General features: G+C 54.8%; 6 protein-coding genes across 7 annotated transcripts in view; 4 read left to right on the top strand and 2 right to left on the bottom strand.

The window, feature by feature from the left end:
* The window catches only part of GSE1 (Gse1 coiled-coil protein), a 10,896-nt gene extending 5,813 nt beyond the window's left edge, over nucleotides 1-5,083 (top strand). Inside the window, 7 exon segments of the mRNA XM_082005657.1 lie at nucleotides 542-654; nucleotides 924-1,194; nucleotides 1,336-1,443; nucleotides 1,578-1,949; nucleotides 2,372-2,638; nucleotides 3,014-3,117; nucleotides 3,217-5,083. Coding sequence (XP_081861783.1) covers nucleotides 542-654; nucleotides 924-1,194; nucleotides 1,336-1,443; nucleotides 1,578-1,949; nucleotides 2,372-2,638; nucleotides 3,014-3,117; nucleotides 3,217-3,351 — 1,370 coding nt within the window. The 3' untranslated portion in view covers nucleotides 3,352-5,083.
* A 1,783-nt stretch (nucleotides 5,084-6,866) lies between these two features.
* GINS2 (GINS complex subunit 2) lies at nucleotides 6,867-10,712 on the bottom strand (the record flags this gene model as incomplete). The annotated part of the gene is made up of 5 exons (XM_082005773.1): nucleotides 6,867-6,992; nucleotides 7,377-7,503; nucleotides 8,577-8,676; nucleotides 9,543-9,657; nucleotides 10,623-10,712. 5 exons carry the CDS (start codon nucleotides 10,710-10,712, stop codon nucleotides 6,867-6,869), a joined length of 558 nt encoding a protein of 185 aa, XP_081861899.1.
* Nucleotides 10,713-23,725: 13,013 nt separating this feature from the next.
* EMC8 (ER membrane protein complex subunit 8) lies at nucleotides 23,726-31,347 on the bottom strand (the record flags this gene model as incomplete). The annotated part of the gene is given in 6 exon segments (XM_082005586.1): nucleotides 23,726-23,885; nucleotides 24,146-24,177; nucleotides 24,180-24,272; nucleotides 24,800-24,869; nucleotides 26,264-26,340; nucleotides 31,138-31,347. Coding segments are annotated over 6 exon segments (642 nt in total).
* Nucleotides 31,348-32,464: 1,117 nt separating this feature from the next.
* On the top strand, nucleotides 32,465-35,503 carry COX4I1 (cytochrome c oxidase subunit 4I1; the record flags this gene model as incomplete). The annotated part of the gene is made up of 4 exons (XM_082005508.1): nucleotides 32,465-32,543; nucleotides 33,154-33,321; nucleotides 34,363-34,494; nucleotides 35,267-35,503. The coding sequence occupies 4 exons, from the start codon at nucleotides 32,465-32,467 to the stop codon at nucleotides 35,401-35,403; spliced, it is 516 nt and encodes a 171-aa protein (XP_081861634.1). The 3' UTR covers nucleotides 35,404-35,503.
* A 1,329-nt stretch (nucleotides 35,504-36,832) lies between these two features.
* LOC309409727 (dual specificity protein phosphatase 22-A-like) lies at nucleotides 36,833-50,060 on the top strand (the record flags this gene model as incomplete). The annotated part of the gene is made up of 7 exons (XM_082005936.1): nucleotides 36,833-36,853; nucleotides 38,461-38,494; nucleotides 39,142-39,224; nucleotides 41,713-41,762; nucleotides 44,712-44,786; nucleotides 45,250-45,421; nucleotides 49,857-50,060. 7 exons carry the CDS (start codon nucleotides 36,833-36,835, stop codon nucleotides 50,058-50,060), a joined length of 639 nt encoding a protein of 212 aa, XP_081862062.1.
* Nucleotides 50,061-54,642: 4,582 nt separating this feature from the next.
* On the top strand, nucleotides 54,643-62,127 carry IRF8 (interferon regulatory factor 8; the record flags this gene model as incomplete). 2 transcript variants are annotated; one of them, XM_082005584.1, is made up of 8 exons in its annotated part: nucleotides 54,643-56,094; nucleotides 57,275-57,458; nucleotides 58,477-58,565; nucleotides 59,057-59,149; nucleotides 59,489-59,558; nucleotides 60,079-60,465; nucleotides 60,802-60,917; nucleotides 61,951-62,127. In XM_082005584.1, exons 1-8 carry the CDS (start codon nucleotides 55,780-55,782, stop codon nucleotides 62,125-62,127), a joined length of 1,431 nt encoding a protein of 476 aa, XP_081861710.1. In that variant the 5' UTR covers nucleotides 54,643-55,779. The 2 variants fall into 2 exon arrangements, with proteins under 2 accessions (XP_081861710.1, XP_081861711.1); XM_082005585.1 differs by having other exon boundaries at nucleotides 59,057-59,168; nucleotides 59,511-59,558.
* Between the last annotated feature and the right edge of the window lie 6,320 nt (nucleotides 62,128-68,447).

Below are 68,447 nucleotides of genomic sequence, written 5' to 3'. Positions count from 1 at the left end.
GGCGGTGCTGGGGGCAGCCGGTGGGTCTCCGGGGGTGCCGGCAGCCCGCGATGCGAACGCTCCCGCGAGCCGAGCGGCTCGGTAAATCCTGCGCTCTAGACATGCCCAATTAATAAATGATGAACTGAGGCTAATAAGCAGGCTTTAAATATTCATGGGACTGCGCGAGCAGGGTAAGAAGAGTGGTGGGGAGGAGACGGAGCGCTTGGGGCGGGCGGGCGTTGCCGTCCCCCCTCCAGCAGGGATGGGGGCCTCAGCCGCAGCCTCCCCCCCGGCCACGCCGCATTAACCCGCCTGTTGAGCCCCTGACACCCGTCCCAAAGAGATGCTAAGGGGGGACACGGGGGTGGGCGATGCCCCCCCGGGTCCCACAGCTGGTGGAGGGGGGACAGCGCTCCCTTGGGTTACATCCCCGCCCCACTGGGACCCACATCGGGACCCCAGCGCTCCCTCCCCCAGCATCCCACCCACTGCGCCCTGCCGAGCCCCACAAGGTCCCCACAGTCTCCCCAGTCTCACACCAGCCTCTCCCCATCCCCAGGTTACTATTACGACCTGGACGACTCCTGCGACGACAGCGACGAGGAGGAGGTGCGGGCCCATCTCCGCTGCGTGGCCGAGCAGCCCCCGCTGAAGCTGGACACGTCCTCCGAGGTACAGCCGGCGCTGGCCGTCTCGTCCCCCCGTCCCCGGGGGAGCAGCCCCTCCTTGGGGAGCAGCCCCTCCTTGGGCACCCGCTCCCAGTGCCGCAGGGCAGCCGCCGTCCCCAGCCGGCTGCAGAGGCACCAGGGGTCAGGGATGGGGATGAGGATGAGGGTGGAGGTAGGGATGGGGATGAAGATAGAGATAGGGATGGGGATGAGGACAGGGATGGCGACTGGTCTGGGGGTGACCCTGCTCTGCTCTCCCCCTCGACACCCCAGAAGCTGGAGTTCCTGCAGCTCTTCGGCCTCACGACGCAGCAGCAGAAGGAGGAATTGCTGAGCCAGAAGCGGCGCAAACGCCGGCGGATGCTGCGGGAGAGGAGCCCCTCGCCGCCGACGGTGCAGAACAAGCGCCGCACGCCCTCCCCGCGCCTCCCGCTCTCCACCCGCTACAGCCCCGACGAGATGAACAACAGCCCCAACTTCGAGGAGAAGAAGCGCTTCCTCACTATCTTCAACCTCACGCACATCAGCGCCGAGAAGAGGAAAGGTAACAGCCATGCCCCGTGCACCCTCGGGGCCGGCCCCGGCGCGGGGGGTCCCCACTGCCCTGTGGAGGGGTCCCGCCTGGGGCCATGCGCTTGCTCTGCTGAGCAGAGGCTACACTAAACCTCAGCTTCCCATGCCACAGACAAGGAGAAGCTGGTGGAGATGCTCCAGGCCATGAAGCAGAAGACCACGCCGGTGGCCGTGGTGGTGAAGAGCTCCCCACGGGACAGCCCCAGCGGCCCCGCTGCTGGTAAGCGACCCCGGTCCTTCCCTGGCTCTCGGCTGGCCGGGAGCATCCCCTGCCCGGCGGGACGGGGGCACGGCCTTGCTTTGCGGGGCACACGGAGCCCCGACAGCAGCTGACTCTGCTCCTCCCCTGCCCAGAGCCGCCGGTGCCACCGCTCCTGCTGGATCCGGATAAACCCGTGGGCATCGCCATCTCCGTGCCGGAGGCGCAGAAGACGGCAGAGCCCGGCAGGTTAGACCAGCTGCGACCCCAGGAGCTACCCAGGGCTAAGGAGTTGGCCACCGCACCGGCAGAGAAGCCCCGGCTGAGCGACGGGCACCCCGGGAAGAAGGCGCTGAGCATCCTCAGCTACGTCAGGGGTCCCCTCCCCAAGGACATCCCGGTGCCGCTGTCCCACAGCATGAACGGCAAGAGCAAGCCCTGGGAGCCCTTCATCGCCGAGGAGTTCGCCCACCAGTTCCACGAGTCGGTGCTGCAGTCCACCCAGAAGGCGTTGCAGAAGCACAAAGGTAACGGCGGGGATGGGGGGAGCGAGCCGGGAACCCCCGGGATAGCATCCCTGTGGGGTGGGCAGGGGTTACAGGCAGGAGGCATCCCCCTTCCCCACCCCCCCCGCCGGGGATATGAGCAGCCTCATTGCTGGAGCATCCCAGGAGCTCATCGATGAAGCTAAAAAATAAGGCGCTGGGATAATACTCCGTCCCCCCCCCAAAACTCACTCGTTTCAGTGAGGAGGGCAAATAAAGTTACCCCAGCGCACAGGGGGTGATGAAAACCCACAGAAGATGCTGCAGCCCCCCAAAAAGGGCCTGGGGAGGGAGGGGAGCGAATCCCTTGAGGGGAGCGTCTTCCTCGATGCAGCCTCGGGGAGGGCAGCACTGGGGTGGGGGACGCGTGGGGCGGGCAGGGGGCTGACGCTGGGTGCCCGCAGGGGGGACGGCGGAGCAGAACCACAAACTCGACGCCTCCATCCACTACAACATCCCCGAGCTGCAGGCGTCCAGCCGCCTAGCTGCCCCCCCGCACAACGGCACGGCCGAGGGGCCGCTGCCCCACCGGGCGCTGCCCCCGCTGCCCCGCGACTCGGCCTCCGAGGAGGAAGAGGAGGAGGAGGAGGAAGAGGAGGAGGAGGAGTACCCCAGGCCCAAGTGGCAAGGGATCGAGGCAATTTTTGAAGCTTACCAGGAACATATAGAAGGTAGGGGATGGCGGGGGGGGGTAAACCCCCACTTTGTGCCTCAGTTTCCCCTGGGTGAAACCAGCCCGTGCCCTGACCAGGCGGCTGCGGCTCCGGCTGGGACGGGCCGGGGAAGCACCGCTGGCACCCCGGCACTGCAGGAGCAGCGCGAAAGCAACAGGCGCTGGTGAAAATCGATGTATACGTGAAAAATCCACGTATTCGGGGCTGCCCAGCCTCCTCCCAGCGGGACCTGGGGGTTGCCCACAGGCAGCGCCGGGGATACTCTGGGCTGTGGGAGGCACCGGGGGGGGGCCGGCGTCCTGGGGGGGCCGGCATCGGCAGCGGCGGCACCGCGAGCGGGCGCTTACCCCGAGTCTCCTTTGGGCCTCGCAGAACAAAACCTGGAGCGCCAAGTGCTGCAGAGCCAGTGCCGGCGGCTGGAGGCTCAGCACTACAGCCTGAGCCTGACGGCAGAGCAGCTTTCGCACAGCATGGCGGTGAGCGCGGCACCCCCCACCCACACCCCCCCGCCCCCGGGAGGGATCCCGTCCCCGCTGCCTGCCCTGACCGTGCCTTCTCCCCTTGGCCGCCCGCAGGAATTAAGGACCCAGAAGCAGAAGATGGTCTCGGAGCGCGAGCGCCTGCAAGCCGAGCTGGATCACCTGCGGAAGTGCCTTGCCTTGCCCGCGATGCAGTGGTCTAGGGGTTATTTCAAGGGGTATCCCAGGTGACGCTCCTTGGGCTAAGCCGAACATATAGTCTAGAAATAATAATCTATTTTATTACCTTGAATATTTAATATTTTTCACTGGGAGGTTTGAAGCTAAAAAAATAAAATTAAAAAAAATAATAATAAAAAAAAAAAATAAACGGAGAATGTGCCATGCATGAAGCAAAGGAGCACGGGAGTCGGCGGGAGCCCACCCGACGGCGAGCAGACCCCGTCCCGTCCCCTCCCGCGCCGCCGGCCCCCTGCAAGCGACCGCCAGCCCAGCTCGGGCTCTCCTCGCCGGGGGACAGGGTGCTGCGGCCCCCCCTCCACCCACCCACACTTTATAGCGCTCAATTTTTGGGTTTTTGTTGTTTTTTTTTTTTTTTTTTTTTTAAATTACAAATGACTCCACCGACAACACTAAGGCCGGAGGAGCCCCGTGGGGCCGGGTGCGGGACGGCCGGCCAGCAGCCACCGAGCCCCCGCTTCCCCGGCACGGCACCGGGAGCCTCCCCTTCACCCTGGGGCTTTCCACTGGAAATGCACTTCGCTATAAAACAATAAAGTCAATAAACTGGTTGAAGGTACCTTTTTGTTCCTGTTTGGCGGGGAAGGGGCACAGACACGCGCCGGCGGTGGGCCCCGGCGGGGTTACCTTGTCAGAGCCAGTCACCCTGGTTTCACGATTTCAGAGTCAAAAAAAGGTGCTTCAGCCTTGTACTGTGTATATATATTAAAAAAAAAAAAGTTTTGTATGTTTTTATTACTTTAATTATTGTTATAAAAAGCTTGCCTTTTTTTTAATATGTTTCTGCTTTTTTTTTTTGCTTTTTTTTTTTTTTCCTTCCCCCCGCCCTTCTCCCTCCCCCCTTTTATTTTCTTTCTTTTTTGGCAAAAGGATTAACTTGCTTTTAGTGTTTGTACTGCTGCTGGTCAGGACAGAAAAGATATTGAAGTGTTTTAAAAGAATTTAAAAACAGGAAAAATAAACCCCCTTTTCCAGCAGGGCAGGTGCTGTCCCACCACCAGTCCCTCGGGAACCCAGAGCTGAGCACTTCTACCACCCTATCCCTCCTGGTTTTGGGGGGGGTTTTACCCTTTTTCTTTGGTTTCTGGGTCTTTTTCTGGTCCAGCTGGGCAGTTGCGGGTATCACGGCGCCGGGTGGTCTCTCAGCCTCGCGCGGGCTCCGTCTGCCGAATTAAAAATACAAAGTGATTTGCGCCGAGAGGGCTGGAGGGTTTGAGGGTGGGTGGCACCGGGGTGTCCTCGTCCCCCCCCAAAACGCCGAGACAATCAGCGGGGAGGCAGTTTGGGCAAGGGGAGACAGGGTTCGCCCACGGGGTCCGCGGCTTGGTGGCACCAACGGGGACAAGCCGGGCCGAGCTCTTCCTGCCCGTACCTCGTGCCCGCTGCCGGCAGCGCCGCGGCGAAGCACGACAGCAGCGCCGGGCCGGGGCGGCAGGTTCAGGCTTGGCACCGCGCGGTGCCCTTTTTAGCCGCTTTCTCATCATCGCACGCCTCAACTCCCCGGGGAGGCTTTTATTTTATTTTATTTTATTTTTTAATTATTTTTTTCTTAATTCGTCACGAGACAAGCTCACGTCTACGGGAAAAGGTGACCTCTGCTTTCTGCTTTAAATCCCCTTGTTGCACTCGCAAAGAAAGCATTAACCCCCCCCCACCCCGCCGCTCCCTGGGCTCCCATTGGCTTCACCAAAAAAAAAAAAAAAAGAAAAAAAAAAAAGCAAAATGCCCTTGTGACAGAAATTAGTTTAATCTTTTTTAAATCCCCAGTTGCATCGCCAGCCTCTGGCCTAACTGCTGCCAACTCCGGGCTTCACAATGAATTTTAACACGGCAAAATACACTCGCTGCTCGACTTGCTTTTTTTTTTTTTTCCCCCCTTCCCCTGTGCTGGGGGTGGGGGGAAGAAGCCGGAGATGGAAAATCATCAGCAATTTATCCCTTGCTGTCGCCGTGCTGCGACAAGGCCGCGGGCAGGAGCCTGGCTGGGGTGTAGCCTCGCTTCGTAGCGGCTCCTGTGCCAAGGTTTTTCCCCTCACCAGCCCGTAATCGCGTTATTTTGGACCGATTGCTCAGAATTGTTCCCCCCGGGGCCACGGGGAGCGGTCGTGGCTGTACGTACCCCATGCAGAATCGCTCCAGCAGCTGCGCCAGAGCCTCGGGAGGGCTGCGAGGAGGGAAGGGCAAGGCAGAGCCCACCGAGGGCCGTTCAGATCCTGTGAAAGAAAACAAACAAAAACATCCCCAAAAAGGAGAAAAAAAACCCCTAAACATGTTCAAAGTGTACTTGTTTGAATTAATTGTAATGTAATATATTATTTGTTGAATGTAGTCATTAGGTATTTATGAATATATTGCTGTAATTTCTGAAAACATAAAAATAATAATAATAAACTCTTCCACAATGATGGCAAAGGATTCTTTCTCCCCCACTGGCGATGGGGAAGCGGCCCTGCTGCGAGCAGCCCCCAGCCTCGCCGGCGGCTGCTCCTGCCACCCTCACCCTGCCGGAGCCCTTTGCCGGAGCCGAGGCCGGGCAGGGTCTGGCCCAGAAGCTCGGGGAAGGGCAGCGCTTGCTGTCGTTGGGTTCGAGCCCGCATTTCCCCCTCGCCCGTAATAATTACATCTGCCATCGCCGCAGCCTGACGCCGGCGAGGATCCTGCCCTTGCCTGTCGGTCTGCCGCAGGGGAACGGGGACGGAGCCAAAGGAGGAGAGCTGTGGGTTTTTCCAAGCATTGTTTAACCCATGTACGCTTGATGCACAGCATGCGACAAGACACAGGGACTAATTTGACGCTGTTTCACTCAGCTGCAATTTTATTTTTTTTTAATTTTTTTTTTTTTATACACAGAGTTTCAGATAAAATAGGAAGTCAGACGTATGATATTACAAGACAGCCTGGCTTTGGAGAGGGAAAGCCATTTTCTTTTGTCCTTCTCCAAAGAGCAGATGGATCTGCTTCCCAGCTGATCTCCCCAGCAGAGTAGCAGACACCTCTCATTGCCGGCACATCTTCCCTCTTTCCAAGGCTCTGAGAAAATTCATGGCGAAGCACCGCCTAGAAATTTATTGCTTTCAAGCCAGTGTGTGGCCTGTGCTGCCCTCAGAAGTTCCCTCTATGAAGTACACCCACTCTCTCCAGGCCTGACATCATTAGACAGCAGCCTAGCGCTGGCAAGCTTCCGCCTGCACCACGCAGATCTCCGAACCCACGAGAGGCTCACCTCTGCGAAGAGGGAGCGCATAGGAGCTACCGTACAGGGATGCTCCTGTGCCATCGGCAGCTCTGGAGCGAATCCCATCCGGCTGCCAGGCTGCCTGCTCTCTCCCCCGAGAAGAAGGGGAACCCCTGCCTGCCCGCAGCATGCGGCCGAGGGGAAGACGAGGCTCGGGTGGCTTCGGGAGATCTCTGCAGGGAGGTGGAAGCTGGCCGGATGAAGGTCCAGGGGCGAGAAGCGGAGCCTGCTCCCGCTCCTGGGAGGTTTGAGGGCTGGCCTGGCTAGTACCTCAGAAATCCTGGGAGTGGGCACTCTCGCCAGGCTGAAGGTTAGTCCGGAGCTTGTACATGTGATCTAAGGCTTGAGTAAGGAATGTCCCGGTCGTGTTGATCTCCATCAAGGTTAAGTTATCCAGCTAAAAGAGAAAATAGCAGAATCTGGGCAAACAGCCCCGCCACAGCAGAGGACAAGGAACTCAGAAAGCAGCTCTGCAGCCCACGCTTTGCCTTTGGTGACACCCCAAGGGACCAGCCCAGCTGCCACCCCCAGTCAGGAGAAGCACACGAGCCACAAGAGCACTATTTCCATAACGCATGGGGAGCTGCAACCAGCCCATAAAGCGAGGTTTCAGCATATGGCTTTAGTTCCCAACTGACGTGCCCACAGCCTAGGAAAAACATGCCCCAACCAGCATTTTCAGGAGCAGCTCTCATCAGTCACAAGCCCACACAATCGCACGGCATCTGGAATCCTCCCAGCACAGAGCTGGCAAACCTCTCCCCGCGCATCCCCGCCGCACCTTGGCGTGAGCCTCCTGCTGCCTGACGAAGCTGTCCGCAGACAGCCGCAGCTTGGCTATCCGGGTGTCCCAGGTATCCTTCACCAGCGTTCGAATCTCGTCGGCTTTGGGGATGTTGTCTGAGGCGCTGGAGGAGGAGAGAGAGGATCAGTACAGGCTGCAAGGGACTCGTACGTTATGTCACCGGTGTAAGTAATGTTGGCAGTTCTTCAGCCCTCTGAGGCATAAGCAGAGCAGTTTGCTACAGAGAAAAAAAACCTGCAACTCAACATTAAAATCCAGCCTGGTACTTCTGCTCCTGGGATTTTTGGGATAGTTTATTTACCCAGGAATGCTCAGCTCTGATGCAGCATCTGGTTCTCACTAGAATCCTTCTGCTCTTTAATTGCCCAGCTGGTACGAGGTACACGGAGGGCCAATAACCTGGCCAAAGTCACAGGCAGCCTGGGAATTGAAAGGACTCAGCAGTGATTAGAGCCCTGGCTCTCTGCTCTCGTGGCTCTATCAGAGAGTATTAAGTTGAAAGGACTGTACGAGTTGTGCCACATCCTCCCATTAAGGCAATTCAGCGCTGCCGTAAGGACCTCGAGAGATCAGATCAATTCACACGGACAGAGCTTCAGGGTTATTCTAGCATGAGGGAAGGAGCCGCATGCCAAGAGCATCATCTCCAGAGGAAAAGCCAGTGCTTAAATGACCACCCTGCCATAATCGAGGGCTTAAAGTCAGAAGAGTCCGCGCAGAGCAAAATACCAGCCAGCACATTTTACAAGTGAAATGCCTCAGCAGGCAGGAGTTCAGACTCAGAATATCCCTGGTCTCCTGCTTCTCAGGCCGAGGAAAGAGGAGCTTTCCTCCTGAAGGAGAGCCAAGCAAGAAGCCTGGGGGGTTTAGGCTGCTGAACAGATTGCAGCCATGGAATATGTCACTGATCCTCAAGGCCTCTACACTTAGTTGCCGCTCAATAAAGCGGCACAGCCCCAATTACCAGGCCGCAGAACAAGCATATCCCCAAGTTACTGAAATGCAAAGTGACCATGAGAAAACTGCTGCAACGAGATCTTGGCACACTGTGAAATAAAACTCCATTAACTCTCACTTTCCCACCGCCCTCTGGGGTTGCTGCCAACGACAGCTTGAAAAATTGTCTATGCAAGCATGTACTCGAGCGGAAACTGTTACAATACATTTCCTACTTACTAGTTTAACAGCAGCTTTGTGAGTTCCATATAATAGGGACTGGGCATCGGAGTAAAGGTGTCCTCTTTACGTTCCTGGTCCCGGATTTCCTCCAGTTTTTCTAAAATACAACCACAAACGGTCAGGCATTGCCAGACCTTCAATGCTCCAAGGCACATTTTTACCCCCCAGGAAAACCCACACGCTATTTCTGTAGGACCAACTCTATATTTTAGCTTGAATCAATGTGCAGACAGAAAAAGGTTTCTGCAACGAAGCGCACAAGGATGCTGAGAGGGACATCAAAGCCACACTTAGCACACCGTGCCGGGAGGCTGGATCTACACCAGCTTGATTCCCAAACTGATCGCCTGTCAGGAGACAGTCCCTTCACCCATGAAGCACTTGCGCTAGTTGGTGTTTGTGCCCTTGAGTGAATAAGTTGGCGCAGGTCTTCCTCTTACCGCAGCTCCACTAGCTTCTTCTCTTTCCCAGTTTCCCTTGAGACGACAAAAGGGAGGATGCCAAAATTCTCACTTTTTAGAGAGTGAGACAACCTCCCATTTCCAATGCCCGCAAGGAAAATGATTTCCTGGAGTGAATGAACTGGTGATTAACACACATGTATGCTCTCCAAGGTCTCCCTCCTCACAGAGCATCACCCGAGGTCCCCAAAGCTCTTTCTGAACAAGCCTTGCGAGAGATGTAAGCGCTGCTCAGAAGGACCAGTGACCACTGCTGAAGATGAGTGTCAGGGCTGGGGATTCAACCTAACCCTTACCAGAGGAAGAGATGTTAAATACCCAATTTAACTGGGAAGATTACATCCTCTGTAAATACAAAGAATACCAGTGGTGGAACATCAGAGTTAGTTTGTGTTTGTTGAATTAAGTTTCCCACTGCTAGTGAAAACGAGAGATTTTTTTTTTTTTATTTTGGGTTACCGCTGCGCTCACTGAAGCCCCGGGCTGAAGACACCGTCCTTACCAACATCCATCCATTCTGGAGGAATCAGCCGACACTTCTGCCTCTGCTTCAGATTAATGGCTAACCAGACAGGCACTTCCACTGGCAAGCCGGGATTGAAGGGACCCAGATCTCCCTGGAAGACAAATTGAAGATGAGAGTAAGGCAGAAGTGAGGGCTAGGACATCGCAATACTCCTCTGCTAATTTGGCCTCAGCCGTCTCGAGAGAGCACGAGTTTCCAGAGGATTTTGAAAAGCATGAGTCAAATAGCCTCTGGATTTGCTTCTGTAATTCTTGCTCTCAGACTTTTAACTAACGTTTCCAGTGCATTTTCTATTTCCAAGCATTTCACAGATGTTATAGCCAGACATTACATTTCTCCTGGAAACTTAGCCCCCGGCCTCAGGCCGAGCCGCTTTCAGAGGCGTGTGGCAGCAGAGCACGGCTCGCACCAGCAGCACGGCAGATCCTGGCACCCGCGGCCAGAGCTGGGGGCTCAGCACCCGGGGCAGCCGGTCACCCCACACCCCAGCCCTCGGGTGCAAGGGGTGAAGGCACTAGAGAGGTGGGAGACAGCACTGCCCCCTCCCAAACCTCCCGGGGTGCTGCCCTGTCCCCTCCAATCCCTTCACTCCCCTATCACACCAGGGCCCCAATCCCTCCAGCTCCTTCCCCATGCTCCCCAGCCCATCCCCAAACTCCCCAGCTCCCACCCCTCAACCCCAATCCCCCAGACCCAATGCCCCCTACTCCTGCCCATAAGCCCCCCAGACCCTGTCCTCGATCTCCCTAGGCCCTGTCCCCCGAGCCCCCCAGCTCCTGACTCCCAACCCCTGCCCCACAAGCCCCCTAGGCCCTGCCCTTAATGCCCTGCCCTAGACCCCCGGACCCCCAGCCGCTGTCCCCAAGCCCCCTAGGCTCTTCCCTTTATCTCCTAGAGCCCCTGACCTCCAGGCCAAGTCCCCAAGGTCCCAGCCCACAAGGCCCCCCAGCCCTTTCCCCCCCCAAGCCCCCGGGGCCTGTCCCCAAGCCGCCAAGCCCCCCAGCCCTTGGCCCCCAAGCCCCCGGGACCTGTCCTCCCACCCCCGGCCCCGCCGACCCCGATGAGGTGGATCCGGTCGAGGCTGAAGTTGGGCACGATCGTCACCAGCTCCTTCTCGGCCAGGAACTCCGCCTCGGCCGGCTCCATGACGGCGACGACGGGGGGACCCGGGCCGGCACCAAACCCGCACCTAGACCGAACCGGAATCACAAGCGGAACCGGAATCAGGATCGGGCCCGTCGGGTATCCGCCCTCCCCATTGGCTGCGCAGCGGCGAGGCCCCGCCCACAGAGCCCCGCTTCCCGCCGCCGGGCGCGTTTTCGCGGTCTCCGCGTGGGGGCGGGGCCTGGAGAAGCTGAAAGCACGCTGATTGGTTTTCCGTGGGCGGTGCTGGTCGGCCATTGGTTACCATAGCGCACCCATTTATGATTGGCTGTCTTACACGCGCCGCGCTCCGGCTCTGACCCCTCAGCCGGGCCCGGCAGGGGGGAGGTCTGGGTCGGTCGCAGAGGGACCAATCCCGGTGCCCCCCAGGGGGCACGCGGCCAATCAGCGCTCAGCACTTGTTGCCGAGGCCCCGCGGGTGCCGCAGCGCCCCCGCCATCTGCGCATGTGCGCGGCGCCTGCCGCTGCCGCCTCCTGGCGGCCGGGAGGGGCAGCGCCCCACGGGGCGCGAGTGGGGACCCCGCGGGCCTGGCGCGGTCTGGCGTGCAGGGGGACGGGTGAGCTCCCCCCCCCAGCCCCGGCACTCCCCCTCCTGCGCACGGACCAGCGGCAGCCATCCGTCCCTCAGTGCGGTTGTCCTTGTGCAGCCACCCGTGCTCTGGCACCCGCCATCGCCCATCCGTGCCCTCCCTCCGTTCACCAGCCCGTCCGTCCGTCCGTCCGTCCGTCCATCCACCCATCCACTCCTCCAGCCCTGCCTTCATCCACCCACCCACGCACCTCCCGTGGGGTGCGGGTTGCCCCAGGGGCACCCCTGGGCTGGGTTGGGGGGCCAACCCCTGGGAACCCCCGTGCCCACCCCACACCGGGGGCTCCAAGAGGCGGGTCCCACCACCCCCCTCCTTCCGTTAACCGAGCAGCCCCCGCGGTGCCGCCGGCACGCGCCGTGGCTGCGCCGGTCGCTCTATAAAACGGTTCCGCCATGCTGCGACTCCACTTGCGTGTCTTTTGCCATCTGCTGCTGTCATTAAAAAATTAAACTTCCATCTGTTTTCACACTCCCGCCTCTCCCACCGGCTCCTGGTGCCGCCGCTCCCCGGGAAGCATCGCCCCCGGCTCCCTCCCCGGGATGCGACCGATCCAGCGGGGCCGCGAGGACGGGTTGCAGGCGACGCCGAGTTCATTTCTCCAGGGCCGTTCGCAACCGGCTTCTTCGATCCGGGCAGAGAGGCGGGAGCCGGCGGGATGTACCCCGCTTTCGGCCCCCCATCCGGCACAGGGTCAGCTTCGGGGTGTTTTGGGGGAGGACAGCCCACCCACCGCTCCGCCGACGCAGCCCGAGGGAGGCGGCGGGTGCCAAACCGGGGGGTCGCGGAGCCCCGGGGGCTTTATTCACCGGGGAGGAGCCGCGTGGTGCCACCCTGTCCCTGGCGTTTTTAGGAAAAGAGAGAAAAAACAGTCACCGGTGTCCAAACCCACTCGTGTGGCGGGTGCCCTGCGTGTTCCTGGGGAGCTCCCGGGGTGCTGGATCCGGCCAATTCGCATCCCGGTGGCTGCGGCTCCATCCTAGCGGAGCGGGGACAGATCCTGGCAGGCCGGCGTCCCCCCCGTCCCCACGCTCAGCACTGGCTGCATGGCGGTGCCCCCCCCACCCGCCGGGCCTCGCGGGACAGCGTGGTCCCCGTGGGCGTGGGCGGCGTGACGATGATGGAGGGCACGTGCAGGTGCTTCTCGCCTGGCGATGCCGCTGGGGTCCTGTTGCTGCCGGTCTCGCTGCTCACGCACGTCTTCAAGCCTGCAGAAATGGGGGGGACCAAGGTGGGGAGAGAAGAGCAGGCACGGGGCTGCAGCATCCCCCCCCCCAGCCCTCCATGGCTGGCTCAACCCCTTATGAGCCGCTAGAGAGTCCACAGCTGCCCCAGCTGCCAGGTGCAGTCTCACAACTCCTCCTCACCCTGGATTTTGGGGTGTCCAATAGAGGTGGAGAGTGCACACACACACACCCCCCCGGCATCGCTTTAATCTGCTTTTTTAATCAGGAGACAAGCCCTGTGCGGCGCAGGCAGCAGCCAGGGAGGTTTCAGCTCTTCCCAAGCAGGAAAATGCCCGGAGGGGACAGTCACTGATATTTTTAATCTCTTTTTAATTAAGGATAAAGCCCTGCCTTACGTAAGGGAGCTAGAAAAGGGGAGGGGGGATTGTCTTTTATTTTATTGCAGACTCCAAGCTTGTCAGAGGCGGCTGGAGGCACGTGGGACTATTTTGAGGCTCTGCCCTGGATTTGGGGCAGGATGGAGACTCCCTGGCTGCCTCAGTTTCCCCTCTCTAGTCACCTCGTATTGGGTTGTAGGGGGGGTTGTGAGACCCCCAAATCCCCCAGACCCCACACTACCAGCCCCACCCGCAGCATCCCTGACACAGGGAGAGGGCAGAAGGGCACAGAGCTCATTTTTGGGTGATGCATCCAAAGCCCTCCCCATCACAGCCAGCATCTCACGTAGGGTTTGGGCTTGGGAAAAAACAGAGCTCCGTATCTTAGAGAGGGATGCTCGTTAACTCCCATCCCTAACGACCCAAAGGATGATTAATATGAGCTGCTCAGGGGTCAGCACTGGGATGCGGAGCTAATGGGCGATGCAATATCCAGCTTTCGCCCTGCTCACCCAAGGTGGCGAGGCCAGGAGGATTAAAAGCTCCTGCTTTCCTCTCTCTGCAGACATCACTGCTGCCATCCCCAGCCTAACTCCATTAAGAAAATTAAAGCTGCGGGGGAAGCAACAGGATAGAAAGCTCCTGGATTGGAATATCCCCGGGGAGAGTGGAGCAATGAAGAACGAAGGCTCCGGGCTGACCCCGAACATCCCATCCGTGCATCCCCAAGTATCCCATCCATGCGAGCTCTTTCCCATTTCTAAGGAAATCCCACCTGATTTCTTGAGGGATGCCATCAGCCTAAAGGATGCTCCAGAGCAAAGGATGCAGGAGCAAGCCCCTTCATGCTTGACGCAAGAGCAAGATGCCTTCATGGAGCAGGAGAAATCCCACCACCCACCCAAACCTACCTTTCAGGCAGGATAACTTGAGCCCCATATTTTCATCTTCTTAGCGGGACACAGCTCTCCAGCCTCGCCGCCGGTCCTCGCCGCTGGCACTGAAAAAGAGGGGCGAGGGTTGCGGGAAGCGATGCTGGGAGGAAGGAGAGCAAACTCGATTGCTCGCTAAAAGCGCGCACCTATGTATATATCTATAGGCGCCTCGGCATAACAGGAAGCACGGCTGCTCGGTAGCAAAAACCGCTAGTGATGTCACAGTGTTTTAGTGACTCAATCTCAGCCCTCAAGTTTCAAGAGGAACTTTTTGAGGAACTCTTTTTGGCAGAGGAGCCTGTTGCTGGGTAGGGAGTCCCATCCCGGCTTCTCCGCTGCCAGGTTCAGCGCTGCAAACCTTTGCAGGTGAGAAGGTCCCGAGCAGGAGGAATCGGGTTGTTATTTACGAAGGCAACCGGTGCTTTCAGGGAAAACCCCGAGCCCACGCGGGGAAATAGAGGGATGCTCGGCTGCAGTGTGGCACCCAGGGCTGCCTCCCTCAGGGCTGAGCCGGAGCAGCCGGCGGCAGTTGGGGATACGCTGCTGAGGAGCGCACGGTCCTGCTCCATTTAGGCATCCCTTATGCCCCAAGAGCTTTCGCGTAGATGATTCCCATTGCAGAACATCACTTTTTTTAAGATATTGAAAACTTTTCAGGACAAAAATCCCTTTGCTGGGAAATCTGCATCCCTCCTGCCCACAGCTGCTGGGAAAAGCTTCTCAGGATGAGGGTCAGTGACTCATTTCAGCTCTTCCAAGCTCCAGGGTCTGCAGAGAGCCAAGGAAACCCCCTGCCCGGGGTTTTACTTCGCCTTTCCAAGCAGCCCTGAGGTGAGCCGGCAGCAGCTGGCAAGGGAAGCAGGAACTTGCCATCGCCGGTTTTAATTCTGCATTTTTGATCAGCTCCACACAAGCACCCTGAGCCACGACCCCCCTTCCCCTCCAGGGACCTGTGCTGAGGCTGGGAGAGGAGCCCCTGGGGACCCCAACCTCGCAGCTATCACAGCAGCCTGCCAAATATCAAGAAACTCATTCTGAGGCGAGTTCTGTGTTTTTTGGCACCTGCTGGTGGCTCACACCACCAGCCACCCCAGCCGCCCGGGACTGAAGGAGAGTTGTGCCGGGGAGACCCAGCCCTACAGTGCAGGGTGTGTGTGGGGGGTCTCCTCGGGGACCGGACCCCCACGGCCAAGCCCTTGCAGGATGGAGCAGCCCCCTCCCCACAGCCGCTGGCTCTTAGCCCTGCATCCCGGCCACAGCCGAACGCCAGCACCCCTTGCTCGCAGCGCCAGGAGAGATGCTGGGGCAGAGAAATACCACCACCACCAGCGTTTCGGCACATGCCACCCGGGGGGATTTCTGGTGATTGATGCTGGGGCTTCAACTTTGCTCCCGTGCCAGCACCAGGCCAAGAAGTATTTGCATTCCTGATGAGTTCACGCTCCAAAAACCCCCAGACGCTCATCGCAAACGTCACTGGAGTGGCGCCCGAGCTGCGGCAGAGAGGGGATGCTCAGCCGGCGTGTGGGGCTGGGGGTGCACCGGGGAGGGGGAGTGGGGCCGCTGCCGGCCACGGTGCTACGAGGGGGTGACACTTACCCGGTCCCAGGAGCCGGATGCACGATGCCCGCCGTTGCATCCCACCTCCCCACCACGCCTGGCTGCTCTCAGATGCAGGAGGGGAGTGGGGACGTGAGGCTGGGCGGGGGGTTCCCACTCAGGATGAGCTGTGCCCTGGGAGGGCAGGAGGAGGTTGCAGCGAGACGGATTGGATTTTTGCAAGGTTGGTTTCTAACCTGGTTAATCAGGTTAGCGGAGTCCCGGCTCCTCCCATCCGACCCCCCCTCCAGCCCCATCCAAGCCCAGCAAAGCCCTTGGGTGATGAGGAAATGCTGCTTTACTCTCACCCCACTGCACAATCCAGGCTGGTTCTTGACAGAGAGAGGAGCAAAGTGCCCCTCACCCGCAGCCAAAGCCCCTGGACCACCGAGCATCCCTACGAGCAGTCAGAGGGGCTACCAAGTGCCTAGAAAGGCAAGCACCAGTTTGGTATGACAGTCCCACACCCAGCTCTGGCAGGACCCATCGGCATCCCTGAGGTCCTAATGTCCAGAGAGCAGCGATGCTCCCAGCCTCTGGGAGCATCTTCACTTTCTCCAGCTTCCAGAAAGGGTCTTTTCCCCCTCCTGTCTGACCTGCCAGCCCGAAAACCAGCCCGGCAGTGGGAACAGCACCAGGCAGAGGGTTTCTCACCACCCCCAGGGATGAGAGCTCCGGGTTGGGTACCACCCCGCTGCAAGGATGCCCGGGCGAAGGCTCTGCCTCCGGAGCAGCCGCCTTTGCCTGCATTAAAAGCAGCCAGAGGCTTTTTCATGTTCACCTCCTCCGTGATTAAGAGGCGAGGCCCCGAGACGGCTCCTTTCAGACAGAGCTGAAAAGCAGCGGCTGACATCCAGGGCGCTGGTGTGCGGGGAATGCCGGCTGCACATGAAACACCCCGCGGCTGCAGGCAGGAACGAAGGGAAAGCTTTGAACTTGGCCCGGAGTTGGGAGCTTGGGAGGTCTCCGGTGAGATCAGAGCCCCACGCATGAGACCAAGCCCTGCTGGGATGGGCATGAAGAGTTGCTGGGAGGGGAAATGGGTGGATTTCCTCCAGTTTCTGCTGGCCAGGTCCTGCCAAGTTTGGTGAAAATCACAACTATGGAAAGGGCTGATTTCCTCCCCGATCTGGCTCCTCTGATTTATCACATAGTTGCAAAGCTTCAAGCTCAAGAGCTGGGCAGACAGCACAGGGGAAAGGCTGCAGCCCCAGCTGCAGGCACCAGACCTGGACACAGAGGCCAGGGCAGGGACGTTTGCAACCCGTGGATCCAGTTTTGCCCCAGAAAAACAGACAAATTAACTGGTTCATGTGGGTTTTTTTGCCTGTTCAGCTGCAAAGTCAAAGAGCTAGAGGACAAGGTCTGAGCCAGAGCCTGGCAAGCCCGGTCTTTCCGGATCCCATCCCAACCTCAGCGCACGCCAACGTCCTGTGGGGCCAGGGACCCCTCACCGGCAGCCCTGCCACTGCAGCACAAATCCAGTCTTAGCAGCAGGAATCCCCCTTCCACATCAGCTATTTTGACGCTTCTCTCCAGAACTACCCCTTCGCTGCTGTTGGGTGAGAACAAAGCCCCAGAGGGCTGGAATTAGCCCAGCCTGGAGCAGCAGTTGTTGCCAAAACCGTGAGCGACCGAGAGCGATGGCTTGCTGCGGCAGGGAGGTAAACATAAACATCAGCCTGCTAAAATAACGCTGGTTAGTGCTGCGGGCTGCAGCGTGGCTCCAGCTGGTGTGATGACACCCGACAGGCGCAAAGACGGCATCGCACACCCCTGCCTCTCCTCCCCACGGGCTGGGAAGCAAAGACACCCTTGGGCAAGTTCACGGGGTGGGAGGTGGCCACCTCGAAGTGGTGAGGTGTGGCCCAGAGGTCCTCCGGCACGGAGCCCTGTTCACTACCGAAGAAAGGCCCCGGATGACCAGCGTTAGGCAGATTTGAGTCCTGAGCACGGGAGCAGCCCCACGGGCAGACATCCCCTCTCCACAGATACCATGAGCTCCCAGGAGCTCCCGATGCCCGTGGCAGGGCCGGGGCTGTGACCTGCTGAGCATCACATCAGGGCAACTGGGCAAACCCCACCAAAAGCCAGCAGACCAGGGGGAAGGAGAGGGGGAGCTCATAAAGCTTCCTTGGTGGGTCGGTACGGAGCTGGCTGACCTCTCTGGGTGAAGATGTGTCTCTCCAGCCCAGGCAACCACCCCGGGCGGTCCTCTGATGCGGCTGGTGACTGGTTTCCAGTTCTGACCGTGGCCCTTTGGCAGCTGGGCTGCTCCTCTCCCTGAGCTCAGCGCTCCCCAACCTGCCGGCCCCATCCTGCCCTGGTGCAGAGGAGGGTGGAGGGGGCTGAAGCACCGACGAAGCGGGGAGGACGGAGGGCAGCCTTGTAATTTTGCTGGAAGGGGAAGGGCCAGGTGAGCTCACGGCTTCCCGGATGCCAGAGGAACCGCAGGGAGAGGGATGTGTTTTGCAAACACCAGCCACAAGAAAAAGCTTCAGCTGGAGAGCCCGGTGGAGCAGAGCCCGCAGAACCGGCCGCAGAGCTGCTCTGCTGGCTCCCTTCGAAGGAGCTGCTCCTGCAAACACCAGCTGGGCTTGTTTTGGAAAGGAGGGAGGGGAAGCAGCTTTCTGGGTCACAGAGTCCCAGGGTCTTGCTGCTAATGCAGGCAACGCGTCACCCTGGCTCCGTGCTCACGCAGCAACGAGGCCGCCTGCTCCCCACTTCTGTCCCGGGCCTCTTCTGGCCCCTGCAGGGGAAAGGGCTGGTCCCCGCCTGGCTCCGAAATCGCCCTAGAAGAGAGCCGCAGGGCCACTGCATGGGACGTGCTGAAGCCAGCGATGGCAACACGGCAGCGGGTGCCGGGAGGGGAAAAGAAACGCCCTCCCCGAGCCCCACGCTGCGGGAAGCTCGCAGCCATCCAGGGCAGGCGAGCGGTACCCGGAGGGGATGCCAGGCGTGGGAAGAGAGGAGGATGTCATGAGGAAGCAGCTGAAGATGCAGGCTCTGGGGAAACTGGAGCAGCTCCAGCATTCCCCAAGCACAGGCTCTTGGCAGGACCAGCAGATGGAACAACCGGCAGGAACCGTGCAGGCAGAAAACACCCCCGAAGAAAATCCACCGGGCCATGGCAGCAGCCCTCACAAGCAAGCCAGGAGCTGCTGTGGCTGGGGGGAGGAAGCAAAGCGGAAAGCGAGCACGTACCTGAAGCACAAAACCAGAGCGTGCCGAGCTCTCCTGCCAGACCTGCATCCAAAGCGAACCGCCTCCCTGCCGGGCATGGATTCAGCGGGCGGCTGGGAGGCCGCGGCTGGGAATTGGCTTAGGGACCTGGCCACGGCTGCCGCGCTTCTCAGCTCACTGAGCTCCACGTTAATCTCGACCCAGCTTTCCCTTTTATCCCCTGGTACAACCTCCATATATATTTTCAATTAGGTCCATCTTTTAAGCTCCGGAGCACATTTCTAGGAAGGGCTGCGTTGTTTCTCTTGGCCCTCGTGGGCTGATGCTGCGCAGACCGGGACATCCCTGGCACCGGTCCTGCCCGCATCCAGCTAAAGTGCTGCCACGCTGCAGCCGGTGCGGCGCTGCCTGGAAGCACTCAAGGAGTTACCCGTTACCCCCGGCCCACCTACCGGGTATTTTTAAGAGCAGCATTCCCCGACTCCCTCATTACAGCTCTGGCAGGTTGCAAAATGCCAAGCTCACCGCACAGCCACGCAGGAGCACGGACCGCTTTCACCTTTCGCGCGGTCCCGTTACTGGAAACCCCCGCCAGCAACCTGCCTCCGTCCTCTTCGAATCCGCGTCTGCCGCCTTTCACAGGGCGATGGCTGAAAACCAAAGGAAAATATGCAGCTAGGGCATACTTTTGGATGAGAAGGCTGGGTGAAAATGTGGTCTAAAAGCGACAGTTAAAAAAAAAAAAAAAAAAAAAATCGATAAAGTCCTCAGCGGATACTTCGGCACAGTGAGATCGCTGCCTGCTGCAGGAGGGCTGGTTGCAGGGCGATGGGTGAAGCAAAAGAGAAGTTTGTAGTGCAGAAGTATGATGCATTGAGATGTTTAACTCGAGCCGGGAGTAACGGAACCAGGGCAGGATGGCAAGGAAGCAGCTTGCCCAGCCCGGGCTGCCCGATCTGGACCAGCTCACTACAGCTCCTACCAGCAAGGGTGGGCAACCCAGCTCCGCTCCAGGAGCTGAATTAAAACACAAACGAGAAGCACGGCTCACAAATGCACGCTGAGCACATTTCCCCTCGAGGCCATTTTCCAAGCTGCAGTCAACCGCAAGTCCACCCCACTAACAGCCTCCTCCATTAGCATCCGCATGCTCTTTCCGTATCGGTAATGCCCTCCACCCGAGCATCTCCAGACGTTTTTACAAATAGCAGCAGCAGCAGAGTGCAGCGATTAGGCCTCCAGCCAGGGAACAGAGCGCCCTGCGTTTGCTTCCTGCATCCGTCACTGTCACCTCTCCTCGGTGCGTACCTGCCACTTAGGTAAGAAATTCTTGGGGGCAGGCGGCCATCTCCCACCGTGCGTGTCCGCAGCGCCACGCAGAGCGGGGCCGGGCTCTGCACATCTGTCTGTCCCCAGCTCCAGCTGTGCCAGGCGAGGAGGTTGCGGCTCCCCCGTCCTGCCGGCTGAGCTGCTCGTCTGCTTCCCGCACCCACGCGGGTTCTAATGAGCTGAACCAGGTTCCGCGGTAGGTCTTTGCTTGTTTTCACGCTGACACAGGCTAGGGAACACCCCATGAGCCGCTCAGCCGGCAGATGGGAGAGAGGAAGGGGGAAAAACTCCAGCAGCAGACCGCTTCACTTGCTGAATGAAGGAAAAAACCCCAAATCCCTCATAAGCACACAGAGCAACGAACTCAGGGAGAATATGGCACCAGTACATTCCCCGGGAACGGGTATCTCGCTTGTGTGTGTGAGCAGCTGACCGAAGACACCCCTTGGCTCTTGCCACCCATCTGCTCTCCCCACTCGTGACGCTGCACAAGCCAGGAGGAGCAGAGACCACTTCCACCGCACATCTAGCCCCAACCAGCTGCCGGTTCTCCGAGCAATTTTAGGGTGGTCTCAATTCTCGGTGAGAACAATGCCTACAGCCCCCCCTAAACTCTCTGCTGCCTGCTGGCTTCTCAAGATGGATCTCTACGTGGTTTCTGACCACAGCTGGAAGCATGCTTGTAGCACACCTGGGGACACACCTCATGGTTCTCTGGGTGTCAGGCCACTCCAATCCTTAATTTCAAACCAAATGGGTGCTTGAAGCAACGCATGCTCAAGGCTCTTCGTTCCCCCCCTTGTGACTAAAGGATTCAAGGTGAGCACTCACATGGATCAGGCGAGAGTAGCGTGCGTCACAGAATCATAGAATCATTTAGGTTGGAAAAGACCTTTAGGATCATCAAGTCCAACCGTAAACCTAGCACTGCCGAGTCCACCACTAAACCATGTCCCTAAGCCCACATCTACACATCCTCCCACTCAGAACGCCGAGCAGTTTGTATTGGTATTTTCAGATAGTTGCTGGGTCTGTTTGTTACTGTTTTGAAATACTAGGGTTGAGAGTAGAAAAAAGAATCCCACATGGGAATAATTTTGCATTTTAAAGTGCTTGAGGTCCAACGGAGGAGCTAAAGAGCTGGGACTTAAATGTCTGGGCAGGCAAATGCCAAATCTCCACATCTTGGTGAACAGGGGTGTGGGGGGGGAAATTAATCGATTCTGCGTGTCATTAACTGCTAACAAAAGAAAAAAGAGTAAGACACCCATTCCCAGTGCTGTCTTCCCAGCTACCACGAGGGCTCCAGCGATGGAGACACAGATGCCTTCCTCAAGAAGTTTTAAAAGGAGTTACCTTGAATTCCTCCAATGAATCAGCCGGCCAGGAAACCAGCATTTGCTCCTGCAGGTAGGTTTGGTATATCAGCAGGAAAGGGGAACACGGCCTTCGCTGAGCCTGGCAGCTTCCTCATTCTTTCACAAGAGCCACCGTGGCTGTGGGCTGCCTTGCTTTAAGAAACTGCTGCCTTTTGTCCTGCCTTCAATGCAAATAGGACAGGTGAGATAAGATCTGAGCAGCACAGTGCTTGTCCTTTTTGCTTAAAGCCAGCCTGGGCTTCTACTGGCGGCAAAACACTCAAAGAATCTCATTTAAAAGCAAACAGAAGATAAAAAGAGGGAAAGACAAAACATTAAAAGCTGCTCTCCTTCCAGCAACGTGTCTCAAAGGGAGCATTTCCATCAGGGTACAGACCGATGATATACATTTTGCTTTGTCTTGCGAGGGTGGGAGGGGGGAGTACTGCAAGATTAGGCTGAATTAGCATATATAAGATCAAAGCTTGATTAGGACATCTAGTTACAAATATAACAGACATTTCCTGTGGCTCAGGAGACATACCAGCTTATATGGCAGCGTTGGCTGACAACCTCACATAACTAATGTAACATGTCTTGCTAAGATAACATCTGCCTCTGGAACAATAGGTTAGATCTCACGAGGTGTTTGTACAAAGTAAGACAACAGTCCTCCTCCTGCAGCGTGTGCCGTTTGCAGTCTACTCCGAACATACGTTGCCAGAGCACCGCTGTTTCCAGGATATCTTTTCATACAGCCGTGGATGTAAAACAGCCACTGGAACGTGTTTATCTCGCTGCTTGTGAGCTAGATAGATGTTTTCGTTCAACAAGTGAAAACGCTTTCCTTTCCTGCAAGCCTAACCTGACTCAAGCTTAGGAAAGGCTGTCGACTAAGTGCCAATCCCTTTTGTAAAGCCCATCACACCTTACCACTGCACAGCAGGGAGACAAACTGAACCGATGTGTTCAAACCTTCATCTCCTCCTCAGGGAGCCGAACCTCAGACTAGCCTCATGGCTTTGTGGAATCTGAACTGCAGGGAACTCCACAGCATGACCCGACTGGAGGCATCCTGGTTCTAGTCACTGCTTCTGAACAGGATTTTAGCCTTACCCCATCCCTGGCTAAGACCAGAGCAAAACTTGTGCTTACTTAAATAGAAGCAGAGGTAGATCAAGAGGTTTTGACAATCCCATCCCCCATGTTTTAAAATAAGAACACTAAGGAAAAAGCAGGAACTTGGAGAGAGGCAGATAATTTGGTGGACGTTTGGCTCTTCCTTGTAAATACGTTTTTGGGTAGGAAAAGGAAATCTAGAGAAGCTATCGCAGGTTGAGGCTACGTTTAGTTTGACAAACAACCATGAGGAGTAAGGCAACAAGACTTAGGAAGAACTGTACTAGGCTAATACAAAGCTTCATCGTCCAGTGAGCTTATTCTTAGAAACAACCATTAATTAGAAAGACAGACAGAAGCTGAACTAGACTATATCCAGGCTCCTTGATCTGTACTCAGATAACTTGCTTTCAACTTGGAGGGATACATTTTAGACCTACTTAAACAGACACCGTATGAACCAGTTAAACGTGGCATCTTATAAAACCCCAAAGGACTGCATAAAATTAATAAGGTATTTCACTCTCCTCTTCTTTTGTAGACTCAAACAGTTTTAGAACTTTCATTCAAACTCATTAGTGCACTTACAGTCCTTTTTACACATGATTATACGAGTACCTGTTTTTACCCTGGGTTTAATAGAATATATTAAATAATATATTAAATATATTAAAGAATATATTAAGCAATAACTGTGGTTGTACGCCCACAAAGAGCAGGAATCACCGTAGCATTTGGGAATACTGCTTCAACATGTTATCAGTATCTGTGTCATGCTAAACAACTGCAAAACAGGTGACACATGAGCATGGTACATCGTCCTCAGCAGTCTGCATTGTACTGCGCCACCAGAATATTTCCCAACCAGGCCAAACGAAACTGTTAGCCTTACATTTTATGTCTTTGACCTTAAAATTTCTCATCTGAGGACAAGATTCATTTTTTTGAAAGGTATTTCCATAAAGCGTTAAAACGTAATCTCTCTAAAGATTAGAAAAGCTTAGTCAAAACTTTGTAATGTGAACAGGAGGGACACGCAGAAGTAGTTCTGGTTTCGAAGGAATAACAACATTCACTTCAACTGGGATGGCATCCGCGAGGACAGCTGTAACCGACAGTTTGCAGTTCTTCCAAGGAATCTCACAAAAAAGATTCAATGGCTTATGGACACATCACTTAGCAATGTGACATGCCACTCCTTTTTAATCAGTCGGGTTTCCACACAAGGTACTGAATATTATTCTATTTACATTCAAAAATAGCATTTTTCTCTCTTCAGTACACAGTGGGAATGCCCGTGAATTAGTCAGTAGAAACCCCTCTAACACAGGTGGAGGACAGCTTTGTTGATCTCTGGGTTTGTCCAGTCGTTCCGGATGTCATCCAGGTGATTATCAAAATCTACAAGCGTCTCGTAGGACTTGCTATCCAAGAGAGATGCAGCAATTCTCTGGGCTTCGTTCCAATCTTCACAAAAATCACTAGGACATAAAATAACCAGGAATAAATAATAATCACAAAGGAAATCTCTACCACCTCCTCCACTCTGGAAATTAAGCCACACTCTGCAACGTGGTCATGGTGGTTGCACCACCGCCGAGCCCCACAAGCCTTCTGCTTTCTCTCACTACAGCAACAAACAGCTTTAAAAGCACTGTCAGCTACACCCACCGCCCTTACAGTATCACTCATCACAATCAAAGTTTTGCCCCTAGCCAGGCAACCTGTTTTTCCTTCCTACCCGAACACAAATAAACTCTGAAGTTTACTCACACGTGTGGGTCCTTGCACCTCCACTTGTTCTCATGCAGCTCATACACGTGAATGGCAGGCTCTACGCACTCCATCGTAAACTTGGTGTTATCAACCTGGTGTGCAACAGAAAAACACCACCTTAGTCCCCTCCTCAAGATCCCAAGTAAAGAGATGAAATAAAAAACAAAGTCAGTTTTTACAAACAGGACACCTTACACTAACTCATCTACTGTTCTACCTTCAAACGAGCCAAATTTTACATGTTTAAACTGCCAACATCCTTTGTCACTGTGGCAAGGAGGCAAAGCATTGTTTGCTTCATCTGAGACAAGAGTTTAGGTCACAGAGGGGGTCTAAAGGCATGAATACGCTGCCCTCACTCAAGCCTTGCAAGCAGAGGCGGCCTCCACTTCCTTTGAGATAGCAGAGAGCTAACCACAGTCTTTCTGCAGACTTACGAAGAACTTCACTGGCTACAGGTCATTGCATCTCTTTCCCAGAGCATTTGGAGGGAAAGAGAAAATTAGTTACTTCACTGTTAAAGGATCAAGAGAATGGCATTTAAATGGCTAGTCCAATGTCATGGTCGTAACATTAACAATACAGAAAGAAAGGGGGGGGAAAAAGTGAAGTAATTTACCATTATGAGAGCTGTATCGTTAAAGCCCTCTGCAATTCTGGAAGCCACCTTTTCCGCAACCTGGTTTGGACTGCAGCAGAAGGTAAAAGTAACTGTTATTTCAACCATGACATTTCAGCTGAAATGCTTAAAGAGATGTGAAAATTACACTGCGTGCTTACAAACAGGAACAAGATATCAAGGTGATGCTACACTTGATTGAAATCAGAAGGCCAAGAAAACCCCAGGTCCTCTCTTCAGCACATGATCTGGATCTCAGCTATGCTTAGGCAATGGGTTTTTGAAGTCTGCAATGAGCATTTTGCCGTTCATGTGCAACCAATGTTTTGCGGCCTCTTACCTTCTTCCACCAGACCAAAGACTGCAGCCATCTTTGCCCTGGCAGGTGTTTAAAAAAGAAACCAAGTTTGGTCCCCAGTCTGCTTTTGAACCCACTCACTGCCCAACTTCTCTACCAAAATCAGACTTTCAAAGGAAAACCTTTACCATGTTTCAAAGATGACAATCTCTACATGGTGCCAGTTATCTTCAGAAATTAAACTGGAGTTTAAAAAAAAAAAAAAAAGCCCATGATATTCTTTCAACCCTCAAGTAGAACAGACAAACTGTATCTTCTCCTTCAAAATATCTCCAGCAGATTTATTACCCTTGTAAGGAAAGGGCAAATAATGCCCTTATTTCTGTTAGATACCTTAGCGGTCACAAGCATTACTTAAAAAACATACTTGAGACTGAAGCATATACATTAACAAAATAACTGGGACAGAGCATAATACTTTAAACAAGTTGTTTACATTTATTTTAAATGCAAGTATGATGTACTCTCATTAGTCCTGATACTGGACTTGTCTAATAGATAAGGGGAAAATATTTGATACATGTATCTAAAACTACATTGTGGCTCCACAGGAAGGCCCTCTTACTGCTTACTGAGTAATTTGAGTTACCTATCAGGGAAATAAAATGACTAATCCTGGGGAAACTAAGTGAAAAAAGATATCTCTGCCTGCCTGACATCATCTTCCATTTCAAGAGTGTCCCTTTACCATGTAAGAAAACGCTTCAATAAAACTCAGAGACAATTAAGAAGTTTAGTAAGAATTAGGTCACGTCCAAAAGACTTTCCAAAAGATACTCGAAGTCATTTGAGTTTACAAGATATGCACTGCACAAGCAAACGCGCCTGCAAATTTTGGCTATTTCTCTGACAACTGTAATTAAACTGGTTGGCAGTCGTTCAAATACTGGCCTTTTATAGTATCCACTAAAGAGGAGGGATTCTGGAAAGACTGGGGTTTCTGCACCTGAGCAAAGGCCATCCACCAGCACCATGAAGACAATGTGAAACCAGATGACAGTTGTCAAAGTTAATCAACACGCACGATTTATGTCGACGATTTTTGTTGGCAGAGTACAAAGTACAACATAAAAGAGCAAACAGAAGGAAATATTGCACCAACACACCTGGCATCTTTCACGCGTTCATTTGCCTGGTAATATCCAGCTATCACGTAGTTATTCTCTTTGCACCAAGAGTCAATCTGAAAAAGTAATTGGAACAATCAAGCCCAGGAAAAAAAAGAAAAAAAACCCCACAGAACTAAGGAAATCTCATGTCCGTCCTCAAATAAAATGGCAACTGAAGCACTACAATAACTTTGCCAATTGATTCTTTAAATATATACATATTTATATATATTTATGTGCGCACTCACACACAGAGTTTGGCTAATTTAACTAGAACAGAGAAACCAAACTGAACATTTGGAGAATCATGGAAACATTAACGAAATGGAGCAAAAGAGCAAGAAGTTATCTCAGTCAAAGCCTGTCCTAAATTCAAATGACAGGACTAGTAAAGAGTTTCAGCAACGCTGCCTGGGAGAGGAGTCTAGGTCTTACATAGTGCCATTAGTGCCTATTTTCTGTTGGCATTCATTTGAGAGACATTAGAAAATGTTTGCCCTGTGGATGTGTGACTGTACCGTCATTTCAAAAAGAGCTTGTTGATTTTCTAATGTAACATTTCTAGGCTAAAGTGGAAGCATTTTTTACCTTAATTAGCAAATAAAGCTTGATGTGAAAGATGAATGAGAGGCAGAAGTTTGTCCCATTTACCATTTTTTCAACCCACTCCACTACAAAAAGGCTTTTGTGATAAAATTGGTCTTTAATTTGAGAGTTCACCTGCAAAGCTAACTAACCACTGGAGCAACCTATCAAACAACGTGGGTGGTTTCTCCACTCTTTTAAAAATCTTTCAATCAAAACTGAACACACTTCTAAAAATACTCTCCAGCTCAGCCACAAGATAAGGGCTTGATGAAAGAACTATTGGCATAAATTCTCTCATCTCTGTTATAGACATGGTCAGACCAGGCAGCACCTCCTTATTTAACACCTGTATGTAAATAATTAAACATACACGTTTATTTGCATACAATTTACACAACTTTTGAATTACAGAAGTACAAAGTTTATATAATTTTGCGTTTTTTTTACAAGTGCAGTTTCAGCATGCACACACAGCTGTTCTTTCTGCTTTACGCTGGATCTGAATTCTTCCTGCTGAGTCTGTCTTGCTTTGAAAATACATCTCTCTCTCTCTCTCTCTCTCTCTCTCTCTCTCTGATGTTTCTCCTTATAATTGAGGATATCAAGTCAGCATAATACAGAGCCCTGAAAGACAGAAGTGGAGAAAGGAGCTAGAATTTTCCTTTGCAGTCCCTAGAGAGCATGCATCAAAAAACCTCAACAGCTATATTAAAATGGAGTCCAAAAATATACCTGATGCTGACCTGTCGCATCCTGTAAGTCAAATCAATCTCATTTTTAGGAATAATTATAGTATTAGACTGCATAAACAAAAGCTATGTGAATAATCCTTCCTCTACAAGGAATGACATGGAATTATGTGATTTTAAAGAAAAAAAAAAACAACTGTGTAGCCCTGCTATAGCTGGGGGCCAACTGCTGTTCCAATTAAAACCCCAGTTTGAGGGCTTAGGACTAGGGTTTTAATTGTTAGTGGCTTGAAAGCTTGGCATTAAAGCCAGAAGCCCAGACACTAAAATTAACAAAAAACCAGTCCCTTTATCTAAAAATTAAAAACCTTAGTTCCAAATCAATTTTTGTTGCATACTGAAAATGGTCTTTAAAAAAAAGTGTTTTAAGTTCTCAGTTCCCCAAGTAATAATTTTTTAAAACTGCTTCTGTAAAAAAAAAAACCAAAAAACAACAAACAAAAAAACCCCAAAAAACCTTTTTGGAATGAACACTGTTTCCACCTGCAATTTCCAAACACTCTCTAACCGCAGCACTGTCACCACAAGTAGCCTTAGCATCAATTAGCCCCTGATATTTTTAGTCATGTTCAGCCCCGACGAGAGCAAGCCAACGGGGGGACAAATTGTGTCTTGCTTCCACATGACGTGTGTCACCCCTGAAAAATCACCCTCCGATCTGCTGTGGCCACCGAAGGCAGGCAGGGTGGCAGGGGGGGTTTAGAAGACCCTCCAAGAAGGTTACTTTAGAAGTAACCTCCTCAGCTGACCACTGTTCCAGGCGGTGGGGCGCCAGCCATGCGAACGGAGGGCGAAGTGCTGCTTGTTTTTTGCGGTTGCAAAACCACATCAATTAGCTGAGAAATTCAAAGACACACAAAAAAAAACCCCATGTGAAACTTAATTCACTTTTTCTTTAATGACTCCATTTTGGAAAGAGATTTCAAACTGGCGAACCAAAGTGCAAATTAAATGCACGCGCTTCTGCTCTCTCCTCCCAAGCTACAAACCTTCAAGCACTGCTGCGTGTTTAATAAAATCTAATTTTATTGACTCCTTGTACCGAGGCTGCTGCTAAAGCACTGCTTGCAATTTTTAGAAGTTACCACACGGACAAGACCGTTTGAAAGTGTAGCCTCTATTTTGAGATTAAATCTGGAGACTATTGCTCCCATTTGATGTTCTGGGATAACTCAGGTCAGAGACGAGGAGGTGAAACTTGTGGGGCTGGTTCTAGAAAACCCTCACACGTATGACCAAGCCATAGGCTTGACCAAGAATCAGCAGTAATTGAACTGGAAGAGAAACAGATCCCATAAAACCTGCCAAAGCTTCAAAATCCTTTAGAAACAGAGGTGCTTCACTACAAACATTGAGTTTCAACCATGCTCATCTCACTGACTAATTCAGTAACCATGCGTTATGTTGTACGGAACAGGCGAGAGCGCCCTCCTCTTAAACCTTACAACAATAAAATCCAATTTTCATAGCTGCCGTGCCAGTATTTATTGACACCTTTGCCTTTGTTTAAACAAAGAACAGGAGCAAAAGACCTTGAGCTTTTGTCAAACTCTGTGTTTTAAAGCTGCCAAGTATCATAGGAGTCATCAAATGTGACTGCAAACCACAGTATGTCTTAGCAAGTCCTAATTAATGTGGGAAATGCCAGGGGCTCACGATCTTTAACTTTTTATATCAAAATCCAAGTGCAAAGACCTAAGACTATGCCATTTCATTGGTTCCATAACGATTTGCTTACTGTAAATGTGGTAAGATATTTCAGATGTTGCAAGAAACAGGATTTATTTCCTAATAATCTGATCCTGTACCACAATCTACACCAGAAAAACATACTGAAGGCCTAAAGTTCACAAAAATTAATTGCCACCAACCCTGTAGAAAGACATCTAATCCTGATTTAAAAACAAACCCTACACATACTTTAAATATATTCTACATGTTATTCTATATTTTACTAGCAACTTCCACTTACTCATTCCTAGAGGAAGAATGAATTACTGTGGTTCAAAAAGATAAAGTCAAAGTCCTGCCTACTTTTAAGCAATTATAAACAGTATTATTACATTTTCCCATGCAGTAACGTGAGGAAAACCGTAAGTGGGGACCACAGAAAATTGTTAACACCAGCAGCATACATACCTGTGTTACACTGTTATACTGGTGTAAAAATATCTAAGACCGACAAATTTTGCATGCCCCATAGCAACGTGGCAAACCTAAATGGCCACGGCTTGGGCTCAGCCCCCATTCCTATGCCTCTGGCTGCATTTAACTATAGCCAGGCTTCAGAAAGATCTCAACATTCCCATGGCATCATCTCAACTGGAAAAAAAAAAGGAATTTATTTACAAATAAATACTTTCTGATAAAGCAATCTATTAAACTGAGGGAAACATTGAGGCCAAGAAGTCTAGAAGAATCAGAAATTAGTTATCTTTACAGATACCAAAAAGGGATGGATTTTCTCCTGTTAATAATGACAAATCTTTAAATGGATAGAAAAGTCCAGAGTTCAAATCACACCCAGATCTCACTTTAGTGGCAGCTGTGTCTACCGTGAAGGTGCCAAAGCCCTTCTTTGCCTCCAGATTTGCACCAGCCCACCCCGACTCCCTATTAAAATAAAATCCAAGCACGTTTCATTCTCTCTCTCTCCTGCTTTTGCCAAAGGGAGTCTTCCCAAATGCCAGGCAGAAGGGAGCCATGGCCCAAGGCAGGATGGCTCCTGGTTTTCATGACTAGGAGGCTGAGACTGGAAAGCGCTGGCCCTACTGTCCTGACACCATTCTCATCCTGCCTATGTGATGACGGCGGGGGGAAACAAATTATCCCACAATGACTTACAGCTCTTCCTCGGCGGTGGGTGAGGTACGGGATATTGTAACGGGGAGTGCTTGGCTGCCCCTGGCTATCCCATGGTTAATGAACCAACAGTGAGCTTGCAAGATACCAAGCGAGATTTTAAACCCAAGCCAGACCTGCAGCTTGAAGAGACTTCTTTTTTTTTTTCCTGTTTAGGCTAATAGCTTCCATAAAAGAAGAAAGTACACCAAAATTAAGAAATACATACTTACATGCATCTATACACTCTTACTTGGAAACAAGCATGACCTTTACCAATTAGCTGATATTGCTCTTAAGTGCCCTAAAGGTAAGCTAGGAAAAGCGCTTTCTGTTGTAGAATAACGACATTCCCTCTGGGAGTGATTCAGGGATAATGACACCAATATAAACAGCAGTTTCACTGCACTGAAAAAGAAATTACATAAACCTACGAGGCTCTGTAGTTTTCTGCTGCTTCACCAGTGGAAAAACATACGCTGGATGGGCCCCAGGGATTTCCCACTCTAGAAAGAACCCACTCACCCTACAGACTTGGCTGCCGCTAGCGCCGGGCTGGCAGAGCTACCCCAGCACCCCACGACCCCTCAGCACCAGCCCTTCTCCGCCCCGGCCGCGCCTCCCGAGCTCTGCCAGGACCTGGAGACGACCCCCCCACACGCCAGCCCCTTGCTCCCAGGCCCAGGGCCTTACCAGAGTGAGGGCCACTTCCAGCATGGGCGCCAGGGCTAGGGTGCCGTGGAAGAGGGGGATGCAGTCAACGAAGAGCGAGGGAGGCCCGGCCTGGTCACGACGCGGGGCGCCCGACGGCCGCTCGGCCACCAGCAGCCCGTTCACGGCGCAGTGCGGGTACTTGGCGCCATGCAGCACCATCTTGCAGTAGGCCTGCGTGGTCAGTTTCATCCTGCTACGGCAGACAGCCCCGCGGCCGCCTCCGCCGCTGCACGCCGGCCCCGGTCCTGCCGCCCGCCGCCAAGTGTCGCCAAACGTCGCCAAGCACCGCCAGCGCTGTCGTAAAAAGCGAGTAACGGTCCGCCTGCATCCCGTCAGCCCCTCGGGCGGGGGCGTCGCTCCTTTGCGGCTTCTCGCTCGCCCGCGTCTTCCAGCGTGCACCGCGCTTCCGCTCGGCAGCTCCTTCCGGTCGCAGCCCGGCGTAGAGGACGGTCGCCAGGTCGTCGGGCCGCGGCGGGTGGTGGGGTCGGGAGGGGGGTACAGGGGCCACCTGCTCCCCACTGCTGGCAGTGCGGGCTCTCCCTGCCAACCTCCACTCCCCCCGGGGGGTGGTGTGCGGCCGGGACAGCCCGGGGCGGGGGGGAGGGGGTGGAAATGAAGGGGGAGCGCTGCGGCTTTCTCCCCTTGAAGGGGCCGCCGTGCTGCCCCGTGTCTGTGCGGCGTCATGTCGCTGGTGTTACGTCATGTCGGGCGGGCGTAAAGCGTCACCGGCGTGAGTGACACCATGGAGGGGGCCCTGCGCCGTGAGCCCCACGCCAAGGTCAGGTGTGGGCCGCGGGCTCCGTGCTCACCTGGCGGGGGAATTCGTGGGGTTTTTAGCTGGGAACGGCGAGCCCGTGCATGGGCATGTGTGTCTCTGAGAGAAACCGTTAGCTGGGTGTCTGCCCTTACCTCGGACGTGTCAGCATTGTTTATTCAGTGGATGCGAGGTGTGTTTAGACTCGGCTTGCTTGGGGCTCCTGGCTTGTGTCCAGTAACGATTTGTTACCAGGTGAAAGCATCCTGTAAAGCTGACTTGAACAAGGGAAAGCCTTTGAGTTCAAATACGGGAGGCTGTGGGGAAAAAAAGGGAGGAGAAGACAGCTCACCCAAGTAGCTCTAGTGGGGGAATGTCCCTGAAAAGCCCAGAGTGGTTCAGTGTGATGCCTGCCCTTCAGATAAGGGACAGGAAACCTCCAAGCTGGCTTTTTTTTTTTATAGACAAATAGAAAATGGTGTTATTTCAGCTTTGTACATTTGATATCTTTACCTGACACTGACTTACCTGCTGTTGTTTTGTCCCGACAGGATGTTGGCTTCGAGGGCATTCAGCCTCATTGGGAAGAGAGCCATTTCCACCTCCATCTGCGTGAGAGCGCATGGACATGGTAGGTGGCAACTGCTTCGTTTTTTTTACTTTAGTAAGGACGGTGAAACAAGCACTTCAGAGGAGGAACACAAAAAGCTGCTGCTGGGGTTTGGGTAAGGAAAGAATTGGGATAGAGGGGGTTTGGTGCGGCTGGTGCCTTGCCTGGTGGCTGGAGATCTGAGCAGGCTGTGCCAGCAGATGGCATTGTGGAGGTGCAGGCAGGGCTGGCTGCTGCTGGGGAGGTGGCAGGAGCCGAGGGCCAGGCAGAAACTAGGATGAAAAAAGTGTAGAGGGCTTCTGGGTACCTGGAAGGGGAGGTGAGCAGTGTGACAGCTGGCAACAGAGACGGCTGAGACATTCATAAAGTAATTTTGGATATTACCTGTTATTTAGATCCCCCTTCTGCTTTATTCTTACGCTCTTAAAATAGCACTTTAAGTACTCTCTTCAGAAGAGTTTTCCCTCTTCCTCCCTGATGAACGCTTCATCTGGAATTCTTTTCCCTCCTGGATTCCTTAACTGTTGTTAACTTTTTACTGAGCTGTTGGTTTTTTGTATTGTAACCAGTAAGAGATGTTTGCGCAGGAGTTGAAAGCTTGAATGGGTGTCTCTTCTGTTCCCATGTGCAGCTGGTGTTGTCAAAGCAGAGGATTTCAGCCTCCCAGGCTATGTTGACCGTCGTGACGTTCCCCTGCCTGAAGTGGCCTTTGTAAGGGATCTCTCTGCTCAGCAGAAGGCGCTGAAAGAGAAGGAAAAGGCGTCTTGGACTGCTCTGTCTGTTGATGAGAAGGTTGAATGTAAGTAGTGGGGGCTTTAAGTAACCTTACAGCTAGCAACAACGCGCTCTAATCTGTTGCACGTTCGTTATCGACAACTTTTACTAGAAAGACCACCACAGACAGTGCCTGTGAGGGCAGCTGTTAAACCCGGCTCTTGCCAGCGGCTCTGCGAGCAGAGCCGTGAGCCATGAAGGAGCTTTGTTAATTATTATGGAGCTCCTCGTGTGTACGCAAGTGGAGATCTGTGGTTTGTGTTCCTGGGATCCTTGGTGCTGTTACAGTGTCTGTTATGTACCTGAAGTCAAGTTTAGCGATTTCTTCCTTTTCCAGAAAAGAAATATTTGTTTCTTGATTCCCATCTTCTTTCAACAAGCCAGAATAAAACCTCTTCGTTACAACAATATGCAATTGTTAGTCCATCTGAGTAAAATGAACACTGTATATGTGAGTGCTAATGACCACTGACCTTAGCATTACCAAATTTCAGCAAATTAAAGCTGCAGAGCAGGTGTTTTGACTTGCAAATAAAACTGCACTATCTAACTAACTGCTGTCACGGTATGCAAGCGAGAGCCTGATCTCTGAATGGTGCTGTGTCTGCCCATGTCACAGTTAGGAGCTGTAAAACTCTTTTGGGAACTGCTCAAATATTCCAAAGCAGTCTCCAAATCTAATGTTTTGAACTTCAAAATTTTGTGGGCCTTAGTGGCTTAGTGAGAGAAGCCTTTTGAGATACAAGTGTTCCCATTGGAATTATTTGTGCTAGGAAGCTGTGTTGTCAATAACTGTACTGGGAATTGGAGGGAAGGAAGGAAGGAGGGCTCCGTTTCTCCTTCTGTCAGGCATATGATATGACTTTTGCACAACTTTACAATAATCTCTAAAATGGGTGGTGAAACACAACTCTTTTACTCAGTCTTGGCTTGAAGCTCTTTTCACCTCCTTTCCCCTTCAGTCAGCTTTAGGCTTTGGTCACCTCCCTCTGGAGAGCGGCGTGTTGCCTGCAAGTCGCAGGAGAAGTAAAAGAAATGATTCAGTGCTTTAACTTTTTTTTTGCAGTGTATCGTATCAAATTTAACGAGAGCTACGCAGAAATGAACAGAGGATCAAACGAATGGAAGACCGTCCTTGGTGGAGTACTGTTCTTTCTTGGCGTAACTGGTCTCATCCTCATTTGGCAGAAACATTATAGTAAGTAAATGCCATACGGTGTTAAGTCTTAATGAAGAGCAAGATCAATTGATACCTGATGGGAAATGGGGGAATTCTCTCTGAACTGCTTGGAGGGTTTGGAACGGTGTATTGAACAGCTGTGCCAGTGACCTCCTGGCACTTGCTGTTTGTTAGTCTCTGAAAAGTCAATTTTGGAGTCGTATCTTCCCCGAGATCAGCGGGTATGTAGCATAAATAGTCAGAAAGCTGACTTGTAGAAAGGTGAAGGTGGTGGAGAGAGCTTTGGTGGGAGGAGAGGAAAGGGAGGGGAAAGAGTGTTGATGCACTAATGATCCCAGAGCTTCCCCTCTCTGAAACCTTCTGTCGCAAAAGCTTATTGCCGCCTTGGTAGTGAACATTTGGCTTTCTGCCATGTTTGGCTTCCTTCCCAGCTAACGATCCCACCTCGAGGGAGCCCTCCAGCTGCCGTGAGGCAGAGCACGCGGTTAAATGAGCTGCTCTCCGTCTTGAGACTTCATCTTACTCGCGGTGAAGGTCTAGGAGGAGGCTGTTGTCTTGGTACAAGTCTTTACTGATGAATGAAATGGCTGGAGAATCAACGTGGGAATCTGGTCTGAGCTGAATGCTTCAGAAATTGGATGTAGGGAACAGGTTTGAATGGATGACAGCGTGCATGGATCTGCACCGATGTCTTCGGGGGAAAGAGCTTTTCGTTAGTGAAACTTGTGCCTTGGTTCCCCGCTTGCTCATTTTGTATCATGATGTAATTCTGCCTGCTTTTGAATTGCAGTGTATGGCCCTATTCCGCACACCTTCTCTGATGAGTGGCTGTCGATGCAGACAAAGAGAATGTTGGACATGCGGATTAATCCTGTGGAGGGCATCTCTTCCCAGTGGGATTTTGAGAAGAACGAATGGAAGAAATGAAGCAACTCAGTGGAACCTGCTCTGCTTGAATATGAAATGATTCCATCACCTGTGTGTGACCTCGTTGCTTATGTACTGGAACAACCTCTCCACCTTACATAGATGCTAATAAATGTCTGGTTAACTTGAAAGTTTCCTTTTATTGGTCTTCAAACGTGTTTGTTGTGATAGTGATCTGTAGCAAAACTTTTGAGCTTTGCTACAGGTTGAGGGGCGAAGCTTTCCCAGATAATCTTGTCATGGTTGGTATGTATTCAATTAACGAGAATGTTTCTGGGTCTGAGCTACATGTAAGGCGAGCAGATCCCAACTCCAAAAAGCAGCGGCGCGAGTCAAACGGAGCAGGTTGTGTGGCGGAGTTTCAACTTTGGTTTGCTCTTTTCCTGATTAGAGAACTGTCATGGTTTTGTATCCACATGTGTTTTTATCAGCCGTGGTGCAAAGCCCGGGGAGTTTCAGCCGCTGGTGATGGCCCACTGTCCCTTCCAGTCAGAAATTGGGGGAAGGATGTTGAAGGCGAGATGATTTGGTGGGAGTTAAGCAATGAGCTCCCCTTTCTGCATCTGAAAAATCCCTCAGGTGAAATGTTTGTCTCTGGGCTGCTGAGAAGGGTGTTACAAGGATGACGGAATCACAGACCGGCGATGGCTGTGGGTTTGGTGGTTTTTTTTTTTTTTTGCTTTTCTCTGCTTTTCATACAGCTCGTGGCTCTGGCACACTGATAGCGCTGCTCTGGGAGGGGGGTGGCGAGCTGCTAGGTGGGTCTGCTTTGAAAATTGATGCTTTGAAGCATGTGCTGGAACTGCAGCTCTGCTTTACAGCTCCTCTTACTTCCCTTCCTGGAGGGAGGGGGAAGATGGGCTTATCCTCAAGGCTTTCGTAGCTGCACATCACTCCTGCCATGCTCTGGTTTTTGAGGTAAGTGCCTTATCCGGAATTCTACTCTTGTTTCTGTGACTGGGAGGAATTAATGTGACTGAGAGAAATCCTGCAGAGTGCAGGGCTTGTACCAGCCCATAGCGTCCCAGAACGAAGCCCAGTGAGCATCGCTGGGACGAGGGACTCCTTCCTCCCAGACGTCCTCTTCACCTTCCCCAAAAGGCTGCAAAGGCCTCAAGGAGCCTGGGAGAGAAACCTGAGCCTCGCCACGGCCATGGATCCTTATTTCATCCTCCCCTGCCCAGCACCAGCGACTCTGCTCAGTCGCCTTCACCTGCTGGAGCAGCCTGCCACGGGGAAGTGAGCTGAATTTGCTGGGGCTCTGCACGCTCCCCTCCCAACGCGTGTTCCCCTTCCTGCTGCTCGCAGCAGCGGGCTGCACTGTTGAAAGGGGGCAGGTCTCTCCATCTGGGATTTTTGGGTGCTTATTTGCAGATAGCCTTGGAGAAAAAGAAGCCACCTGAATCCTGAGCCTGGGGAAAGAAAAACCATGGGGAGCGGAATGAGCAAGGTACTGGGGGGCCAGTGGGATGGTGGCCAGCACATCCACCTTGGGCAGGACCTTTCCCCTGCAGCCCAGGGGGGGTGCTTGTCCCCACACCACCATGATGCCCTAAATACAACCGGCTGCACCTTCCCTTTCTCATTCCCCTTCGAAACTTCAAGCACTTAAGAAGGGGAATTAAGAAAGCAAACAGCCATCCCCGGGTTTATATCCGAGTGGGTGAGCAAGTGTGGCAGCTGGCTTTAGGTGCTCGTCCTGTGGGTGGTAAGGCTGTGGCATGAAAATCTCAGAGCTGATGGAGGTCTCTGCAGGGAAATTTCCTCTCCTTGTCACCCCCGGGACGTGTCTGTGCCCGGCAGCCGTGCGCCGCGAAGGGGGAAGTGGGGTTTTACTGCTGCGTGTTGCTCAGCTGAACTCCAGGGCTGGCAGAGGAGATGGATTTCTGTTTGTACCCTCAAATAACCGCTTGGTATGTGCGTTATCCAGCTTAAAATTAGACTCTGGGACAACAACAGAGAGACCAGATCAGGGCAAACTCTCTGCATGGCTCCGGTGATTTAACACCAGGGTTTTACCCGCTGCGGACACAGCTTGACCTTGCAAAATGGCTTTTACAGCCTCCCTGGTGCCACCAAACCCTCCCCGGGGAGCCCAGGCTGCCTTTGCCAGGGGCTGGGCGGGTGCAGACACATTTGAGATGCAGGATCTGTCTTTGACTCGACAAGACGCAGGATTTGGCTTCCCCCTTCTAGTGGTAACAGCTTTGCTGTGCTGGGCACAGACGTTTGCTGAATCCCAGGTGTTTGCAGCCCAGGAGCGGGCTGGGCTGCGGTAGAGGTGGGCTGGATGTGACCCAGTGCTGTTGAAAACCTTCCCTACGTTCTCGCAAACCAGGTGTCTTCTGCCAGATGTGTGCAAATGACTCCAACTGGTAATCTGCCCTTCCTTTCTGTGCCCCTGGAAAAGGCTCTGGTGGACTATCACACCCCGTAAATACACTGAGCTGCCCCTTTTTCTCCTCCATAACCCTGCAGCAGCGAGTTGGAGAGCAAATTTGCGTACTTGACGGCACTTACTGCAACATCCTGGCCAGAAAAGTGTTATAAATAGCCTGTGCTTTGCCCATCTATCCCCAGCTGGCAGAGGCAACCTTTGAAAATATTTGCAAGAGGTGGTTGCTATAGAATAGCAAAACAAAACTGAGCGGCAGCGTGCTGGCCTGCCTCGGGAGCCGGGGAGATGGGGGGTCCCCGTGGAGCCCCACCTTGAAGGAGGAGGCTAGGGTGGGCCGAGCTGTTTCGGGAATCCAGCCCCCAGCAGTGCCTTTCCAACAGCAACAGGACCACGTGCAAGTCCCTTCCATTTATGTGCTGAGTTTTCCTGAGCTCTGTGCTCCTGGAGGGCTTTGGGCTGGTGGTTTGAGCGGGCTTAGCCTTTGCTGTTTGTTCATGAAGATGATTCATTAGTTAGGTGCCTGGTTTGTCATTGGGGAGTTTGCTGCCAGATGCCCTGGTCCTGCTGCTACCACGCCTGCAGCTTGATGCTCCCGCCATGTCGGATGCACGTCGTGCCCGACGCCGTCTGAAATCTTTCTCCTTTTTGTCACCTCCCAGGTTGTCCGAGGCCTCTGCCTCGGGAACACCCGTGGTGAGTGCCTTTCCCCGCTCCGCCTCCATGTCGCTGTGGGACCCCTGGGCATCTGGTGGGGCTGAAGGAGCTCCTCTCCCCGGCGGCTCCCTCTGCCTGCTCCCAGCTGGGGGCCTCAGCATCTTCCAGAGATCCAATGCCCCCAAATTGCAAGTGTCCCTGTGCAGCTCTAGACCACAGCTCCCCATGGACATCCCTTTCCTGGGCACCAGCTGTGCCGGGGCACCAGGGAACGCCGGCATGGCTGGAAACCTTCCCTGTGTTTGCTGAGACAATATTTACAGCGGGCCATCGCCTGGATTTCTCGCTGGGACCTCTGGCCCGTGGGGAGCACGGTGTGATGCTTGGGTTTCCCCCATCAGCAAGAACACAACAGCCTTTTCCAATTTCGCAGTATAATTTCTGATTTTGGGGGTGGCTTTAGGAGCCTACTGAATACCCAGCGCATCCGAGCGGGATTTTGCTTTGAAGAAGGTGCATCGTGATGCCCCATCTCCTTTCCTGCATTGTGTGGGGTGGGAGGCAGCGGGATGGGGCTGGTGTGGGCATCGCGGGGCTGGGGATGAGGGATACGGATTGCTGGCGGGTGCTTGGTCCAGCAGGTCTCCCAGGAGGGCAGACTCCTCAAGTGCTGCTCCCGCTTCCAGACTCTGAGGACTGGGAAAACCTGCTGCGGAACAGGGTGACGCGCATCCTCTCCGTCCACAGCAACGCCGAGCCGGTGCTGGAGGTGAGCGCCGGGGTGGGGGGCCTGGGGCAGCCCCCCGGGGGGCGGGGGCTGCAGGTGGGACACAGGCTCTTCTGCTGTGGGGCAGAGAGGGGAGAAGCAACGCTGGATTTGCACCGCTTTGCACAACGCAGTGCTGAATTGCACCCAAAAGAGGCTTAGCGCTGGCTTTCGGAGGGGGTGGGGAGGAGCGGGGTGTTTTGGGGGGCACGGCCACCCCCTGGGTGGTTTGTTTTAGGGTGAAAGGGTGCAGGCGCAGCGCTGGCGGGGCCGGGGTGGCCGGTGCTGCCGCGGGGAGAACCGCGAGAGGGCGGCGGCGCCCCACGGATGGCAGCGCCGGGGCCGCGTCCAGCCCCGACCGGGGCGGGGGGCACAGCGGGACCCGGAGCACCCCCCTGCCCTCCAGGACAGGGGTCCCGGGCCGTCCTGCTTTACCTGCCCTGTCGTCTCTGTTTTGTGTGTGTGTGTTTGTCCCTGCCCAGGCTACGGACCCTTCGGGCTGTGGGTGGGGGAAACTGAGGCAGGAGGGAGCTGCCCCGTGGGTTGATGCCAGAGATGCTGCCCAGGCCTTTCATGCACAAATCCTGCCTGCACGGAGCCCGGGGCCGGGTGGAGCCTTCCGCAGCAGGAACAGCCCCATGCGGGGTCCGTGTGCGAGGATGCTTGGGCCATCTCGCAGTGGACGGCCACGTGTGACTTGAACTTCATCCCTGTGTCGGACCCGCTGCCAGCTCCCAAATCCTGGGATGCTGCAGAAGGCGAAAGTGACTGCTTGGACCCCTCGTCTTTTGGGGCCACCGTGGGCAGGGAACCCCAGCAAAACACCCGCTCGAGCCTCTTCCCCACTGAGGCATTGAGTAACGTGGAGGGGGGAGAGAGAGAAGGAGGAAGGCTGCATAAAATCGGTGCAGAGAAACGGCTGGTGGCTGGGGAAGGGGCAGCAGCTGGGGCTGGTGGGGCTCGGGGCACGGCCAGACGGGTAGCAAACCGCACGGCGAGCTTACAACACGGAGCAAGCCGCCGGCCTGGAGGAAAGGGGAACCGGAAAGGCATGGTGGGTTGAGCAATGTGTCAATCACAGCCCCCGCTCAGGAACCGCAAACCCCAGCACCGTTCCCATGCGTGGCCCGGCTCCTCGAGGCGGGATGGGGGCACCCGGCCCCACGGGGAAGGGGAAGCCGCTGGGAGCCAGGCAGTTAATTCAGGATTGGGGTGCGGGTCAGGGTTTGGGGAGGGGAGGGGTGGCTTCAGCCCCTCCGCTGGTTGGCACGCTGGCTTTGCCGGCACGGTGCTGGGAGGTGGGGGCTGCTGCCAGGCATGGAGGGGCACAGCTGGGTTTTGGGAAGGCACAGCCCATCACGGCTTATCCCGCAAAACCTGCCAGCTTTTGCTTGCTGGTCCCCGTGCCCCTGACTGGTGCATGGTCCCCTTCCACCCGCCGAGCTCCTGCGTGCCAGGGAGCCGCGGTTTGGCCGGGGGTGCCGATGAGGAACCCGCCGGCTCTGTTTCCCCCACACACACCCCAGCCTCTCTGGCAGTTTCTGCGGGTGGGGAGCAGCCGCTGGCACGCCACGAGGAGCTGGCGAGTGGCACATCGCTGCGTCACCCCGTCCCCGTGCCGCGAGAGGTTGCAGGATGGCGGGGGCGGGCGCGGGACGGGGCTGGGGTGGGTGGATGGGATGGAGAGGAGATACACGGGAAAGCCCACCCGCACTCATCCTCGCAACATGGGTCTTTCCAGCACAGAAATATCCCCATGCCCGTCCCTCCATGCCCCTTCCCTCCTTAAATAATTGGCTTTTTCTTTGCCCTGGGCCGGAGGGACGCGAGGGTGGCCCCATGGGCTTGGGCTGCATCAGCCCGGGGGGACCTTTCGGCAGCGATGCCACAGGGAGCTGATGGAGATGGGGCAATCCCAGGTGCTTGGCTGTTTCAGCTCTGGCTGGCAGGATTTCCACCCATTTCACTAAGAAAGTTAAAAAAAAAACCCAAAACTCAGATGAAAGGGATCTAATTTTAGCTCAGAACAGGGAGGATCGAGGAAGCGATGTTTTAAAGAAAGGAAAGTAATCTGACCTACGCCAACATGCGGCAGGATGATTTATTGTTTATTAAAAGTACCAAGAGGAAATAACTCATTGATCGGAGTGACTTCATCAGTGCGTGTTCGCACACGTCTTCCTGACAGGGCTCACCAGTCAGGGCCCTGGGAAAGGGGTGGCTCAGTTTTGGGGGGGGTCCTGAGCATCATAGTGTGTCCTCACAGCCTGGCCTCTCCTCTGGGCTGAAATGAGGGGGAAACAGCCCGGGGCGGGATGGATGTGACCCATCGTGGTTCTCCCCACCCCCGGGGAGCAAGGAGATGGCACCCGAAAACAGAGTCCGGCTTTCCCCTCACCTAAGGGTCAGCTGGGGAGAGGGAAAAGAGAAATGGGGGATTTTGTGTTTCTCGGAGGTATATCTTATTACTGCAACCACTTTTGCGTTACAGGACATGTCCTATCTCTGTGTATCGGCCTCGGATTCATCCAGTCAAAACCTGTAAGTCGTTTGCCATCCTTTTGCCTCCCGGCATTGCGTGCTGGTAGTTGTTGGTCAATAAAAGTTCAGATTCTGCAGGATGAAGGCTCAGTCCATTCGTGCTGCAAAAATCTGGTATCATTGCTGAGCTTGAGAAAAGCAGCAGTTCATTCTCAGGTGCTAAACAGGATTTGTAGGGCTTAAAAGCTGTTTCTGTGTACGTTTGCACTCAGTAAATTTCATCTTCCATCACATTTCAGAATTATTCTACTGGACGGGGTTGAAAATTGGAGCCTTTTTTATTGGTTTAGAAAGACTATGACTTGTGTCGGTCTTCTAGACATTCTCCTTGGAAAGAAGAATAAAATATTTATTAAAAGGGATTTTTTTTTCCCTCACACAAAACATAGCTACTCATGAGCACTCGCTGCTGTTTGGGCGACAGGCATCCATAAACCATCCGTTGCAAACAGAAAATGGGAGACTCCAAGAGATTTTTCTTGCCAATCATACCCTAAAATGGATCGGAACTTTGTGCACAGTGGCCGGAGCGAAGCCGGTTTGTGGAGGTGCTGGTTTTCCAGCATCCTTGGGAGCAGCCGTGCCCGGGGGTGTGATTCTGCTTGCTCATGCTCCCGCTGAGCGGAAAGAGAAGCTTTACAAGAAAACCCTGTTTCAGCAAGAACAGGGTTTTTTGGTTGTTGTTTTTTCTCTTCTCTCGTTTCTTTGCGTTTGTGACATGTCTAAGGAAAGGGGGGAAAACAAAAAGAAAAAGGGGGGGAAAAAAAAAAAAAGACTGGCTGCCGGAAGGAAGACTTATTCAAGGAACTATTTTCTGCTTGTCAGTTTATGCTTTGGGTTTCACAATCCTGGTGAACTTTGCGTCCTGCAGAGGAGATGCTTGTGACTCGGGACCTCAGCGGCTCGCCGCATTGCCAGGCTCCTTGCCCTGATCCCATGCTTTGAGGCTGGAAAAGCACGGGGAGAGCTTTCCTCTCCCTGGCCGTGTAGAGGGAAACCCCCCCCCCATGGAGTGGGTGAGGAGGGATGGGGTGGCTGAAGCACTCACCTGCCTCCCTCCGAGATGGGTTGGGAGAGCGATGCTGTGTGCACGGAGCGGGCTGGAGCCGGGGGCTAGCGTGCCGGCGGAACTGGAGGCAAAGGCATCGTGTCCTTGCAAGCAAGGTGCATCCCTGCTGCTCCCAGCCAAGGCGCTGAAGTGGAGAACTGGGATCTGCAGAGCTTGGACCTGTGTTGGCAGCGCGTGCAGGCCCTCAAGGATGCTGTCTGCTCTGAGAAGATAAGCAGGACGAGGAGAAATCTCCCGGGAGAAGGTTTAGGCAGGGAAAGGTCACCCAAGGGGTGATGCTCTGCTTGTTCTGGTGCTCAAGGAGGAGCCACATTTGTAGCCCCTGAAGAGCGATAGACTGAGCTCTCCTGCCGGGGCCGAGAGGCTCCGTATTTTTAGTATGACCACAGCTGCAGAGACTCCCCCGTCTCTCCTCCTCTTCTTGGGCAGCAGACCCCCCTGCTATTCCTGAATATGTCCTTGGCTGGTTTCTTAGCAGGCGCCTGAGCCCTGCCCTTCCTGGGAAGGGTGAAGAGCATCCCCTTCGATGGGCTAGCAGGGATGGGGGAGGTTTTGGAGGGTTCTGCCTTGCCCCCGGAGGGAAGCCGGCTCCGAGCCCTGGAGGGCTCTCGGAGGAGGATGCGCTGGGAGCGAGCCCTCGGCGAGGGGCACCGGGGCCATAACTCTGCGGTAGCCCATGCCTTGGCTTCTGAGAAATCAGGAAGGCTGTGCCGGCGCACGCCCACCCCATCACGCGGCGGCAGAGGATGTCCGGCGCTGCGGCAGAGGTGCTGCCGGCTCCTGCACTCGCTGTCGGGCGGCTCTGGCTCGGCTGTGCCGAAGGGACCCTCTTCTCCTCCTCCCAAAAAAACCGGTGCTCCGTGCCAGCCGGTCAGGTCAGGGAGTCCACCAGCAGCCCAAGTGACCCAGAACCAGGTTTTCTGCCTCAAAACTGCCCGCGGGCTTGGTGGGACCGTGAGGGCGAGCAGGGATGGGCAGAGTTGATTGCAAACACGTGCCGAGGAGCAGTGTCTTCCAGGACCCCGTGCAGCGATGGGCGGGAGAGACGCGTCTCCCACCAACACCCGCCTCGAGCTCATGGGCACGTATGGAGTTATTTATCCTGTTTTCTGGGTCTCCACACCTTCAAAAAAGACGGGTGCTGCTCCTGTTGCTGAGCATCCAGGTCAGAAGGAGCGAAGCGCCCGTAGCGCGTTGCAGCCGAGTTGCCAGAAAGCCCTGGCTCCCTGCCCTGCCCCGTTTTGCGGCGAAACCGGCCGGTTAGGGTTAAGGTGTTCCCTCTGCCTTGCTGGCGGTTACTGGTTATGCCTTCAGGCACGCAGGCAGCTATCTGGGGACAAAACTGTGGTGTTGCTGGCAGCCCTGCTTCCCTGGCACGGACACCTCTCCATGCCCTCCCTTGGGTGGGAAGGGGCTGGAGGGGCTGCTTGGGCTGAGGAGGGGAAGGGAGTTGCACCATTTTGGGACCTGCAGGTAAAACATCTCAGGAGCCACCTTCTCCCTGCCTTCTTCCCCGCCGGCATCTTTCCCTTGGAGGGAACTAGGTGTTTTTGGCATCATCTGGGCTGATGGCTCAGGACAAGCTGTGACACGGGGATGTGCACGTCCCTTGGGCAGAAGATGACACCTTGCTCTGGAGGCTGTCTCCCTGGGGTCCTCCCTGGGCTGGTTTGGCTGATGGCATCGCCCTGCTCCCGTCCTGATGCCTTGGGAAGCAGGGAATCCCCTGGAAAGTCTCCTAGGTCATTTCCTTCCTGGCAGATGGGAAAGGACCTGGGCTCCCACCCCACGCTGGTGGCCCCCCCCGGGGGGGGACACAACTGTGCCTTGCAGGGGTGGGCTGCCCTCCCACCTTCACCTCCCTGCCGCTCTCCTTGCAGGCTGCAGCATTTTAAGGAGTGCATCAAGCTCATCCACAAATGCCGGCTCGGCGGGGGAGGCTGCCTCGTCTACTGATGAGAGCTGCTGTCACCGCCTCGCGTCCCCGCTTCGCATCCGTCCTCTGGGAGGTGGGGATGGGCTCCCAAAAAACGTCCTTGACATCGAATGTTGCTTGTGGTGGGGAGGAGGAAGAGGAGAAGAGAAGGAAGAGCGGGAGGGCGACAGGGGAAGGTCCCCGCAGCCGAGACCCATGGGGATGGGTGGTCCGTGCACTGAAGACCTGAGCGTCCAAAGAGGTGGGACAGGCTAGAGGAGGGGACAGGGGGAAGCCACCTGCCCGGGGCCACCAGCAGTGGCTCCCTGTCCACGTGACTCCTTACCCCCACCCAACCCATGGCTGGGGACCCCTGCTAGCACCCCAGCGAGAGGGGGTTCCCATCGGAACGTGCATCCCTTGGGTTTCCCTTGCTGGAGAGCCGTACCAGCCTCCGTGGTGGGCGTACCTCTCCCTGACGCTGTTCCCTCGCGCCGTGCCAGCCTGGCCGGGGTCTCCCGCAGCACCACCATCCTGGCGGCTTACCTCCTGACGGTGACCGAGCTGGGCTGGGAGAGCTGCCTGGCCGCCACCAAGGCCGTCCGATGCTACGTCAGCTCCAACTTTGGCTTCCAGCAGCAGTTGCAGGAGTACGAGGTGACCTTGCTGCAGGAGGTACGTCCCGCGCCGACGGCCCCTTATATATGTGTCTGCAGAGTCTGCGAGCAGGCACGACTCTTTTGCATGCAGCTCACGGCAGAGGCCAGCTGCTTGCCCGAGCTGGCCTTTGTGCATGCTATTTATTTCCTGGGGGTTTGGGGTTTTGCATGTAATTAAAACAAACAAACAAACAAAAAAGTGCCTAGACATTATGCCAGTGCACTTAAAAAAGCTCTTTAAGACCCCACTGCTTTTCTCGAGAGTTCGGTTAGGACACATCGGGAGGGATGGGCGAGCCTTGAGTCCCCCGGGAGCCCCGGGAAGGGCTCTGGGACGGTTCCTGGGAAGGCAGCACGGCGGGAGCCGGAGGCGGAAAGGGGGAGAGGAGAGGGAGGAAGGCTCTTCTGAGTGGCTTCGGGGTGTGTGGGCATGCTTGGATCTGGCGGGGCTCCCTCTGACAGCAAATCCTCTGCTTTAAGAGGCAGGCGACAGAGAGAAGAAAATCTTGATGGAGAAAGTCTCCTCTCCTCTTCCCAAAACGATGCGGAGCAGCAGTATTTAGGAGAGCAGAAAGCCCTGCCCGGGTGGGTTCCCACCCCATGCAAGGGAAGGATGTTGCTGGAGCTGAGCCGAGCTGGATGCCGGCAGCTGGGAGCAACAGCGGCGTGTTTACTCGGGAGAGCACTAGTTGCAGAGATCAGAACTGTACTTTTGACCCGGAAAGCCTTCAAAAGCGAAGGGAAAGGCCTTTAAAAGCACAGCTCCCGCCTGGCTCCCTGGCTGCCCTCCAGCCTCCCACGCCGGACCCTGCTCCTCCGCTCAGCCCCGGGCTCCGCAGCGAAGGACCGGGATCCAAAACTGCCCCGGGAGGGCACACGGGCCACAGCTGGACCTCCGCAAGGAAAGAGCAGCCCACGACTCGCTGTGTACAAGGCGTCTCACAGCCCACGTCACCCCTTAAGCTTGGTGCCGTCCCTGGAGGCGAAGCTCTCCCGGCCGCTGCAGCCACGTGCAACGGCTCCGCAGCAAAAGACGGCAGAGACCCGGCAGTCGCGCCGGGCGCTTCGAGGGGATTTCTCTCCTCCCAGGAGAAAGGCAGGGACGGCATGTGACACTGGCCCAAATGTCAGCCCCTTCCCCGCCGCCGAGTTCCCTTCCCCGAGTGCCGGAGGGAGAGGGCAGGCACTGTCACATGAGGGACGCAGCCCTGCCCCGTTATCACCGGCTTGCAAAAACACCCGCGGGGGGGAGGACGGAAAATGGTCCAAGGGATTACAAAACACCCGTGGTGCTGGAGATTCCCTGCGGGGCTTTCCCTGGCCAGGCCAGCTCTCCGCAACCCTTCCCACGCTCCGGCCGTGCCCTAGCACAGACCACGCTGTGGGGTTTGCCCCCCTTCCACCTGAGCTAATTCCTCCTGCTCCCCAAAATCCAGGCTGGGCTCAGCAGGCACCAAACTTCCCTCTCTTTCCCTTAGATGTTGTTTTTGCATCACCTCAAAGTTTTGCCAGGGGCTTTGCAAGCATTTCTCTGCAAATACCGAAGGCAGAACCGCGGGTGGAGGCGCTTGGATGTGCTTTTCTGAGCCGCGGGGTTTAACGAGAGCCGCCTTTTACTTGAAACACCCCTTTTTCCCCACGATCGCGGCGTCGGGGAGGGAAACTGCGGCCCCGGGGGTGACGGCTGGGTGCTGGAGGGGGAGAGCTCTGGCGTTACTCACACCCCAGCTGCATTTGAAGAAGAGGAAGAGCCGGGATGGATGCTCTGACCCGACGGGTGATGCCCTGCTCCCAGCTCACTCCTGTCCTCTCCACCTTTGTGAGAGGAAGGGACTTGTGGGCAGGTCAGGCGAGGTGGACGGCTGGGTGTCTCGTGGGGTGGTGGGCGCTGTAGGCATTCGCTGGCGTGGCCAGGAGCCCGTGGGACCTGATGCCGCGTGGGTCCCGCGCCTCGCTTCATGCCAAGCAGCAGTTGGCTTGCTTACCTTGGCCGTGGGAGGTCACACCTTGCTCCCGTTTGTGGCTTTGGGGTGGTTTTCCGTGTGTGTAGGCAGGATGCAGGAGCAAAGGTATCGTGACCCAAACTTCAACTCTTGCTGAGAGTAGAAAAAGAGGTTAAATTTCTGTATTCAGCCCAGCTGTCATCCCAGCAGGCAGCAATTTGGAAACACAGTGCTTGGGAGCAGACGTGGATAGGGGCTGGGCAGGCTGCTTGGGAGGAAAACCTTCATTTTTTGTTGGTTGAAACCTGCAAGGAACAGGTTGGACCTCCTGAGGACCTCCTCCCCAGGGCTGCGGGCGAGCGTCCCTCGGTGCCTTAGTTTTGGAGCGGGGAGCTCAGACGGGACCCCGGGAGGTAGAAATGGGGAAGATGCTCTCTGGGACTGGCCAGCCGGCCCCTCGCTGCAGGAAGCACGCCTCGAGCGTGCAGCTGTGGTTTTGAGCTGGCAAATGGTGCTTATCGGGGCTGGATGGATAAAGAAGGAAGGAAGGGACCAAGAGCAGCAGCAGGGTGATGGGCTTAGAAAAGGAAGTAAGTGAGCGCAGAGAAGATAGTGTGGATGTGAGCGAGGGCACAGATGGGCATTCAGGTGAGGAACCTGCCCTCCCTGCCCCACGGTCCCCGCCGTGGTGCTGGTACACCATGGCCGGGCTGCCTTTCCCCCCACCCCAGCACTGTCCCAGATGGGACGGGTGCTCCTGGCCCCAGGAGAGAGGAGGAGGGCAGCGGGTTAGTGGTCAGCGCTGGAGGAAATGGGCTGTAACCACTTCTTGCTCTGGCTTTAAAGGGAAATGCCTGGCAGCAGCAGCAGGGTGCTTCCCCCGGCCTCCCGCCGGCTCCTTCCCTCCTTCGCTGGACGGTGGGAGCCGGCTCCAAGGTTGGGATGAGCCTCGGTGGGTGCCGAGTCTGGGTGTCCTGGCTGGTCTCCCCATGGACCTCCATCCCGCTGGGCTGTTCGCACGGGTGGGATGCTGCCCCCATCAGTAGCTGGTGTGGACGCTTGCTCCAAATCGTGTCCCCCAAATCCTTTGGGATTACTTGCCAGGGATTATTTTCTAACAAGGAAGGTGGGCTTGGCTCCTGGGGTCCACCCCGAACAAGGGGTCTTTGTGCTTGCAGGCAGCGAGCCCCGCTGTCTGGGGGAGTGGATTTGGGAAATCCAGACATTCCCGGTGGAAATCCCCTCCGTCCGAGCTGACTTTCCCTGGCTGCAGGAGCCGGGGATGCTGCCAGGGTCAGTCTCGGACTTTATGCTCTTGCGGCTCGTGGTCCCGGTGCCTGTGGCCGCGCTGGCAGGACAGGGCTGAGCTGCCCGTCCCGCTGTCCTGCGCCCCACACCTTTGCCATGAACCCGGTGGCTCCTGGCCGTGGGGTGCTGCCGCAGCACCCCGGGAAGCTGGAGCCGTTGCGGGGGCATCTCGCCCGGGGGGGGCCTGCCCTCTCCCCCCGGCTGCACCCCACGCCTGTCCCAGTGCTACCCCGTGCCGGGGCTCCGGCGCTCGGTCCCTGTCTGGATCCTTTGCACCCGCAGGTTCCGCATTCCCCACTCTGCGCCCTCCATCCTTTTTGTAAGGTGTTCGGTATTGCTGGGTGTGCTCCTACCACTCATCCCAGTATGTCCTGCTTGCTGGAGCAGCTGGTTCCCAGCAACTTTGGAAGGCAGCAAAGCCCTGCCCGCTCCCCACAAGCGCCGGGCGGCTGGCACGGCTGGTCCCGGCAGAGGGTCCAATCCTGCCCGCGCTCTCGGGCGCTGCCGTCTGGGCCTGTCTGGCCGTTTCTCATCCCAGCAGATGAGCAGCATTTCCATGGACCGTCTCCCGCTTTCCCAGCCATCCCTGGACCTCTGGCCCCCGGCACGCTCCTGCCGCCGGAGCAGCCTTTGCAGCTGGCTGCAGCGATGCGGGGGGGACGAGGGGCGAGCAAGGCGCTCTGCCCCAGCAGGCAAGAGCCAACTTGGCCACACGGCTCACGGCAGCGAGCCCAGCCTGTCCCCGCGCTGCCACGGCGGGGAGAACGCGTGGGGAAGCGTTTTTTTTTTTGGGCACACAAGGAACAGCAGCAGCTTCTCGGCAATGAACAGTAAATAAAGCTGCTGTCCCGGCTGCAGCCTGCCTGAGAAGCTGAGGATGCTGCCGGCTCTGCGGGTCCGTCTGTGCCGGGCTGGGGATGGCGGGGAGCGCTCCGGGGGGGGGGGGGCCCATCATACGTCTCGTACGACGCGGTCGTGTGGCGTGGTGTGCAAGCTCCCGCGGAACCGGGACATTTCTGCTTGCCGGCTGTGGCTGGGCATCCCCCGGCCCCGTCTGAGGCTGCGGCTGGGATGCGGCAGGCATCGCGCCCGCTCGGCTCGCTGCTTTCCACCGGGGCTGTTGCGAGCCCCGCTTCTCAAGCTGGGGGTGTCTCAGCTCCCAGTGACCCTGACAACCTCTTTTTGGCTTTGTCCCGGCAGTATCGCACCTGGATACACCACGACTACGGCAGGAACCCGTTCAAGGACCAGGAGGAGCTGCAGCGTTCGCTGGCCCGAAAGGAGCGGAGGCAGAAGGAGCCACAGCTGGGGAGCAGGGATTGCTCCTGGCTCCGCTCTCCGGCTCCCACCTGCCCTCTCCCCTCCCGCACAGGTGGCCCCGGCGGAAGCAGATGGATGAACTGATAAGCAGCCGGCTGCTCGACGGCAGACGTTGGCCCTGGAGTTTGGAAAACTCTCTATTCCCTTTGCCAACGCCCTGCGGGGGGTTCACGTCTAGGGCGGCAAGCAACGAGCACCAGCCTTGGCCATGGGCTCGAGGGTCGGAGCGGGGGGCGGTCAGGACCCCCCCGTTGGTGGCCCGCTCTGTGTATACCTCTGGGCAGGTCGGTTAAATGATGACGTTGTCTTGTTCTGTCCCGGTCCCCAGTGGATCGCAGCCACTTGTCCATCACCCAGAGCCGCAGCAAGCCCCGACCCTCTCTCCGGCAGCGCGGTACCCGGGCGCTCCTCCGGCAGGGCATGGGGATGCCAGTGCAGCTTTGCACAGCCGCGGTGGGACGAGCTGGGAAAGGCCACCCTGTCTTCTGTTTTGCAGTGAAGCTGGGGGACGATGCAGGGGCTGCCCCGAGGAGGGAGGGGTGGGTGCCGGGGTGTGGGTGCCAGGCTGTCACCTCGTGGGATGGGGAGAGGGGCTGGAGACCCAGCTGCTCCTGGGGCTACAGACGCCCCTCACCGTGTTCGGACTTTCCTGGTCCAGCCTGTCCTTGGCAGATGTCTGTCCGGCATTTTTCTTAACCCACACCCCCCCAGAGAGGGGGGAAATCCAGCGGTGCCGGAGGCTGCCCAGCCCCACCGCCTCCATTCCCAGAGCCGGAGTGGTTTTGGGTTTCCCCTGCTGCCTGATCCGAATGTCCCCGGTTGCAAAAGAAGCTAATTGCTCGACTGGACTCAGTCGACTCGCAGACCAATTTAACGCTGTCCCTCTCCGACAGCCTTTTTAATATCGAAAGACCGCGACCGTGTCCCTTTTCTCATCCCAAACTCCTACGGTGCGTTTCCAAAGCGTGGGCTTCCTTTGCCAGGACTCCCCACATCCATCCTACAAGGGGGATCCCAACTCATTGACACAGCCCTGCTACATTTCAACCTTCAACTCTTCCAGGCCAGCTTGGCTTTTACTATAAATGCCTTGCCTGGCTTCTCAAAAATATCTGTTCTGCAATCCAGTCTGAGGGGGAGAAAAAAAAAAAGGCGCTTAAGCTATTTCTAGGAATTCCCTTAATGAAAATTTCTGGGTACTCTGAGTGTGACGGCGCTGGGGCTGACTCACCCGCTAATAAAGAGGAGAGTAATTAAAACCATGAGGATAGCTGGCCTGGATTTGCGGTGTTCCTGGTGGGAATGAAGGGATGGGCTGACATGACCGCTCCGCCACTGTGTCCTCTGTCCTATTTTCTTCATGAGAACCACCAGCAAAATTAAAAGTTTTAAAGACTCAGTGTTTAGCCATAATAGATAGGATTCTGGGAAAAAAATATGGGAGCTTTTCCCTGTCTTTTTAGGTTGAGAAAAGCGTCCCTTTGGCTGTTGTTCTACATGGAGGTACGCCGCGGTTCGTGCCTGCAGCACACTCTGAGCGGGAAAGCACCCTGAGCAATTAATGAGATCAAGGAGCATAAATGCTGTTGATGGAGCGGACTGAAGAGAAGTTGAGCAAACAGGGTCAATATTGGATTTAATGCCTCTGTTATCATTTTAGGAAGCAGAAAAATGGAGCTTGCGCACAGGAAAAAAAGAGAAGAAAGTTGGTTTCTGGTGTTAATAGGAAGTCGTGGGAGATATGTGATAAGCAGAGATTAGATTTCCAGTAGGTGTGATAACGTCCGCGGAGCGCTGCCGTCTCGTCATCTGCGCCAGCCTGGGTGGCCATGCCCCTTCCCGTCCCACGACCGGCCATCCCGGGACTCAAACGTTCCCCAAGGAACTGTGGCACCAGAGCAGCTGTTACCCCTGGAAAAATCCCTCTGCTTTTGGGAATCATGAGGGATGCTCCCCGTCAGCTGCAGCATCACTCACGCCTGGGACTGCTGCCCAAACAGCATCTCCTAAGCCTAATTCCCCGTGAATTTGAAGAGTGTCCCAAGGAAATATAGACCTTTTTCCACTCTGGCCTACGTTAGTGGGACCTGGGGTGACTTTAGGACTTCTGGGCACTGGAGGGCAAGCCCTGAAGCAGGTAAAACCGGGCTGATCTCCCCTTCTTTCCACACTGCAAAGAGCATGACACGCTCCGCTGCTCAGCTCTCCCGTGCCGCACCAGCCCTCCCGAAAGGCCGCTGCCTCCGGCATGGGGAAAATTGTTCTGCTGAAGTGTGAAGGAACTTCCCAGGGTGCTGCTCGCACACGGGGAAATAATTTGCAAGAAATTCCCGGCCCCACTGCCTGCACCAGGGTGTGTTTTGCATTTTCCCTTGCCAGTCGCTGGCAGGGCTGCGGGGCATCTCACTCCCTTTGCTGCCAGCACCATCAGAGCTGAAAAACCCATTTTAAGGGGGTTATTATTTTATCCTCCTCCTGCTGGGATCCCCCTTGCCCCAGGGGATTGAGATTTTTGCCTTTCAAAGCTGCCCATGAAGTCGTGGAGCCAAAAACAAAGCCAGAGGTGATAGAATCACCCTGCTGACAGCAGGATCGCAATTAGTCTCCAGCTCGTTGGGCTCCAGAGGGGACGAGGGGATGGAGAGGCTTGATTATATAAAGCCCCTTTAAAATATCCCAAATTTGCCAGAACATTTACAAAAGTAATAATTTTTTACTGGAGGGGTCCGGCTGGTGCAGGGAGGCAGGATCAGTGTCGTGGGGGATGGCGATGCAACCCCCCCACCCTGCAACGCTTAACTTGTTTCTCAGTAAAAAAAAAAAGAAATAATCCTCCTACCCATATCTGATTGCAAAAGATGGTTTTGGCTTTCCCCAAATCACACCTGGGGGATCTGATTAGGATCAGTCGGGTGTTTAAAAACAAGGGCTATTACAGCTATTATTTATTACAAATGACAGTAAAGGTTGTGTACCTTAGATCATTATTTTTGTTGTACCATCTGTGCAGCTCCATACATTTCCCATTTCTCTGTATTACCCACATGGGAGTAATTATGGGTTTCTTCCAAGAAATGTGTGTGTAATCTGGTAATCCCAAAAAAACCCCTCTGAAATCAGGCTGCAGATGATCCTTTATGCTCTGCTATGGCCAGCGGCCCCGGCTGGGAACATCCGAGCTGGGCTGGGGCTGCTGGGCAGTGCTGGGGCACCGAGCCCGGCGGAGGGACAGCGGGCACTGCCGGGGACAGTGAGAGGGGGACTGATCTGGGACATGGGGTTGATTTGGGAGGGAACTGGGAATGCCTGGGGGTGGACTGATCTGGGACTGGATCGAGCTGGGACTGGGGAGACTGGTTGGTAACTAGGGATGGACTGGACTGAGACTGGGGACACTGGTCTGGGACTGGGGATGGACTGGCCTGGGACTGGGGAGAGACTGGTCTGGGGAGACACTGGTCTGGTTCTGGAGATAGACTGGTTTGGGACTGGGGAGACTGGTTGGTAACTGGGGATGGACTGGTCTGGGACTGGGGACACTGGTCATCTGGGACTGGGGAGACTGGTCTGGCACTGGGGATGGGCTGGTCTGGGCCTGGGGAGAGACTGATTTGGGACTGGGGAGACTAGTTGGTAACTGGGGATGGGCTGATCTGTGACTGGGGACATTCGCCTGGGACTGGGGATGGATTGATCTGTGACCGGGGGCACTGTTCTGTGACTGGGGATGGGCTGGTCTGTGACTAGGGACACCAGTCTGGGACTGGGGATGGATTGGTCTGGGACTGGGGATGGATTGGTCTGGGACTGGGGACAGTGGTCTGGGACTGGGGAGACTGATCTGGGTCTGGGGACACTGGTGGTGGACTGATCTGGGATGGGGCAGACTGGTCTGGGACTGGAGATGGTCTGGGACTGGGGATAGACTGATCTGGGACTGGGGACACTGGTCTGGCACTGGGGATGGACTGGTCTGGGAGGGTCCGAGCTCTGCCCGGGGCTGGACCCGCCTGGGGCTGCAGACGGATGGGACACACGCACCGGCCCGGGAGGGACCCACCTGGGCGGGGCCCGCCCCAGCGTCCCCGCCCCCTCGCCACGCCCCAGCCCCGCCTCCGCCCCCGCAGGCTGATTTCTCGGAAAGGCGCGCGCTTCAGAGAATGCGGCGCCGGCCGCGCGCGCCTCACTGGGCGTCTCCCCATTGGGCAGCCGGAGACAGAGACGGCTTCCCATTGGGAGTAGCGGGCATAGGGGGTGGGGGTCCGACTGGCTATTGGCGGGGCGGGGCGGGGGGCGTGGTCGTTGGCGGGCCCGCCCCCCATGGCGCTATAAAAGGCGGGCGCGGTGGGCGGTGCGGGCGGCGGCGCGGAGCGGCGCGGAGCGCAGGTATCGGCGGCTGCGATGACCCCGTGCTGCCCGCACGCCTCCGGGGTGTGGGGCATGGCCGCGGGGTGCAAGGGAAGGGAGTGCTGGAGGTGCGCGGGGCGCTGGAGGTGCGGGACACCCCAGTCCGGTACCCACGGCCCCGTGCGTGCGGGGGCGCAAGGGCTGAGCCCGGTGCTGGGGTCGCGGGAGATGGCTGCCCACGCTGCTGCCAGGCTAAAGCCGGGGCTGGGGAGGGCTTGGAACTGGGACGGTGCGGTGCTGCCTCTGCCAGCTCAATTTTCCGGCTGCTCGTCCCTCCTGGCGTGGGGTCGATGCGCAGCTCGCTGCGTGGGAAGGACTCCCGTGGCCGCATCCTGCGTGTGCTGGCTGGTGTTGCGAGTGGCAGCCTGGAGGGCTCGTTTCGTGGAGGAGATACGGAGCTCTGCCCTCTGCCACTAATGGGAACAGGCTTTCTAGAAAACGGGCCAAATTAGAAGAGAGTCCTCTCTCGGGGAGCGTTCCCGAGGCTCTTCGTCACTCGGGTGCAAGGCATTGGGCACGGGAGCCTGCGGAGGGGCTGTGCCGAGCCCCATCCCTCTGGTGCTTTGGGACATCCAGCTCTGGAGGGGTAGCTGGGATCCAGAGCTGTGCCCTTGGTGATCTTTCGGCTGGTGGCGGTAGCTGTGGGCACCCTTAAAAGCAGGGGCTGTGCAGCGGGTGGCCGGGGAGGTCTGTGTGTCCCACTGTGTGGCAGGAGGGTGATGGTGAAGGGACAGAATTTGGTGGCACTGAGCCACCAAATCAGGGTGTGAGCCCGTGGCAAAGCAGGGACCACCAGGTCTCAGGCTGTGCTGGGAGCATCCTCGTTTTTCACCCCAAAACCTTCCCATGGGGCAGTAAATTAAAAAAAAAAAAAAAAGAAATGATGGAGAGGTAGTCCAGGAAAACTTGGAGGACGGTTGTGAGCCTGAAGGCCTGGAGGGCTGATCCTGGGGCTGCTGGTCACATCTGCTGGGCCATTAACTCCTGAAGTCCCTGCAGGTCTTGCCATGGAGGTGACAGGGCATGCCAGGAGCGCTGAGCCTGGCACTTTGCTTCAGCTGGGTGGGAGAAGATTTCTCCTGGGTTCCCCATGAAGTCACCCAGCAGTTTTAGCTAAAAATGACCCGAAGTCCCCAGCAAGGGTGGCTTGGCTTCACCCCGTTCCTTCTGCATGCTGGTTCTCTGTTTGAGAGGGTTTTTTGTGCGGCCCCCATCCCTGCGGTGACTCTGGGTGCTGCCTGGAACCGGTGCTTGCTCCCCAAATAGGCAGTGCCTGGTGAGAGGGGCTGTCGTCTCCTCCGGGACAGACCCCTGTGACAAGACGCATTTGTAGTAATTCAGAGGAAATTGCCTTGTTTTTTTTTTTATTATAAAAGAAGCAGGAGGGTGGATTTTAATGTACAGACGTTGGCACGTGGGACTTGGAAGAGCAGCCGAAAGCTGCTTGTCTCTGCGGGTGACGCCCAGCTCGTACCCCAGCTGTGGTGGGACCGTGCTGGGAGAGCTAACAGGGCTTGGACCTCTCGTTCCATCCAGGATGTGCGACCGCAGCGGTGGACGGCGGCTCCGGCAGTGGCTGATCGAGCAGATTGACAGCGAGCTGTACCCTGGGCTCATCTGGGAGAACGAGGAGAAAACCATGTTCCGCATCCCGTGGAAACATGCTGGGAAGCAAGACTACAACCAGGAGGTGGATGCCTCTATTTTCAAGGTAGGGACAGATGGTTAATGCCTTTTCTCCATGGCTCCTGGGCTCTGCAGTGCTGTCTTTTCCTTGCTGACAGTCTCACTGGAGGGAGATGTCCCTATTCTTTGTGGGTTTTGCATCTCTGACCCTTGCAGGAGATGCTTCACCCCACAACTGGTTGCCCAGGCTCTTTTAGGGATATTTGTTCCTTTTTGTTAAATGTTGGTACCAGTTTTAGGTTTGTTTTCAGCATGTTTGAAACCTGGTCTGACATGAGAAGGAGCTTGATGTGCTCCTTTTCACCTGCTCTAACCCTCTTATCAGCCTATTCTTGATAAAAGGCTGAACTTATTTAAAAAAAAGACTTTGCAGGAGGGAAGGAAGTTTTGGATTTCACTGAAAGGGGGGGATTTCCAGTTTTGGGGAAAAACTGGAAAATTCCATCCCAAACTAAAAAGGTCAGGCTCTTCCCCAGGAATTCCCTTCCCTCTGCCCCCACTTCCAAATAGCCGCAGTGGTGAGCGAGTTCACTTTTGAGGCAGGGACAGCTGGTTAGCGGCTGGTTTGGGAGCACTGGGTTATGAGGATGGCATTGAATCTAGCCATCTGAAAATACGGGGGTTTTAATATATATTTATTTTTATAGATGATCATATATTTTGCTACTTCCATTATACATACTCTGCTCTCCATTACTCTGTGAGTCTCTGTTCAGTGGTAAAATGTGTTCTCCCACCAAAAGCTCAACTGATATTCTGAGTTGAAAAAGAAACCAGCTTTCACTTACTAGTCAGGAGCTGGACAATGATGTTTATTTTGATTTTTTTTTTTTTGAGGTGTTACCAGGTTATTAGGAACACCACTGCTTCAGCAGTGGTTCCTCGCATCCCCAGCAGCTCCTGACCTGTCAGTGCAGAGATGAAGCCGTGTATTATGACCTGCACCTCTGCTTTTTTAAAAGCTGGGTGCTGCAGCCCTTCCTGCACCCTGGGTGCATCTCTGGGGTGGGTGGTGCTGCTCAGCACCCAGGCACACGTCCCCCCCCATGGCAGCTCTCCTGGCACAGTGAGGTGGCGAATACACGTGGGATGGTTGAGAGGGTGCAAGGGGCAGACGAGAGCGAAATGCTCAAACCCCCACCCCCAGAGGGTTGAGGGAATATGCAGAGCTGACGTGGAGGATTTTTTTGTTGCTTTCTTTTTAGGCCTGGGCTGTTTTCAAAGGCAAGTTCAAAGAAGGCGACAAAGCGGAGCCGGCCACGTGGAAGACGCGGCTGCGCTGCGCTCTGAACAAGAGCCCCGACTTCGAGGAGGTGACGGACAGGTCTCAGCTGGACATCTCCGAGCCCTACAAGGTCTACAGGATCGTGCCGGAGGAGGAACAGAAATGTGAGTGCTCTGAGGGACCGACCCCGGCGCAGGTTGGTCCCGCGAGTAACCGCGGGCTCGTACTGCTGACCTACATCTGAGCAGAGCTTCCTGGCCGGGCGCTGCTCTTGTGCCGACGCTTTGCTTGTCCTGCTCTGCAGGTGATGTCCTCGGTGTTACCGCCATGGCAGGGAGGGGAGGAGGAGGGACAGGCTTTTCTTTTCTTCTCCCTCCAAGCAGCTGCTTAGGAAATAGGGGATAACTGCAGCGTTGTGTAAGCTTCCATCCTGTAAGGATGCTGTAGGGGCAAATCCAAAATCCTTCCCCCCCTTGCAGGGGGGGCACTTGAACGCCAACCCCTTGTCCTCCCTGCCCTGGGCAGATGTCAGGGAGCTGCAATAAATCCCTTCTTTCTTGCCAGCACTGATTAGCGTAGCAGTAGTCTCACGGAGAGCAGTTGCTGCTGTGATGTCTGGTGTGGTGCAGGTCACGCTAAGTATATCTCTCTTTGTGGTTAGGCGTGTGTGTGCTTTTTCCTTTTTTTTTAAGCAGAAAACTTGCAAAATAAAAAAACCTCGCTGTCAGGAAATCTGCCTTTAGCATCTTGGCCTCTTCCAGCCGTGTTCACACAGGGGGTTGTGCTGCTCTTATGCAAATGGTACTGCAGGTTCCCACCGGCAGCACGACTGCGCTGGCGGAAAAAGGAGAAGCAGCAGCAGCCCTGGTCTCTGGGGTGCTTAGAGGGGGGGGAAAAAAAAACCCCAACCCTCTGCTCTAGCTCTGTCTCTGCTACCGGCTGGATTTTTGATTCACCTTGCTGCCGGTCACTGCACCGGAGCAGTTTTTGGTCCTGAAAAGCAGCTCTGTGTGGAGCTGGAGGGGGCTGCGAGGCCCCCCGAGGTGCTGTTATGTGGCTGTGCTGTGGTTCTCGGTTTCATAACTTTCACGGGGTGAAGGGTTTCTAAAACCCGGTGGCAAGATGAGCTGTGGCTGGGAGTGTGTGTGTGTGTGCTCACTGCATCCCGGCCTCTCCTTCCAGGCAAAGCAGGCATTGGCAACGGGAGCAGCCTGAATGACGTCGTGGAGATGGACTGCAGTTCTTCTGCAATTGATGACCTCATTAAAGAGGTAAGCCCTCACCGTGGCTGCGGGTCGCCTTGGCTGGAGGTGGACAGATAGTGGGTGGTTGCCCAATGAAGTGTTGCCTTCCTAAAATTCAACTTGCAAAGCTCTGGGGATCAGCCTGGCGAGTGACGCCGGGTTTCGCAGCTCCTTCGTGTCAGCCAGCGCCAGGATGTGGTTGCTGATGAATGGCTCGTGCTTTGGAATCGCATCCAGGCGCGCGGGACCTTTGCTGGGGGACGGAGGCTGTTTTGCAGCCCTGTTTGCCTTCTTGGCCGTGTCACGTTGGGCTGCTTCTGCTCGCTAGCTCTTGAGGGTCTTATTTGAGTGTACGGCCTGGGGAATGCTAAACTTGCCCTTTCTAACCAAAAAATTCACTGGCATCCCGTTGGCATTGCCATTTGGACCCTCTCCGAGCACTGCGAGTGTCTCTGTGCAGCACAGCGGCTGCCCACGGCCTCAAACCTGCTCTGATCTCAGTGTCTGGCCTCGCACAGCCCCCCTGTGTAGATGAATATTTGGGGATCATCAAGAGAAGCCCCTCACCCCCCCAGGAGACCTGCAGAAACCCCCTGATACCTGACTGGTGGGTGCAGCAGCCCAGCCCTGGTGAGTAGCTGGCAGTGTGTGGTGTGTGTAACGGGACTGAGATTTGTCTGGGGCAGAAGAAACTTACTGTGCAGCAATGGATAGTGGACAACAGTTGTATTTTATTTTCCTTATTAAGAATGCTTAAAGTACTAATTACGAACACTGTGGTTGGTACCAGGCACCCAACAGTGTGCATTGCACAAGATTAAATCCACCTGGGAGTATTGGCATCTCCTGTGTGGGAGCTGGGAAGTCTGATGTGCCTGGGAGAGAAACCTGGGGGCTGGTGGAGGCGAGAGGGGGGGATTGGGATTTGGGAGCTGGGCACGCAGGCACAGCTTGGCTTTTCTCTGCCCACAGCGTTGCCCCTGATGAACGGATACTCTGGCTATGAGCAGCATCATTCGGGTAAGGCGGCTCTCCTGCATGGCTGTGGCCATCAAAAGTGCCTCTGGAGCTTGGCTGCGGCTGTGTGGTGGCAGAAGGTGGCTCTGGCTCTGCTCCCCACCTTGGGGGAGGCTTTTCTCTGGGTTTGGGAGGTCCTGTGCCCTCCTGAGCATCCACAGGGTTTGCATGCTGAGCAGGGCCACATCCTGCCCGGTATCCTGTGGCCACGGTCCTGGCACGGGGGGTTGCTCTGGGATGCTGGGGATCAGCCTTGCCTTTGGTGTGGGGCGATTCCCGCAGCAAGGGGGTGTGGGGCAAAGGCAGGAGGAATGGGTTCAGTATTGGCAGCTCTCGCTTGCTGATCGGCGCTGCTACCAGGCTGAGTGCTGGAGGAGATGTCCTCTACCCATAGGACGTCTCTTCCATCAAGTGAGACTTGCTTCCAGGAAATGTTGCTGCTCTCACAGGGTTTGGGCAATGCGGTGAAGAGCAGGCAGGATTTGTCTTCTGATGGGTCACGTATATGCCCATCACCTCCCAGGTTACTCCCAGATGGTGATCAGCTTCTACTATGGCGGGAGGCTGGTGGGCCACATCACCACCTCGTGCATCGAGGGCTGCCGGATCTCGCTCAGCCAGCCCTCCAGCCACGGCGAGAAGCTCTACGCCCCAGATGCCCTGGAGCACGTGCGGTTCCCCTCGGCCGACGCCATCCAGAATGACCGCCAGAAGCAGATCACCAAGAAGCTCTTTGGGCACCTGGAGAGGGGTGTCCTGCTGCACAGCAACAAGCAGGGCATCTTCATCAAGAGGCTGTGCCAGGGCAGGGTCTTCTGGAGCGGGAACACCATGGTCTACAAGGACAGGCCCAACAAACTGGACCGGGATGAAGTGGTGAAGATATTTGACACCAACTTGTTCTTCAGAGGTTTGTAGGAATGTTCCCCTCTTTATCTTCATCCACTCGATGGGGGTTGAAAGGGTGGAGGCCTCTGCCTTGGAGCACTCCCAAGTCATCACTGCCCATCACTGATGGCTTACCCGAGTGTTCTGGATGAGTAGCTGATGCTACCAGATCTAGGAAGGAATAACCTGGTGTTTTGTGTCACTTAATTGCCTCCCAGTTGGAGGCTTTGCATAGCAAAGCTAGCTTCTCTTGAGCCCCCAGCTTTCTTCCACAGCAGGGTGCTTGGTCCCAAAGCTGCGTAGCAAACGCTGGCAGCTTGCGGCAGGCAGCTTCCAACTGTTTCCCCTCTCCCTGCAGAGCTGCAGCAGTTTTACAACAACCAGGGCCGCTTCCCGGACAGCAGAGTCATGCTGTGCTTCGGAGAGGAGTTCCCAGATGCTGTACCCCTGCGGTGTAAGCTCATCCTTGTCCAGGTATGGAGGGCTGCCCTTTGGAGCTCTGCTGCTGAATTTCCCCCTCTGTCTGGACCATATTGCCCTTTTTCCCTCACAAGTAGGGCTCTAGCTTCAACCCCTGGAGCCACAGAGCATTGGGGTGGCATAAGCTGATCCACAGCCTCCTGAGAGGTGCTTGGGCTGATCTGGGTAGATCGTGTTTGCAAACAAAGCTTTTCTAAATGATGAGGAAATCTGTTCTCTTCCTCCTGTTCCTGCCTCTTGGCACTGGGACCTCTGCCCTCTCCTGTGGGAAATGGGGGAATAAATCCCTGGAATGGTTGAGTTAAGGGGCAGCCTCAAGCTGAGCAGTCAACAGATGTGGTGAACCACCACGGTGGGCAGCAGTGGGGCTGGGAAACCCTTGGAAGGGTGAAGGAGGGGATGGGATAGGATGAGAGGAGCAGTCCCTGTGGCTCTGGCAAGAAACTTCTCCCTGGAGAAGCTGAAGCAATTCTGGGATCTCAGTGCCTTGGGGCAATGTGTAGGGTCTTTCTGGAGCCTGCAGCCAGTGTGGGACCCCCTTGGGCTGACAGGGCTGCGGCAGCAGGGACGTGGCATAGTAGGTTGCATCCACCCTTGAGCAAGCAGAGACCCACCAACTCTGTGAGGTCCTGGAGGGGATTTTACAAGTTCAAAGACTGGTCCTATGCCTCCCTGCACCACTTTCTCACCTGGTGACAACTTCTTGCCTTGGGTGCCTGCACCAGAGGATCACTCTGTGCTGGGATGTCTCCCAGACTGTCCTCACCTCCCTATAGCTCTGCTGGGAGAGGAGCTCTTGTCACTGCTTCTGTTCTCCTAGAAGTGCTTTGTCAAGGTAGCTTGTGGATTTGGACAAGTCAGCCTAGCTGGACCTGGCCGCCTGGGTCTGTTGGGCACAACTGCTCTGCTGTGTCGCTCCCACCCCCTATGCTGCTGCCTGGGCTGGTGGGGGTGGGTGGCTGCAGTGGGAGATGCCCAAAGAGGTTTCTCTTTATTCAGCATCTTCATGACTTTTCTTTTTGCATAGGTGGAGCAGCTGTGTGTCAGGCAGGTGGTGGAGGAGGCTGGGAAGACCTGCAGCAGCAGCCCCATGCTCCCCATAGCTGATGAGACCCAGCATGACCAGGTGTACAGGATCTTCCAGGACATCTGTGGGACGCACCAGCGGCCTCTCTTCAGAGAAAACCAGCAGATTGCTGTCTGAGCCTCCTTCTCTGCAGACATAGCCTGGTGGTTTGGGTTGATCTAGACCCAGTTTGGTCCCACTGATGCCTAAATTCCCCTTTTTGGAAAGTTGGTTTTTGCTCTTTGAGTCTTACACTCCAGAGTCTGTATCAATACAGCAGTAAAAATTGCCGTGAGAAAGTAGGTTGGATGCTTGGTGTCTGTCCCACAGACACTTTACTGATTAAAAATGACTTTTTGTACCAAGCAGGGTGGTCCCGGTACCCTTGTCTCTAGCTAATGGCAGCGGGAGGAGGGAGTGTCTGAGCTGTGCGGGAAGGTCAGGGCTGGGAGTGCTTTGTGTTGTCTTTGTTAATGGCCAGTCAAGCAGAAACCCAAAATCAACAGCTATAACTACCTGCCCCAGCAGTCTGCAACTCAGACCTTGCTGAGAATAGTGATTTGGTAGGAGGTGGTTCTTGAAAAAGCCTTAAAATGCTCAAATGTAGGAAATTCTTTCCAGAAATCAGGTTTTCATTTCCCCAAAGAGACCTGCTGATGGAGCATAGGGTGTGCCTTCCGAGGAGAACCTTCAGAAATTCCTCTTTATTTTTGCTCTAAGGTTTATATGTCTGTCAACCAAAGTATTTGGAAACCAATTCAGAGATTATATATGTAAATGTTGAATATAAGAACCTAGGAATCTTAATTTTTCCAAACTAAACACAGAGTTTATATAAATATATCTTTAAAATTAAAGACCGCAGCATAGCGTGAGTAGGTTGGCTTCACCGTCCCAAATGCACATGTTGGTCTCTCCCAAGCGTGACCAGGCAGTGGCATCCATGTGTAAATCCTCATTAACACGCTTTGTGTGTGCACCCAGCACCAGGGTGCTGCTTGGGCATGGGGCTTGTACCTTGCAGCTGACAACCAGGACTGCATGTGTGTGCTACTAAGCTGCCTATTTATTTTATGCCTGAGGTTTATTAAATTTTTTGGTAATTTTTTTATCTTCTTGCAATTAAAGTGCTATATTTTGTATTTCTCTTGCAATGTGGTTCTTGGTTGCAATGAGTGGGGTGTTAAATTGCTGGCGGGGAGAGCTTGGTATCTCTGACTTGCTCCTGCCCTCGTCTTCCCTGTGGTGGGGTCTGTGTTAAGCCTCTGCTGTCTCCTCCCTCCTGCTCTGCAACTGCCCATCTCTGGGGCAGGAGGGGAAGGAGTCAAAATGTTGTAATGCAGTGGAGGGAGGAAAAGGGTCTTGCTTGTTGGCCTCTGAATCAAGGGAGCATGAAGATGGGTCCCTGCTCATCTGCCACAGCATTGACCTGGACTGTGATGCTCCAAGGTCACGGCATGGGGAGGCAGTTAGTTATGGTCCTGCTCAAAGACATACTGTAGTCTCTTCCCCCTTCGTTGCCTGGTGGAGCTTTTCCCCACTGTCTTCTCCTTCCACCTTTCTCATGGGCCAGGTCTAGTGGAGGCAGGTGTTTGGGGAGAACCAAGGGCAAAAAGGGAGCATCTCTCTTGGTCGAACAACACAGTCAATGTTTCATGGGGGAGTTTGAGCATCCACGCCCTCACCTGCCTTCATCTCAAAAGGCAACACCCCAAGAGGCTCTGGAAAAGGGGGAGAACCATGTTTGATTTGTCCTCCATGAAGGACACATATGAACACCAGCTCCTTCTCCATAGCAGGCTCTGCCATGGTGCTCTGGGTCAGCCCTGCCAAGGGGTGCAGGCAGGGAAGCTCCAGCTGTCTGGGGCAGACCCCAATACCTGTGGTACTGGAGGGCATAGGTACTTGTGAAGGGGATGGCTGGAGATGCAGGCAGCTGGAGACTGAGTCTCCTTGGGAGATGCTGAGGAGGTGCATGCAAAGCTGTCCTCCCTGCTTGGCTATCAAAGCAGATCAGCTGCTTTTTTGCTGCTCTGCCTCTTTCTATTAGTGATAGAGACCTTCCCAAGCATGAATGTGTGGTCAGGGCACAGTTTAAGATGTGAGGACCCTGACCTGGGGTGAGTTGACCACAGCTCAATTCTGTTCTAGGAGGTTGCTGTTCTGGCTGCAGGATTCCTAGCTGTTTTGAGGTGAGCAACTCATCCTTCCTAATGAGGCCTCCCTAAAATAAGCATTTGGCTCTCATGGGACTTGAAGGTGATCCCCCTGCATCCCTCCAGGGTAAGCAGTTAGAGCCTCTGTCCCAAAGAACAGTAGGTGCACAGGAGACAACACAGCTTAGAGCACCCAAAAAGTGCTCTGAGCCGGGAGAACCAGCTGAAACTTTGTGGTTATACATTAGGATTAAGGAACACCCTGCATCCCCAGCTATTTATGCTATGAGCACCCCACTCTATGGCGAAGTTGTTCTACATGCCCCAGTTGTGTTGGTGGGACACTCACGGTCCTGCCTGTGCCCTTGTGCATGTCCCTTGCAGGCATTATCGCACTTGGCTTTGGCGCTTGTGAGCGGAGATGGCTACAGACCAAGATTTTTGAGGACGCATCAGGATCCTGAGTACGATGAAGTCCCCAACTCCTGTAAGCTCTTACGGGATGCTTGGTCAGGGAGGTGGGGGTTGTACCTTGCAGGTACGCCATCAGCATTCACCCCCAGCTTTTTCCTGCTCCTCCTGAGGGTGATCGTGGTGTTCCCTGCAGGGTTTAATCCTGTCTTTGGTGCTCCCTCACAGTGTGAGGAAGACTCATGTAGCCATGGGTGAGGTGCCTGGCAGGGGGGAGGTGGGAGCAAGGTGCCTGCTGTGGTCTGCACTGGAACAACATGTGCCCACTTGTGAAACACATGATGGGCTGTAGGCTGGGACACCATAATCACCACTTGCGGTTTCCCCAGATGTCCTGGTGCAAGTCCTTCCTCCGAAACCACCATCTTGTGCACGCATGGAGCCACCTGCTACGTATTCAAGGCTCTTTCAATTTCCACCCCAAGACCGCGGAAGAGCGGTGGGAGCAGAGGTACCTTTTGTTGGACCCGGCTGCGCTGTTTATTTTTAGCGTTACCATCATGTCTCAGAGCCCAGAACTTGGTTTGGGACTGCCCTGTGCCTTGCTCCATAAAAATAGAAGCACGGCTCCCATACCAAATGGCTTCCAAGCCATGTCCAAGAGGAGACAACTGGTGGGTGTGGAGGGACTGGGTAGGAAATAGTGGGACAGCATCATGTGGCAGAGGTGGGATGCATGACTAGGGGCAGGGCTCCCCTTTTTGCTCAGGTCTCAGGTAGGACTTGTGGTAGTGTTGGGTTCGTGCTTAATGCCTGGCCCAAGCTGGACTTCCCCATCCCGAAACCCAACATGAGAGAAGCCTCCGAGGCTGATGCTCACGTACAGACAAAGGACGAGCAGCAGGGAGCAGATTTTGAGCTAACTGCACCAGGTTGCACTGAGGGATGCTCTGACCCAGACTTGTGGTGGCTTTTGTAAAAGCCAGGAGGAATTTCTGCATATCTCATACTTTTGCCCCAGAGCTCTTGGCCAGGCAGGCAGCACTGGTGCTGGTGATATCCGGGAACACCCTGACCTGGAGGCAGCGCCTGCACCCTGGACACCCATCCCTGCTCCTCGCCCGACCCCAGGCAGCTCCGGTGAGTTGCTCGGTGCAGCTGCGCCAAGTCTTGGTGGTTTTGGGTGATCAGGGACTCAAATACTTTCATTGGTTTCTGTTCACTTGGGTTCTTCTCTATGGCCTCACTGAAGTGAAACCTTGGCGCCTGGTGTCGGCTATTCTTCATCAATGGCTCATCTGTTGGCAAGTCTGAACTGTGGCCCATGTCTTCAGCTGAGGGTCCCATCCCCAGATCCTGGGGATGCAGTACCCACTGTGTACAGCATCTGGTGGCACAGGCTGCATCCACTCCACTGAGTGACCCTGACCAGGGTAGCAGGGTCGTGGGTAGCATGGATGAGAAGCTCAAAGGCTGTCCTCCCCAAAAGGCTTGCTACTTGCCCAAACGTGGTTTCCTACACCTTGAGTATGTGTTTGAATTGGAGCAGTAATGCCATCAAACTCCTACCCGATGTAGAAATATTTCCTTGCTTCCCAGGAAGGCCAGCCCAGGTGCCAGGTCCTGCTGCTCCTCTGGAGAGGGCTGCAATCCCTGCGGACACAGGAGGGTACTTTCTGGGAGATGCCCGTGCTAAACTCCTGCCTTACGGGGCAGAGTGAAGGTTTCACACAGGAAGGAGAGAGGAGCTTGGTTTCCATGGAGGAAGACTGACCTTTCCTGGCAGGAGATACATGGTTCTCCTCAAGCGTGTCTGGGAAGACGCAATGTGCTTACCCAATCCTCATACAGGCCCGGGCAGACAATGAGGGGGAATTTTCTATTGACCTCTTCTCCAAGGTCTTCCAACATAAAGACATCTACTCCATGGTGTACACTGGAATGCTTTGATTTCTAGGAGCTGCAAAGGACTTGATAAACACTGCAGCCCCCATCTGTTGTTTTGCTCACTGACCTGGGGTGTTATTTGGGTTCAAAGCCAACCTTACTCTTGAGATTTGTCATGGCTGGAAGGCAGTTGTGCTACTGGGAAGCATTTTCCTTGGGAGAAAATGAGCCTGGTTATATCCTGCAGTGTTATCTGTTGTGTTCCTTAATGTGCTTCGGTAGTTTCCCATGGCGTGCCCTTCAACAAATGCAAAAAGGATCACTGCATGTGGCTTCAGGAGCAGAATTCAGTGTCTATGAGGACAACAAGCTTCTACCCATCCCTACCACATGCTTGAAATACAGTGTGAGTGATTACCTGGTGACAAATCTCCTGCATGGAGAACAGGCTCGCTGGGCTGGGGAGGAGGAAGGTGAGGTTTGGATCCAGAGCTCCAGTCCAGCTAAAGCTCCTGAGATTTAGCCTATCTCAACCTGGAGAAACGGGAAAAGCTCTGCAGCCGTCTCCATCCAGCTCTGGAGGCCAAGGGCTGTGCGCAGAGATACCACGATTCAATCGCAGGTCCCAGCTCACAGTTGAACTGCTCAGGAATACAACACAAACCAGCTACAGCTGCTTCCTCCAACCTGCTGCCGCTTGGCGTGGGCCCCCGCCGGCCCCTATAGGCGTTAGAAAACAAACAGTCACTTTTTATTTCTAGACACCAGGGTTTCCAACTGGTTTGATTGCTCAATGCCCCATTTCAGCACAGCAGCCTGTCCACGATGAGCATCTCAGGGCTCTTCCTGCGGGCATGTTGTAATATGGGAAGCACCCTCCTTCGCACGGTCACCAGCAGCAGGACATCTCCTCCCTGCCCTCAGGAAGGCAGGAGAGCTGGGTGGGGGCTCGTACCTCCCTCTGCAAGACCCCTTGGCCGGTCTTAACGCCGAGGACACCTCAGGGATGCCTTGTGAAGGAAGCCTGGCAGGACAACCCACCTGGAGTTGTCTTTGGTGGGGCTCAAAGGATGTACACCGTTGCGCAAGGCGAGACGGCTCTGCGCTCTAACGGGCGTTGTGTGGCACTTCCAACTCCAGCTCCATCAGGGCTGGCCGAGAAGAAGGGAGAGGAGGTGGTGGGAAGAGCTGAGGGCAAGGAGACCGATGTTGCAGGATCTGAGCCTGGGGAGGCAGCCACCCGCTGGTTTTCTCAAGCTAGACTTGGCTGCGGGAAGGTCTCACGCAGAGGAAAGGAGATCCCAAACGCCAGCGAGCACGACAGTCACTTATTTTTCTGAATCCATTTTTGACAGATGACCTCTTCCTCTTGCGAGTCTGCCGTAACATCAGATACAAGGTCGTGAAAACAAGGCTCCACCCAACCCACAGCTACAAAAATACGCAGGGACGAGAAGAAATATGGCGATACTTGTTTTGTTTTGTCAGACCTTTGGGTTTATTATAAGACCAAGTCTGTGAAACCAAGGTCCAGGCTGAAATCCCCTCCCTTCCCCCCGAGTTTGCATGCACCCAGATGTTGTGTCCTGCTCTGCGCCTATTTTTGGTGCATGCGATTTACTTGCAATAACGCAAACTCCCCGATGCATTGAAGTGGCTGGAACCGTAAAATACAGTCAGAGAGTTTTTTGTGTGAGCTCACAAGCCACCCAGATACCAGGTAACCTGGGCCTCTATTCCTCTTCAGAAGAGCCGCATTGGAAGAATGTCAACTCAGCCCTTAAACGCTCATGAAAATGGAGAGAAGAAAAAGGGTTTTTCAGGATGTTGCACAAAGAGATCTTTGTAATGCAGCAATTAAAAAAATACTCCAAGTTGGAGAAACAGTCCTTTTCCTTCCTTTTTCCCCCAATATGTGAACGTAGCTGGGTGTTCAGAAGAGTTGCTCCAGTTCTTGCTGAGAGTATAATTCACATAGCTTATGTAAAGCTTCCTTATTCGTGC

The sequence above is a fragment of the Phaethon aethereus genome, assembly GCF_964289735.1.
Source record: "Phaethon aethereus genome assembly, chromosome: 13".
NCBI lineage: Eukaryota > Metazoa > Chordata > Aves > Phaethontiformes > Phaethontidae > Phaethon > Phaethon aethereus.
The sequence above is the reverse complement of the archived record's forward strand: the minus strand, read 5'-3'. Positions and strand labels throughout refer to the sequence as shown.